At 48.6% G+C, this 70,262-nt stretch overlaps 2 protein-coding genes across 2 annotated transcripts; both read left to right on the plus strand.

The window, feature by feature from the left end:
- The first annotated feature begins 3,663 nt into the window (after positions 1-3,663).
- SLC5A3 (solute carrier family 5 member 3) lies at positions 3,664-25,141 on the plus strand. Its single transcript, XM_063180399.1, has 2 exons — positions 3,664-3,803; positions 16,766-25,141. The coding sequence occupies exon 2, from the start codon at positions 17,060-17,062 to the stop codon at positions 19,205-19,207; it is 2,148 nt and encodes a 715-aa protein (XP_063036469.1). The 5' UTR covers positions 3,664-3,803; positions 16,766-17,059; the 3' UTR covers positions 19,208-25,141.
- Positions 3,669-47,689, plus strand: MRPS6 (mitochondrial ribosomal protein S6). The gene is made up of 3 exons (XM_063180409.1): positions 3,669-3,803; positions 35,366-35,505; positions 47,052-47,689. The coding sequence occupies exons 1-3, from the start codon at positions 3,759-3,761 to the stop codon at positions 47,233-47,235; spliced, it is 369 nt and encodes a 122-aa protein (XP_063036479.1). The 5' UTR covers positions 3,669-3,758; the 3' UTR covers positions 47,236-47,689.
- Positions 47,690-70,262: the final 22,573 nt, after the last annotated feature.

A 70,262-nucleotide genomic window follows, 5' to 3' on the forward strand; every position in this document is an offset into this window, starting at 1 on the left:
GCACAGCTGGAACGTGTCCAGGGAAGGGGCTGGAAAACTCCTGAGGGAGCTTGGGGGGCTCAGCCTGGAGCAAAGGAGGCTCAGGGGGACCTCGTGCTCTGCACAGCTCCTGCCAGGAAGGGCAGGGAAAGGAGGAGAGGAAATGGCCTCAGATGGCACCAGGGCAGGCTCAGGTTGGAGACTGGCACAGAAAATTTCCCTGGCAGAGCGGTCAGGCCTTGGGCTGAGCTGCCCAGGGAGGTTTGGAGTCCCTGAATTGTCCCAGAGCAGTCTGGATGTGGCCTTGGGGACAGGGATTGGGGTGGTGCTGGTGGCACTGGATGGTCCTGAAGGGCTCTTCCCTGCTGACTCTGGGCTTCTGGGATGCCCCATGAGATGCCCACAGGTGTGACAGACAGGTGTAGTCACTACCTGTGTTGCTGATGTGCATGAGAGACCCTCAGGCACCCAGATCTCATCCCAGGGATATCAAACATCCACCTGGGAATGGATTTATGAGGCCTGAGGATCAAATGTTTCTGCTGGGAGCAAATCCCATCACAGACAAAAATGGACTCAGGCTTGGGCTGATGTCTGGGGAGTCCTGGGACAGCTTTAAATACAGCTGGGGGGATTCCCAAAAAGGGGGGGGGGAGGTGGCCACAGGTAGATGTGTGCTTAGGGAGATTCCATGTGGAATGGAGTCAGAAGTGAGACTGAACAGAGACTGTAAATTTATATCCTGCTGGGAATCTGATACTGGCATTTGAAAGCAGCACTGGGAGGGCAACAGAGACAGGGATTGAAAGTTTCCTTTTCTTCTGCCAGAGGAACGTTTGAGGAGGTAGAGCACTGGAAGAACTGGGAATTAGAGCTCTCCCCACTCCTTCCTGCCTCTGGCCAAAATGTGACAGCTCCAAATGTGACAAAGAGAACATCATGGGTCACCTGTGGCTGCACAAGGAGCACCTGGAGGGTGGGAATGGCTGATGTGGGAATGGCAGGGATACCTGGGCATTCCCACCTCACCTGGATTTCCTCCTGAGCTTGCCAGGCACATGTCCAGAATAAAGAAGGTCAGGCCAGACAACTCTGTATCAGCAAACAAACAGGGAAGCAAAGCAAAGGGAAGCAAACCCAGGGAGAGTTTGCATTGTGAACACCAACAGGCAGTAAATTCTCCCTGTCAGCTGCCGGGCAATTACTGCCTGAGCACGGAGCCGTGGGAGCTTGGGAATACCTGTAAACACTTCTGCACAGGCAATTTGTCTTGTAGCAGTACCCAAAACAGCTCCCAGGACTCGCACAGCCCTCGTGCCTGGAGGGCACAGGATGCCTTGGGAAGCACGGGGAGCTCACACCTGCCTGAGATGGGGAAGGCCCACAGCAGCACCCGGGGCTGGCTGAGCTGCAAGTCCTGCTGAAAAGCGCTGGGAGGAGTTTTCCACTTCCATGCCTGCCCTCAGGATCCGTGGCAGTGACCGTGGCAGCCTCCCTGTGCAGGCAGAGCAGAAGAAAATGTCCCTGGTTTTGGAAAGGGCACGGCTGGGGCGCCCAGGGGAGGTGTTGAGGCCTCTCTGGCTGGGCTGGGATTCCAGTGATATTTCATTAAAGTCGTTTAATCTCGAGATCTGTCACTTTCTCTGCTTCTCCTTGGGCACGGTGGGGCTGCTCGATCTGCAATGGGGCTGCAGGATTGAGCAGTGAGGGCTTGAACAGCTTGGACAGAAACTCGATTGTTTCTGACTGTTAATGGCTCTGCAAAGCCAGCATTTTGGGCATGAGGGTATGAGGGAAAATCTCTGCTGTGGGCAAGACAAAGAGCACTCAAACAAACCCCCAGGCCCCTCCAACACCTTCTCTAGTGGGAGCAAGTGTTGAGCTTCCAGCTCAGCCCAGCTGGCCGCTGGTGTCAGATGCAGCTGCAGGGATCTGTGTCACTGACCTTGGTGGCTGCACGTGAGCGGCGGCCAGGGGCGCGTGCCAGGCTGGGAAATGCGTGGCCAGAGCCTCCCTCACGGGGAGGACCCGGCCACCAAGGCCACCACACACGCAGCTTCACCTCCATCCTGCTGCTGCTCGGGCCTCCACATCCCGCACAGCCATGAGAGCTGCTCACACCACGGCTGGGACTGAGCGTGGGGAAGGACCTGAGGGTGCCCTGAGGATGGGGAAGGTGCCGGGCCTGCATGGGGGTGCTCTGAGGATGGAGAAGGAGATGGGGGTGCTCTGAGAATGGATGGGGAAGGACCTGGGGGTGCCCTGAGGATGGGGAAGGTGCCGGGCCTGCATGGGGGTGCTCTGAGGATGGAGAAGTTCTGGACGTGCCCTGGAGGACTCTGCAGATGGACAAGGTCTTGGCTGTGCACTGAGGAGTTCTGACAATGGCCATGTCCTGGGGGTGCAGAGGTGCCCTGAGGATGAGGAAGGTTCTGGAAAGTACCAGGTTGACCGTGGCTCAAAGCAACCTGGCCCGGTGAAAGGTGTCTGTGGCCATGGCAGCGGGTGGAGCGGGACAATTCTGCATGTCCCATCCCACTCGAGCCTTTTGGAGTGCTGGTGACATGGGTGGGGTGTCCCACACGCATGGGGGTGTCCCACACGAGCAGGGTGTCCCAGTGTCCCATAGGAGCAAGGTGTCCTGGTGTCCCGCCCGGGGTGTCCCACATGACCAGGGTGTCTCGGTAACACACCGGGATGTCCCACGCGAGCAGGGTGTCCCACGCGAGCAGGGTGTCCCACACGAGCAGGGTGTCCCGGTGTCCCACACGCCCGGAGTGTCTCGGTAACACACCAGAGTGTCCCACATGAGTGGGGTGTCCCGGTGTCCCACCCAGAGTGTCCCACATGCGCAGGGTGTCCGGGTGTCCCGGTGTCCCACCGGGCTGTCCCACACGAGCAGGGTGTCCCGGTGTCCCACATGTGCAGAGTGTCCCGATGTCCCACCGGGCTGTCCCACATGTGCAGGGTGTCCCGGTGTCCCGATGTCCCACCCAGAGTGTCCCACATGTGCAGAGTGTCCCGGTGTCCCACATGTGCAGGGTGTCCCGATGACCCACCGGGCTGTCCCACACGAGCAGGGTGTCCCGGTGTCCCACATGTGCAGAGTGTCCCGATGTCCCACCGGGCTGTCCCACATGTGCAGGGTGTCCCGGTGTCCCGATGTCCCACCCAGAGTGTCCCACATGTGCAGGGTGTCCCGGTGTCCCACACGCGCGGCCCGGCCCGAGCCGCCCCCGCCACACGCGGTCCCCACGCGGCGCGGCCGCGAGCCCCGGCCCCCCCGCGGCGCTCCGTGCGCGGCCCCGGCCGGGAGTGAGCGCGGCCCGGCGGGGGGAGCGGAGGGGGCGGCGCAGTGGAAATTTCCACTCCCTGCAGCAGCGGCGGCGGCGGCGGCTCGGGCGGCTCGGCGGGGCCGGGGGCGGCGCCGGCCGCGGGGGCAGCGCGGGGAGGGCCCGGCCGTGCCCGCGCGGGGGTCCCGGCCATCAGGCCGCGGTGCGGGGCAGCCCCGGCCCGGCGGGGGCGGCGCTTGGCGCGGGCAGGGCCGGCCCGGTCGAGCGTGCGCAGCTGCTGCGCCCTTTAAGCCGCGCCGCCCCTGCCCGTACGGGTGTCTGAGCCGCGGGAGCCGCGCGGGAAGGAGCCGCCACAGCGCCGGGACGCGCCTTCCTCCTCCACCACCTCCTCCTCCTGTCCCCCCTGCTCCTCCTCTCCGGCCTCGCCGCAGCCCCCTCCTCCCCACCCCGTGCCCCGCTCCTCCCGCCACTGCCAGCAGCTCTAAGATGCCCCGCTATGAACTGGCTTTGATCCTGAAAGCCATGCAGAGGGTGAGTGAGGGAGAGGAGACGGGAGGAAGGGAGGGAGGGAGGCAGGTGGGACTGGCAGACCCCCTCCATCCTTGCCCCGTGGTGTCGCCGCGGTGTCCCCTCGGTGCCCGCTGTCCCCGCCGCACCGCGTGGCCCGGCCGGCCCTGTCGCCCGCAGTGTCGCAGCGTGTCCCGGGCTCCGCGGCGCTTCCCCCGCGCTCCGTCCGCTTTCCCATCGCCCCTTCCCTGCCCGCTGCCCCCGAGCCGCAGTCCCCTCTCCCCCTCCCCTCCGGCACGCAGGTAAGCAGATCCCACGCTCTGCGAGCGATATGCGGTTTTCCCTGCCCATCCCCTCCCTCCGTGCCTGGAGCAGGTGAAGCCGGCCCTTCCCCTGCCCCTGCCGGCGCATCCCCCTCTCCCTCTGCAGCACCAGCGCTTTCCATCCCCCTCCCGCACCTGTGCCGGGCCCCTCCTCGGCTGCCCTGCGCTCCGGCGAGCCTCGGGGCGAGGGAAAAGGGGCGGCAGCGGAGGATTCGCTCCGGCCAGCTCCCAGCGCGGGGTGCCACCTTCCCCCCCGTGTGCCAGGGCATGCCAGGGATGGGGGTTTGCCCGCAGCGGTTGAGCGGGGCCGATAGGCCGGGCCCTATCGCCCCCGGGAAGGGGCGCTGGGGGTGGCAGCAGCCGTTGCCGCTGTTTTTTGGCAGCGCGGTGATAACAGAGCTCGGTTAAATGATGCTCTTCCCATTCGGCAGGAGCTGAGTCAATACGTGGAGGAAGGGAGGGGGGTGGCAATGGGGGATGTGTTTGCGTAAAAATAATAATAATAAAATAAGGCCATCTCCGTGTGGATGGGAGGTTTATTTGGTAAATAACAGCTGATACCGGCCCTTCTCTAGCACCTTCTATAGCCTTTGTTTATCTGCTACTTTCCAGCTTAATATGCGGTGCTGGTGGTGGAATGTAGCGGCACTTGCGCTGGGCTGGAGCCCTCCGATCCAGCCCGGCGTGGATACGCTGGGATTTACCCTTCATTCCCACCAGCACCTTTTCCCAGCGAGCAGCAGCAGCTCAGCACCGTGGCCGTGGCTTTTTGGGAATTACGGGAGCACGTCTGGTGTGCCGCATGCACTAGTACATTTCCATTCATTTTACATGGACCATCCACATGTCGGGGCTGGCTTCTTTTTTTTTTTTTTTTTCTCTCTAATATATTTTTCCCCGTGGTTTAGCTGCAGAAGCTGTAGTAGAGACATCTCACCTGGGTCCTCTAGTGGAGAAATGCAGCAGCAGGGGGAAAGCCGGGTGACATTGCTGCACCAGCTCACCCGGGCTAAAATATGCTGCTTTTCCACTTGCTTGTCAACATAGAATTTTTGTCCGATTTTTTTTTGTTCCTTTCCACACCTCTCCCCTTGCGTGGATGAGGCAGAGATGGTTTTTGTAGCCGTGCTGTTGATGTGGGAGATGGGTACTCGGCATGCAGGGCAGGACAGCAAGTGTAGCAAATCTGCCATAATACTGAGGCAGGAATAAACTGACTTCTCTGAAAGGATGCCATGGAGTGCTCTCTGCTGGAAAGGCTCTCTGGTTTCTAGGATCTGACCACGGAGATGCAGGGATAAGCTTTTAGCTGCAAGATGCTTCTAATGAACATCAGTGCTCTCAGGATTTAACATCTGCAACCTTTGCCTCTTTGAAATTGGACTCTCCAGTGTGTTCTTTCCACATGGATGTACCTTAAAGGGTTTTTTTTAGCTCTGTGATTATGTCCAAACATTTCAGGTTGTGCTGGTGTTTCTAACCCACCCTTGCTGTAAGTCTAAAATTAAGAGTCTGTCTGTAGGTGCTGCTATTTTCGTGCTCTTTTCAGCACACCACATCTGGGTGCTTTTTCGTTTCCCAATATTTTGCTGCTCCTGCCTCTCTTGTGCCATGAGAACACTTGGAAATATTTTCTCGAGTGGTTTTGTGCTCCGTGGTGCTGCTGGATCTTGGCTGGGGGGGTTGCTCTAATGACCCCTGTAAGCTGTGCTTAGCCCTGGCTGTAATACTGAATTAAATGATGCAAAATATGGGCATAATAAACCGGTCTGAAATGGGGGAATGATTCCAGAGCTCCTTCCTGGAGAAGAATAAAGGACATTGCTTTTCCACATTGGTGACAGCACCTGGGCAGCTGTTCCCTGTCGGTGCCTCTGTGGTGTCTGTGTGTGCTGGTGCTGTCTGAGCAAGTGCTGGTTGTTCTTTTGGTGTCTCTGATGTCCTTCCTCCGCTGTGGCAGCTCCCCTGTCCCCCTGTCACTTGGCCGTGCTGTGCTCCAGGGCTTGTCCTGAACTTCTCGGAGCTCTCTGGCAGCTTGGTGCCGACCTCAGCCTGGAGGCTTTGCTGCCTCTCTTCAGAGGCAAACTTGGTGCTTCTGTGGGGTTTTCCCCACCCACAACTTTCTTTTAATTGTTCCCTTGGCATTCTCAGGGATCCAGGCAGAATTGAGTCCCTCCAGTTCATTTTTGTTGCTTTAAGCCCTGTTGCTGCCCAGCCCTGCTCGTGTCCAAGTCAGGGATCCTTTCCTGTTCTTTCCCTGCATGTGGTTTCTGTTGGGAGGGTCCAGCACACCCCATCCATCCTGCCTGATGCTCTCTTCAGGCTTGGCAGGCTCCAGAGCCTCCTCAGCTCTCCTTTTGTGCCTTAAAAATGCAACACCCAAGAGCTTTGGGAATGGGAAAACTTTCACTTTGCACTGGTGCCACTTATCAGCCTTTGTCTCTGGCTGTCTGCATGTACTTCCCATAAAAAGTCAGGATTTTATTCTGGAGTAAAAGCTGAGCAGCTCTTCTCTGTCCTGATTTGTGAGAGGTAATGGACTTGGACTAAAAACACTGTATTTTTATATACTAAAACACAGAATATTTTTTATACTCTGTATATAGAGAGAGTTTTTCATCAGCAGAGCCTCCAGTTAGTGACTCTTGGGAAAACAATAATAAAAATAGCCCCAAAATTAATAACCCCTCAGTACTCTGTGGTGTGTTTGGAGGATGAGAGGTTTGTGTAGCTGAGTGTGAGTTTATGGAGGAGGTGCTTTGGGCAGAGCAAGGTGTGAGCATGGAGGTGAAATGATTCATTTTGCCCATTGTGTTGCTTTCCACACTGCAGCATGGAAAGAACAAATGCTGGGGGGATCTCGGGGGCACATTTGTTATCAGCAGTGTCCAGGTGTTTGCAAACCAAACCTTACCTGCCCACAGCTGCCCATGGCCTGAATTCCCTGCTCGTGACAAAAGCTGAGCTTCCAAGAATTCCAGCTTTTGTCCCATGTTTGACTGTGGTGGAGCAGCACCTTCAGCAGGGAAGGGCAGTGAATCCCCAGGAGGGAATCTGCAGGAATTGTCACTGCCTGGGAGAGCAGGGAGCTCTGGAACTCCCTGGAAGGAAGGAAGGAAGGGCTGGCAATGGTTTCCTGTCACAGGGACTCTGGGGTGGCAATGCCACATCTCCGAGGGGATTGGGACACAGATGGGAATCCCACAGTCCCTGAGCTTGGAGAAGAGCTCCAGGATGGAGTCTAGCCTCTGACTGATCCCCATCTTGTCACCAGAGCAGAGCACAGGGACACCTGTCCCACCAGCAACTGATGGGCACTTGGTGAATAACTCGGAGTATTTCACTACAAAGGAGGAAATTCATCAATATTTTATTAGCAGCGTGCCCATCTTCACCTGTGACAAAGTTCAAACCCACAGTGTCAGAATCTAAAACCTAACCACCTTTTTTTTTCAGCAAAAATACCTGGACTAGGAGAGCCATCCACCCACTTCTGGAATCCCAAAGTGGTTTGGGTTGGAAGGGGTCTCAAAAATCACCTTGTTCCACATGGCAGGGGCACCTCCCACTACCCCAGCTTGCTGCAAGCCCTGTCCAAGCTGGCCTTGGACACTTCCAAATTATTATAATAATAATAATAATCCTGCAGTGAATGTGTGCTCTCATTTCCCCAGCCATGTTCTCACAACACAACTTGTCTTCAGCAGCTGTTTGTTGCTTTTGGAGTGGCTTGCTGTGTTTCCAAAATTCCCTACCTGCCGTGTGGGGATTGTTGGCTATTTTGGGAAAGCCAAAGTAAATGGGCAGTAGTGTTGCTTGACATCTTGACTATTTCACTTAATTGCTGTGTAGGCAGCTGCAGCAACTGGGCTTTTGATGTCTCAGTTGCCAGGAAGGAGGGGGAGAGAACGAAGCAGGAAGATATTGGGTTTATTTTATTTTATTTCCTTTCCTTTCCGGTGAACCACCTGCTCTTCCAATGGAATTGTGCATCTTCCCCACCCCTCTTCCCAGCTGAGCAGGTTAAAATTACACAAAAGTTTTCTCCTCTGTTCCCACTGGCATTTTCAGTAGGCTGGAACAGGCTCTGAGCCTGGCAGGGAGGGCTCCTGGAGCTGGAGGTGGTGCTGGGATGGAGACCAAAGGCAGGATCAGAAAACAGCAAGATCCAGCCCTGGCTCTGCTGGAGGAGTCACCTTTTTGTTTTCTGCCCTGAGCATTCCATAAGGAGAGCTGCATTTTGGGGAGTGTGGTGCAGACAGCATTTGGGAACGATACCCTCTTGCCTGATATTTGACATTTCCAGTCTTGGAAGAGCTGGAATTTCTGCCAAGTGTGGCATACGTGCCTGGCTCTGAGAGGGCACAGAGGATTATTCTCTGCTGCAGAACAGTTTAAGCCTAATTTCAGTTCCTTGCAGGCCCTGGTGGGATTTCAGTGGGGTTTGGGCACCCCCTCTTCAGGGGACAGCAGTGGGGTTAAACCTTTGAGTTCAGGCTTCTCTGGGCTGCCCTGGTTCCTCCCCAGCAATAAGCTCTCTGCTCCTGCCTGGGTTTTGTTCCTGCTGTCTTCTGGCTGTGGACAGGGAGGTGTTGGTAACTTCAGCACGGAGCAGATTCTGTCCCTGAGCTCTTGGGAGAGCCTTTGTGCTGAGCAATAATCTCTGCTGGTTGGAGAGCCCTGAAATGTGACTGATTCCTGTAAAGTTTCTCCACTGTAACAATGAGGAGAAGTTGCTCCTTCAGCTCATATGTGTGTGTGGTTTCTGTCTCCTAATCTTTATCAGTTCCATACTTTGGAATGATGGAAGCTCTGCTTTCCTCCATGTGTTCTTTCAGGAGCTGATTTTTCCACTTCCCTTGTCCCAGAACCATCATTGCCACACAAAAATTGCTTTGGCAGTTAAGTTGTTGTTAAGTAATTTATCTTCTCTTTTGTTTTGCCCAGAGCAGCTGTGGCTGCCCCTGGATCCCTGGAGGTGTCCAAGGCCAGCTTGGAGCAGCCTGGGACCGTGCAAGGTGTCCCTGCCATGGCACAGGTGGCACTGGACGGGCTCTAAATTCTTTCCAACCCAAACCATTCCAGGATTTTATGATTTGTCAGGCTCCATCCATGGCAGGCTGATAATTCCTGGAGCCACAGGCACCCTCACCTCCCTGGCTGCTGATGTGGGGTGAGGGAAGAGCTGTTTATGTGGAAGCAATTGCTGGGTAGAACTTTGTGTCCCACCCTCTGTGTCCCTTACCTGAGGGCACCAGGTGATTCCCTGGAAAAATTCCTGCCCTGTGGAGCAGCAGGGATATCCCCAGTGTGCATTGAGGAGCTGATAAAAAGCTGAAAGCAGGGAAAAAATAAAACCACAGAAAGAGATGCAAAACATAACTAATTATGGAGAAGTGGAACGGGAAAAATTGGAATCAAATATATGGAAAGTAAAGCAAGATGTGAAGACCTGTCCTGGGGAGCACTGGTGTAAACATTAGTGCTAAAAATGAGATTCTAGAGCAAATTCATCACCCCTGGGGAGGAGAAGGGCAGGAAGGAAGTGGATGGTGTAAAGTGAGGTTTATGAACCCAAGAAACAGCATGGAGGAACTGCAGAACTGTTGTTCTGCTATTTTTTAATCCTGGTTTGTCTACTTGCAAGCCAGTCCCTGTGTTCAATCCTGCAAATATCTAAGGAAGAATAAAAAGCCAGGTCCATGCAGAGGAGGGAATGTGTTCAGTGGAGTTGGTGTTTTAGAAAAAGAAATCAGTGTTCAGTAGCTTTTAATAGAGATGTTCTGTATCAAGCTTTGTAATTAGCATTAATTGTTTTAGAACCAACAGAATTTTATTGAACTCTGCTTTTGGTGTCTTGAAATCTCCAAGAAGAATCACAAGTCTTGAAACAGCACACAGCTGGCTGGGAAGCTTGGAGAGCCTCAAATTCTTGGATTCTGTATGATCCTGAACTTTTGTCTCACCCATCAATAATCCTGGGGGTGCTTTATATTCTTCCAAAGATTGTGGGCAGCCAGAAATGTGATGGGAATTTGGGGAAGTCCTAAAGAAACTTAATGAGTCTGGTTGGGTTTTTTTTTCTTTTTTTTTTTTTTTTTTTTTTGTTCTTCCTAGAAATTTGAAGAAGAATTTCCTCCTGGTATCTTGCCCAGTTTCATGGGGACTGACACTTCTCTTTTCTCATTTCCCAAGTAATTTCTGCACTCTCACAGCCAAAAGCCTCCTCAAATGGGATGAAGCAGCACATTTTTTAGGCTGGGATTATCCAGTTCCTGCTGGGTGCTGATCACCACCAGCTGCATCACAGCACTGAGCCTCCAGCTGAAGGAAAGGGCATCCTCAGCAGTGGCAGAGATTTTGCAGCATTTCTGATATTTGCTTCTAAAAAGGTGATAACCTTGTCCAGAGGACTGAGAAATCCACCAGAAATCCAATTCTTGGCTGCTGAGGTTTGTTTGACTCCTTCTGCTGCTGCTGCTGCTCTGGTGACCAAGTGTTCATCTCCTCCATCCCTGCCGTGGCAGTGCAGTGTTGGTGCTGCTGCATTTTGGGTTCCACAGGAGGGGATTTGAGCCCTGGGGCTGCCTCAGTGTCTTGCTGCACCTTCCAGGGCAGTGTGAGGTCTTGCCTGGTGCTGTGAGGTGGCAGAACCTTCCAGTCTGGCTTTGTGCCCTCTGGTGCCCTTGGTGTGGCTGTTGAGCACGTGGCTTCTGGGTTGTCTCTGCCCCTTTTTCTTTCAGTTCCTGTGGAAAAGAACTGTGTCCTGTGGAGGGGGGAATGTCACCTCTCTGTGGTTTCCTTGCTGGGCTGGGCTTTGTGGTGACAAACTGAGCTCAGGAGGGCCCTGCTGGGGCTGCAGCCGAGGCAGGAAAGGTGCTGAGAGCTTCTGCAAGGCCCAATTCCTTGGCAGCTTCTGCTCCCTTCACAGAATTACAGAGCTTGGCAAAGCCCTGCCAGCCCATGCAGTGCCAGCTGTGCCCCGTGGGCACCTTGTCCTCAGCCCAGAGCACTCAGTGCCACCTCCAGGCCTTCCTTGGGGACTCCAGACCTCCCTGGGCAGCCCCTTCCAGGTCCTTCCTGTGGAGAAATTCCTCCAGATAACATTTGTCACCCATGGAAACATAAGCCAATTCTTTGAGCTGACAAGGGGAAAAGGAAGGTATTAACTCCTTATTTTTTTTTAATTTGATAATTTATGGTTTCATCTCCTGGGTATGATGGGTGTCCTGTCTAGGTAGGCCTGGAGAAGACAGAATTTCTTTCTGGTATCTCTCTGTATTTAACAGATGAAAAGAGAATTTCTGTCTCCTTCCCTCTGTCCCCAGCTTACCCCCTTGCCCTGGAGGTGTTTGGAGTTTTGGGAAGAACAGTGGAAGCAAATCAGTTCCTTATTCCTGCTGGAGTGCTGGGGACTGGCTCTTGGCAAAGGGAACCAGCCAAGTGTGAATGTCACAGGCAGTGGCATGAAGTGCTCGGGCAGGGTGATGCAGATCCTGAAAAAATCCATCTTTTCTTGCTTTGCAAGGCTGGAGCTTCTCTTGTGTCCACTGACTGCTGGAGCATCCTTCCTGTGCCTTCTGCCCTTCCTTTGTGACTTGCTGGGACACTGGAATAGGTGTATTTGCTTGGCATGAGGGGCAAAATGGTTAAAAAACCCAAAAAATGACAACTAAATGAGGTCCTGCTCTGACAGTGCCAGTGCCCTTGAGCTCCAGTTGGCCTCACATCACTCCAGCTCCTGCTCTGTAATTGTCCACTGCCCATCCCATTTGTGACTGGCAGGGAGTTCTGTGTCTCTTGCTTTGGGGTTACTTATTTCTCTCATGTCTCCCTCAGCAGTTGTGTAGAAAAGAATCCAGAAGAATTTATGCTGGACCAAGCTGCTTTTTTGTGCTGCTGCAGTAAAATGAAGACCAGAGCTGGAGTGATTCCTGACCAAAACAAAAGTTCCTTACGTGTTCATAACAACTCCTTTGAGTGAGCGGCTCGTTCCTTGCACCTCAAGTTGGATTTTTTTGGTAGTGCTGGTTTACAGAGCTGGCTCCTGAGTCCCCCAGAGCAGCAGGAGCTCGGTGTGGTGATGGTGCAGAGTGTGACCAGCAGGTTCAGCCAGGTGGGCTCAGGTCACCTGGAGATGTTGTGGCCCTTTCCTGTGCATCCTCTGGGGTCCGGGGCTGGCCTGGCATCCCCAGCAGCTCCAGTTATTTATTGGCTGCTCCAGGTCATTTTCTACCTTCCCTGTGTGCCCCAGGGGGGTTCCTGGCACGCTCCTCTGCCCCAGCTCCTGGTTTTCAGGGAAAAGCCTGGAACTGCTGCCCTGGATGCTCAGGGCTCTGTTGAGCAGCTGCCAAGGATAGCCCCTGCTTCCTCAAGGGCATGTGCTACATAATTTATGTATCGCTTACTCCATGAAGAGCTTCAGTGCTCCTTTTTTATGTTCTGGAGTGCTGCAGTAAATGGAACAAAGTTTTTCCTCTTTTTTTTTTCCCTCTAAGAGGTTTTTTTCCTTGTGTTTACTGTGGAGCAGTGGACAGGTAGGAGCTCCCTGGTGTGTCCATGGCCAGGAGTGTGAGGGGTCTGGAAAACACACTCAGGGGGTGGCACATGGCACACACCCCACTCAAGGCACAGGACTTGTGGTATTTATTCACTGTTCTGTGACAGAGTTAATATTTTCCATGATGCTGGCGATCTGGACAGTTTTCTTCCACACAACAGAGCTGTTCAGTAGGTGAAGTGCTGCAGATCTGATTTCCAATACTCCTGCTTGGCTGTGGAGAGGGAAAATGTTGTTCCCGAGAAATAATCTGAAAACTGTGAGCAGAGCACTGAATTTGCTAACAGTGGACACTGCTGTGGGATAGGTGGGCATCTACATCCCCAAATTAACCCTGAAAACATCAGGATTGGTGAGGAGAAAAGGAAAGTCAGCTCAGACATTCCCATCTGCCAAAAAGCCGACGGAGCTGAGAACAAATGGTGGCTTCAGAGCTGGAGCAGTTGGACTCTGGCACGGTTTAAACACCCATTTTATTAGAAAAGCACTGTGGAGAAAGTTTTCCTTTAGAACAATCCTACAAATTTCTCCTCAAAATCCCACCCTGGGTCTGCTTCACATTATGAAATCTCTCTTCAGGGACTTGCTTGGGATTTTTTCTCCCCTTAAGGAACAGGCTGGGTGTTGGAGAGACATATGCATTGTTTCACCAGAGCTGCAGCCTCTATTTGCAGACAAGAGGGAAGCACATTGTTTTGTGTCTTTGATATGATCCAGCCAGAAAACAGCCTCAGGGAAGAAAATTCCCAGTCCTTGGCAGCAGCACTGTCTTTCTGCCTTTTTTTTTTCCCCTCTCTCTGTCAGTGCCACAATGTTCACTGTTCTAATAACTCAGGACTAAACTCACATGGGGCATCTCAAAAGTCCTTTGTAAGACTTGAGGTCAGAACTTGCTGAAAGTTCAGAGGGACGAGTCTCATTTTCCTAATGAAGAAAAGTTCCAGGGTTATTTTGGAATTAGGTCTAAGAAACTGGTACAAGAAGCTACTTCAGTGCTGTAATTTAGTGACAGTGCAGCAAATTCCTGGTGGCTGCTGAAAACTTTCCACCTTCCAGCTCAGGCAAACTGAGCCTTGCAAAAAAACCCTCAGGTGTTGGTGACAGAGGGCAGGGTTCAGCTCTCTGAAATGTGATTATTTTAGGTGCATGGACTGGCTGTATCTTCCTATGGAAGACGCTGCAGGAACTTCACTTGTTGTTTATTTTGGTTGGAATGAGCCCCCTGGAGCTGAAGTGACTTAACTGAGGAATGTCACAATTTATTTGAGGGCAGCTGCATCTAATAGTGACATACTTGTCAGAGAGTCTGATCCTGGAATTCCAGGAGGTTTGGATTCCCAGGGACCTCAGAGCCCATCCAGTCCCACCCCCAGGGCAGGGACACCTTCCATTATCCCATCCAGCCTGCCCTTGGACATGCCCAGGCATCCAGGGCAGCCACAGCTTCCCCCTGTTAGTATCTGTTTGTAGAAACTCTCTGGATACTTCTAATATCAAATTGAATTGATGTTAATGGAGATTTTGGTGATTTTTCCACACTGCTCTATAGGATATTTGTGACAGGTCACTGATGAACCTACAGGGAAGATGGTGGGAGGTGAACTCAACTTAAAATCAAATATTTTTTAGTAATGAGAAGGACAACAGAACATTAAAAATACTAACTATTAGCATTTCCTTATCTGGCTGTTCTCCTGGTTTTCTGTATAGCAGATTTTCTTTTTGTCATATCTCACTAAAATCTCTTCTTCTCTTTCTCTTCAAATATTTATAGTTTTGGTATAAACATAATGTAGTTGGAAAATTAGCTGAATATAGCAAAAGACACAACACTATTAAAGTGTTGCTCCAAAGTGCTTAAAACCAAGAATAGTCCATTAAACTTGGCTCTGATTGCGTCATCTGATGTGAAGTGTTTATAATTTTGGGTTGGATTAAGCTATTAGACCATTTAACTACTCCTGTATTTGCGGGTGGGGAGAAATGTGAATTCTTCTGTGGAAGAATTGAAAATACATCTGTGGTTTGAGGCTTCTGAGGAATGATAAATTTAGCCCAGTGCTGTAATCAGTCCGTTTTGTGCCATTCTCCTTAGTCTCTCATTATTGGCTGTAATTCCAGCAGAAGGAATATCTCTATTCTCAAGTGGATTTGTGGTGCTGGGGGGAACCCTTATTATTTTTATTTTTATTTTTTATATTTTTCTCCTGAAAAACAGCTGGACCATGCAAATGACAGAGTGGTGGATTTCTCCTTAAGGTTAAAGTTGTGGCTTGCTGGGAGCTATTTTTAAAATCTATGAGGAGTTGCACGTTTTTACCTCAGTACCACTGCTGCCTTTAACACAATGGGTGTATTTTCAGCCTTAACTCTCTTGGAATTTCAAATGGTTTTATTGACTCTTTAAACAAACCAAATATATGGCAGGGATGCTAAACAAGAAACCAACCAAATATTAGAATATGCTATCAGGCTGTTTGTATTAATGATTAATTAATGGGGAAATGGCAGCTCCAGCCTTGTGCCAGGGAAAGAACTGGAAGGGGATGCCTGGAGCTGATGCTTGTAGGACTTGTGAGATTTTATGGCCAGAAAAAAGACCCACTGTTGGTTTTCTTGTGCTTTTACCAGTGGGTGGGAAAGAGGAGTGGAGTCAGACCCTGTTCCTCACTTGTAATAATCTCATTATTGCTACCAAAGGTTTGTGTTCTGATCTTTAGACTAAACCTGTTCTTTGCTTTGGTCTTCCCTTCCCATGGCCATTGGGTGTAGGAGATGGAAGAATCCCGTGTCCAGCTCTCTCCAAACCCATTAGAAGCCTCTGGGTTGGTAGAGGGTGCCCAGAGCAGCTGGGGCTGCCCCTGCATCCCTGGCACTGCCAAGGCCGGGCTGGAGCAGCCTGGCACAGTGGGAGGTGTCCCTGCCATGGCAGGGGTGGCACTGGGTGGGCTCTGAGGTCCCTCCATCCCAAACCATTCAGTGATTCTGTGGTACCTCCCAAGGCATAAACAGGAGATGGGAGCACATCCCAAATCCGTGAGGGAGCCACCACGCAGCTCCTCAGGGCCCCTTCCTCTGCCACCAAGTCTTCGTTGTCCCTTCCCTCCACTTCCAACAGGTTTTGTTTCCTGCCGAGTTTGGGAGCTGTCAGGTGGGATTGGGAGTTTGGGAAGGGTGTGACAGGGAAGGCTTTGCCTCCCTACCTCCCATCCTCTCCATGCTGGGATGGGAATGGATGCTGGAAGGACATTTCCTGGCATCCTTGCAGCTGTGACTGCTGCCAGAACCCACCCAGTGTTCCCTCCTGTGCCGCTGGTGCTCCCACAAACCCCAGGTGTGCTGTCCAAAGGAACTGGCCCTAAAGTGAGATGTCAGGTGGAGTTTTGCTTCTGCCACTTGCAGGAATGGGATGTTTTCTCCCCTTGGATCATGTGAATGTGTATGGAGAGCTTTCCAAGTGAAAAATAACCCTGTGATTATCGGTACCTCTGACAGGAGCAAACTCACCTCAAAACCTGCACAATAACCTTGATTCTCCAGCTGATTTGAAATGGATGTTGATATTTGACAGTGCTGTGACCTCACTTTGATTTTTCTAGCAGCCAGCTGGTGTCTCAGGTGCTGTCCTGTGGTGCCAGGATCTCCCAGGATTTGGGAGGTGCAGTGCAGGAAATGCTGAGCCAGGTTTGGGCTCCGTAGCCATTGTTATTTGTTGGGCTTTTTCAATTTTATTTTCCTAAGATTGCTTGGAAGAGGAAGATCTGGTTAGTGGCTTGAGAAGGAGACTTGTGAGACACCAGAGTAATGAAAAAGAAAATGTATTTTTGTTGCTTCCTGTGTTCTGGGGAATTTGGGTCACTCAATCCTCCCGAATTGCTGCGTCTCTGAAGATACCTGTAACCATTGAAGTTGACTTGTGAAAGGCTTTTACCACTTAGCCCTTCAAATATTGAATGATGTCTGTTATGGATTGCAGGAAATATAAAGGGGGAAAAATCTGTGGTGTTCAGTGATTTGTTTTACTACACTTCAAATTTTTTCTCATTACTTCATGAAATTCCTCTCTAATTCAATCTTTGTCTTTTGTCTTTGCTGCCTTGCAGGGTTGGTACAGTAGGCCTCACTAAACTTAGCTGCAACTAAGAATTTCTCCTACATCAACTGAGTTAAGGCTGATGCTCTTGTGGAATGTGGATTAAAAGTGCGTGCTAAGTTCCCAAATTTGAGAAGCGGAGAAAAGTAAATGTACCACTGCCACCAGCATCAGGACAGCAAACCAAGGGACAAAGAATTTGACCCGCTGTGTTGATTTTGGTTAAAACTGGTTCACGTGGTGCTTAAGAGACGTTGGCTGGGGGGCGAGAAGTGGACGTCAGCGAAGGCTTTTTGGTTACAAAATGAGGGCTTCTTTGGAGCCAGCAGACATTGCCATTGTGGCCCTGTACTTCGTGCTTGTAATGTGCATAGGTTTCTTTGCCATGTGGAAAAACAATCGGAGCACCGTGAGTGGCTACTTTTTGGCAGGGCGTTCTATGACCTGGGTAGCTATCGGGGCCTCGTTGTTTGTGAGCAATATTGGAAGTGAACATTTCATTGGGCTCGCAGGATCTGGAGCGGCGAGCGGATTCGCCGTAGGCGCGTGGGAGTTCAACGCCTTAATGCTTTTGCAGCTTTTGGGATGGGTCTTCGTGCCAGTCTACATCCGCTCGGGAGTGTACACCATGCCCGAATACTTGTCCAAGCGGTTCGGAGGGCATAGGATTCAAATCTATTTTGCAGCGTTGTCTCTGCTTCTTTATATCTTCACCAAACTCTCGGTTGACTTGTATTCGGGGGCGCTTTTTATCCAAGAGTCCCTAGGGTGGAACCTGTACCTGTCGGTGATCCTGCTGATCGGAATGACGGCGCTGCTGACCGTGACCGGAGGGCTGGTGGCCGTCATCTACACGGACACCCTCCAGGCGCTGCTTATGATCATCGGGGCCCTCACACTCATGATCATAAGCCTCATGGAGGTCGGTGGGTTTGAAGAAGTGAAAAGGAGGTACATGTTGGCGTCACCGAACATCACCTCCATCCTCCTCACCTACAACATCTCCAACACCAACTCCTGCAACGTCAGCCCGAAGCCCGACTCTCTCAAAATGCTGCGCGAGCCGACGGACGAAGACATTCCCTGGCCCGGGTTTCTGCTGGGACAGACCCCGGCCTCGGTGTGGTACTGGTGCGCCGACCAAGTCATAGTGCAGAGAGTTCTGGCCGCCAAAAACATCGCTCACGCCAAAGGCTCCACCCTCATGGCCGGCTTCTTGAAGCTGCTGCCCATGTTCATCATCGTGGTGCCGGGCATGATCTCCCGCATCCTGTTTGTGGATGACATCGCCTGCATCAACCCCGAGCACTGCTTCCAGGTGTGCGGGAGCAGGGCCGGCTGCTCCAACATCGCTTACCCGCGCCTGGTGATGAACCTGGTGCCCGTGGGGCTGCGCGGGCTCATGATGGCCGTGATGATCGCCGCCCTGATGAGCGACCTGGACTCCATCTTCAACAGCGCCAGCACCATCTTCACGCTCGACGTCTACAAGCTCATCCGGAAGAGCGCGACCTCCCGGGAGCTCATGATCGTGGGCAGGGTGTTCGTGGCCTTCATGGTGGTGATCAGCATCGCCTGGGTGCCCATCATCGTGGAGATGCAGGGCGGGCAGATGTACCTGTACATCCAGGAGGTGGCGGATTACCTGACCCCGCCGGTGGCCGCCCTGTTCCTCATGGCCATCTTCTGGAAGCGCTGCAACGAGCAGGGGGCTTTCTACGGCGGCATGGCCGGGTTCGTCCTGGGCGCCATCCGCCTCATCCTGGCCTTCTTCTACCGCGCTCCCGAGTGCGACCAGCCGGACACCAGGCCCGGCTTCATCAAGCACATCCACTACATGTACGTGGCCACGGCGCTGTTCTGGATCACCGGGATCGTGACGGTCGTGGTGAGCCTGCTGACGCCGCCGCCCACCAAGGAGCAGGTGCGGACCACCACGTTCTGGGCCCTGTGGAAGCGCGGCGCGCCAGACAGCGCCGGCAAGGGGGAGCTGTACCAGGGCCAGGAGAAGAGCATCCTCAAGTGCAACGAGAACGCCAACCACATCATTCCCAACGGGAAGTCGGAGGAGAACATTAAGAACGTGAAGCCGGAGGACATCAACCTCCTGGTGACGTGCAGGGATGACAGCAACCCGGTGATCTCGGTGAGCCACTCCGAGGTGGAGACGCCCGTGGATTGTTACTCCAACGGACAGGCCGCCCTGATGGGGGAGAAAAAGCACGAGGAGGAGGAGGGGACTGACAACAGGGCGAGACATTTGAAATTCATAGATTGGTTCTGTGGCTTTAAAAGTAAAAACGTAAACAAGAGAGTGGTTCGGGAGGTCGAGGAGGAGACTGTTTGTTTACAAATGCTGGAAGAGACTCCAAAAGTTAAACTATTACTAAATACTGGACTGGTCTGTGTCTGTTCCCTTGGAATCTTCATGTTTGTCTACTTCTCTTTGTGAGTGAATAGTGAACTTTTAAGGGTATGGCTTAAACATACAGAAGTTGATACAGGTCTCTGGAGATTTTTGGTTTTTCCTTTCTTTTCTTTTCAAACAACATAACCACAACCCAGGCATTGTTTACGCTATAATTGTAAGGTCAACTCAGCTTTAGCCTATTTCGAGACCATTTGAGATGTGTTGTCCTCCCTCTGCTGAAAGCAGAACCTGTCCTGTGGTGGCTTTTTCTTTTTTCCCTTTTGTGTTGGTTTTATTTGTTTTGTTTTCCATTTGCAGCACTAACCTTTTGTTTTTCTGTGTATAAATATACCAAAGGCAGGCAGGTGGCTGTGTTTGAAGTCAGGCAGTTACAGCTCAGTCAGCATTAAGTGAAGATAACAGGTAATCAGTTACCAGCGTGTAAAATCTGAGTGATTAAAGCTGTGTCAAAAGATTTTTAAACGCAGAGCTGTGATGCACATTTATAAAATAACTGTATTACCTTGGCCAACTTAGCACTTTTTAATTGCACTCACTGCTTTCTTTCTTTTTTCAGTTTCTCATTTTTCTTCTGGCAACAACAGGAAGCTGTTTTGTCTCATTTTATAGCACTTAAAACATGATGGCTCTTAGCAGCTTTCTGCCTTTTTTTTTACTCTTTTTAAGGAAATTTTTGTCTTTTGATTTTTATCCACTGTAAATTCCATTACTGAAAAGTTTCTGTATTAAAAAAAAAGAAAAAAAAAGATAAAAAACTAAAACAAAAATAAGCCTGGAGATGACAAACTGTGAATGGAGGAGGACGAAAAAGAAATATTCTTTCTGTGGGGTTTTGTAGTATATTGAAATTGAAGAATCACAGAATTCTTGAGGTGGGTTTGGGATGTCCCTGGGCAGCTGTTCCAGGGCTCTGCCACCTCCACGGAAAAAAATTTTTCCTCAGGTTTGGGTGGAATTTCTTGAGTTTTGGTAAATGGCCAGAAGATTCATTCAGCCTCTCCACTCTCTGAACCTTGGACATTGTAAGGATTGAATCCTGGACATTGTGAGGATTAGCTTCTTTTTAGGGAAAAATCTGTTTGCAGGTTCTGCCATGTGGGAAGAAGAAAACCATGAAGCTTTACATGTCTTGAAAAACTGTTTTGCACCCTGCAGAAGGGTTTTCCTCTGCTGTGTCTGGGAGGAATCCCAGAGGAGGAAGAGGAGGAAGCTCCGATGCTGCAAGGGGAGAACAGCTGGGAAGGCGAGGAAGGGGAAATGGGAGGGAGAGGTGAAAGTGCTCCTTGTTTTCCAGAGCCCTTTTGCCCCATGTCTTCTCCCACTTCCCCTTCCACCCTGTCAAACTTCCTCTCTGTATTTTGAGGAATCCCAGAATCCCTGAGCTTGGAAAAGCCCTCCCTGGTCATTGAGTTCCAGCTGTGCCCAATCCCCACCTCGTCACCCAGCCCAGAGTGCCACATGGCTTGGACACCTCCAGGGCTGGGCACTCCACCAGCTCCCTGGGCAGCCCCTTCCCATGAGTGACCTTTGTGGGAAGAAATTCCCTCCTTCCCTCCCTCCTCAGAAGGATCCTGAGGGATTCGGTGTCAGGAGACGGGGAGCGCGTGCAGCCACAAATCTGTGTCGCCAATTGAGGTCTGTCCTGTCCTCAGGATTTTCCCAAAAACCTGAATTCCTCCCTGGCAGTCACAGCTATTTGTAGGGCTCCAGATCCAGAGGATGTTTCCTCCGGATGGATGGATGGATGGATGGATGGATGGATGGATGGATGGATGGATGGATGGATGGATGGATGGATGGATGCCCAGGCAGGGATGAGCAGTCCCAGGTGTGGAGGATGTGTGTGCAGCAGTTTGGTGCTCTCATCCTTCCCCAAGCCAAGCTGGCTCCTGGTTTTGGGAGCAGAGCCCACCAGTGTTAAAACTCCTCTCTCCAGGACAGAGTGGTCATATCCAGGCTTTCCATGGAAATAATTCCTCCAGTTGTCTTTGCTCCTGAGCTCGTTCAGGAGAGCACGAACTGGCTGGGCCAAAATCAGGCTGAGGGACCATTGTGAACATTCACCAAAACCACTTGAGGGGTCCAGCACCATTTCCTTGGCACACAAAGAAGAACCAATTCCTGTGGGGGAAACCTTTTTGTAGAGATGAGATTTGGGTCAGTCCTGCCTTTGCCTGCTGGAGCAAGTTTGCTTTTCCAGTGGTGCCATCCACACAGCTTCTAGCAGATAAATCCCAATACATCTTTTCAGATAAAATGATTCACTTCTATTTTTGGGGTGGTGTTGTTTGTTTTGATGGTTTTTTAGTATCATTTGAATCTCATTCATTCCAAAACTTTGACCAGAGGCTGAGATGCCCCACTTTTCTCCACTTGGTTTAGTTGTTGCTGCTGGGAAGTAGAACTACTCCAAAGTGGAAAACTTGGAGTGTTTTTGCAATATTTGTAGAGAGGAGCCACCATACATGGTGCTGATGTTGCTTCCAATGGGACAAGACACATTTTTTTATGGTTTGTGTGTCCACAGCTTGGTTTGGGAAAACATTTTAAATCCTATTTAAGGGTGAAATCCTGGTGTGTGGAATTAATGGCATCTCAAGTTGCTTCATTAGTGGGCTGAGCTGTGAAGGACAGTTTGATGTAAAGACGTAGGGAATTGTTTCCATACAGGATAAAATCATTTAGGGCAACATTTGATCATAGTGGGATGAAAAATAAATCGTGGAAGGTAAAGCTAATTCTCAGTCCAACAATATCCTCCTGACAAGGCTGGGACGTGGCTCCCACACCCGGTTTGGCCCAGGCAAGGAGACTCGTGTCCGTTCGGAGCTTTGGTCGCTCTGAACCATTTTGGAGCACGATTTTGGAGCAGCTGCTGGCACTGGGATTTTCCAGGCTGCTGCTGGATGTGCAGCGCTCCGCCACCGCCTGGGAAGCCAGGTTAGCTCAGGGACCCTTTGGCTCGGCTCCATCGCCCTGTGCTGTCCCCAGGGTGCCTTACGCGGGCGGGCGGCCCAAGGCGCGGCTCCTTGCAGCGCTTCTCCCTGCTGCTTCCATCCCTCCCTCCCATGCCGTTTGCTCCTCCAGGAGGGCACCTGGGAGAGCCAACAGGCACAGTTCCAGCGTCCTGCTTGCTCACATCCCTGGGGAGCTCTCCTTGGCCGTGGGAGGGAGCAGAGTCCTTCGGGACCGAACTGAGGTGCTTCATCTCCCACTTCCTTTACTCTCCCTTTTGCTACGCTAACGAGCTGCCACATTAATCACACTGCTAATTGGCGGGCAGGATCATCATGGATTATTAATCTGCCTCCCCACCCCATCCTCAGACTTGGTATTGTGAAGCTTTTAAGCAAATTCTTTCTCCAGTGCTTTTTTTCTCTTCGGGTGTTTTGTGTGCTCCTCTTCAGCCTCATTGTGTTGTAGAGATCCTGCAAGTTGCTGATGCTCTTTGCTGCATAAAACCACTTAATAAAAGGCCTTTATTAATAAATAAAGATATTCCTGAGGTTCCAAGCAGGCTGCCTGATGGCAAGAAGAACCTTGTGTAGAAGAAGGGATTTTTCATAGCGTAAACAAGCCTTTGCTGAAGGGAGAAGTTGGTAAATTTGGGGTCAAACACCCATTTTTTGGTTCAGCAGAACCATAGTGTTTCCCAAGATGGAATTTTGTTGCCTGGCCCCTCCCCCTGGGTGGGGCTGGTGTGCTTCTGTCTTGCAGCAATGGGTTTATTTATTATTGCCTTGAGTTTAGGATGACAAGTCTTGGAAAACTGAGTTTGGAATGACAGCTTTTTTTTCTTCTTGTTATTTCCCTTAACTTATTTTTTCTGGTAAGGTATTTGAATTTTGCTCCTGGAAATGGTAGAAGCCTTTTATTTAGAAAAATAATTTAAAAAAATAAAAAAGAAGAGGCTTCTTGAGAGTTTAATAGTACACTTTGGGAGACTGTTTTTATTTAAGTTTTTTTTAAATGGCTGATTTGATGCTATTCTCTGCCAAAGTTTAGAGGCTTTTTTGTTGTTGTTTAATTTTTTTTTAATAATTTTTCCTGTTTAGCTTTTAGGGAAAGGAAACCGTGCGAGATTGTAAGAAATAAAAATGGCCTTCAGTATATTCCTTATATTGTGTATTTTTTACTTCTCCACTTGTGTGTTCCCTGATCCCAGAAGGGCCAGGATGAGACTTCTGATGAGAGTCATGAGCCCTGTAACCCAGGAGAGAAAAGGATTTATTTCCATCAGGTTACAGTGGAGGGGGCAGAGCCACCAGGGAGCTCTGCCAGCACTTAAAAGATGCTTACAACTTTAAAACAGCTTTATTTTTTTTATATATCTATTTTTTTAAATCCTGAGATAGAGGAGGTGTTGGGAATTGCTCCCTTTCAGAGGACAGAGACATGGAAGGAGCTGGAGTTGCCAAGCTCCAGCTTTCTCAAGGAAATCTTTGGATTTAGCATGTACAGAGAAGCAAAATTACTCATCTGTTAATTTGGTATTCTGTATGTTCTGTGCCCTTAAATGTAATTGTTTTGAAAATAAAACTAACCTTGTTATGTGATGTTAAAAGCAGACTTCTGTGCAATGTTTTATTTTTTTTTTGTTTTTTTAAAGAAAATGTTTGTATATAATTAAATGGTTTAATGTGCTTTAATTGGCCTAAGGTAAAGAGTAGTCCTAGAATGTAAAACATATATAATTAGAATTTCTGATTTCACTGTGAGATCTCTGAACTCTTGGATTTTTGGTTTTGTTTTGTTTTTTTGGTTTTTTTTTCTTTCTTTCTTGCAAAGTGGTTTTGTTTTGTTTACAAAACACTTTCTCTTTGATTTCTTTCCTGGTGTTGGTTTCAAGGCATTTGCTTCACTTCTGTTCCAATCTTGAACTCATGGTATAGTGACATCTGGTGACACTTGGCATTCTCAGTTCCACTGTGTAAAGTCAGACACTTTGAGCAAAACTGGCGGTGAAATGACAATTCTGTGTCTAGGGATTCACGCTTTTCAAATGAGGTGGTTATAAAAATAGTTGCTGTGCAAAATGTTAGTAGTCTTCTTCAAGAAGAAAGCAAAATTTTCTAATCTCACTCAAGCAGTCTCTTCATTCATCATCTTCTTTTTTAAAGCACAGTGTCAAAGTGATGCTGCTTTACCTTGTATCTCTGAGAAAAAATGTTTTTTTAGATATCTGTGAAGTATTTTTGGGTTTTGTTGCTGTTGTATTTTTCTGCAGATTTTATATAAAATACCAGTTAATGAACTGCCTTTTTTCTGTTGGTTTTTTTTAACTCTCTAAAATACATTTCAGACCAAAACCAAATGATATCATATAGCATTTGAAACCTGCCTTTTTCCTTGTCCCTTGGTTGTTTTTTTGGAAATAAGCCAAATGGGCATGTAGATAAGATCACTATAATGGATCCAGGTCTCTTTTGGTAAAGTGTTATTTAAAGGTCTGTTAAGATCTTATAAGACAATATAATGAAAAAAAAAAACCCTTTACTGTAGTAGGAATATAGATTTAGAAGTGTTAATGAGATTAATACAGCTTAATTATATTGTAAGTTGCTACTGTCCTTAATGACAAGCTTTTTGTCACAGAAACGATGTATGATAAATTAATTTTGGTCTAGTGTATAGAATTATCATATTGCTATCAATCTTTGAAGTAAATCTGATGCAAAATTTTCATAGTTAGCATTGCTGGCCCTGTGTATACTGTTCTTTGTATACTGTATGCATTTTATTTTGCCTCCTGCATTAGTCTTCAAACTAAAACTCTTATTAGAGAGTATTTGGATACTTTCAGACTGTGTTTCTTGCAGTTTACATTCCTTTACCATGGCATTTTGTCCTGTCTCAAAGTATTGTATGGAAATGTTTCAAACTTCTGTACAAAGTTTCAATAAAAATAGAGAAAAAAAAAACCAAAAAAACCCCAAACGGACCAACCCACCAGAACAGAGAGTTTTGGAGTATTTTACTCTCAGTAAACCCTGTAGCTACAGAGGATTCCTGCTTCTGTTCCTGCTCATTCCAAAGGCAAAGCCAAACTGGGTTCTTTGAGAGTTCAAGGAGAACTCCAGGATCCCAAATCCTGAATTTGGGCTCTGGTTTTGGGAGGTGGGGCTGGGCTGGGCTCAGGGCACAAAGCAGGACTGAACCCCCCTTTGGCAGAGGAATCTGCTTGGGTACCGTGCAAAATTCCTTTATTTTTGTTGTTTTATCTTTAAATATCCTGTTCAGTTGCTGCTTCAGCAGTTCTTGGGTGGGACCAGCACCTTCTTACTGATTGTGGGGTTAAAACATCAGCACATGCTGTGAGCAGAGCCCTGAATGTTCCACTTCCTTCTCCTCATCCCTGTCCCCCCATAAGGCCGTGGTGAACTTGGGAATCACGAATTCCTTGGCCAGTGTTGATGGTTCAGCAAGGGGAAGGGCGGGCCTGGTGTTAAATTAGGGATTCACCTTCCTTTGCAGATGGGAGCTTGGCAAAAACTGTGGCAAGGCTGCTAAACCCAGAATTTCATCTGCAGACAAAACAAATTAACCCACAATTTTCATTTATTCTCTTCTTTTGCTGCTGTGATGTAAAAGAAAAATGGACGTTTTGCTGTTGTTTGTTTCAAGGGGTGGATAAGAAACATTTTTTGAGAGGCAACTTTGGATTTGGGATGAAAAATAAGCATCTTCCTGCTTTACAAACTTGGTTTGGATTTGTGTTTTCCAGGAGGGAGCGTTTTAATGAGTTAACTATTAATTAACCAGTTCCATAATTAGTTGATTAGGTGTTTACCCAGTGAGCAGCTTTCCAGGTCAGCGATTCTCAAAGAGGTTCAAGCAGCCTCTTTGGCAGCAGCTGCTTCTGTTTGTGTTGGCCAAGCCTCACTCCCCGGTTTGCTGCTCCTTCTTTGGGGGTTTGGGTTCCCCTTTGGGGTTCTGGGCAGGATTTGTGTGGAAAATCCCACACAGGTGGTGGCAATGAGGACTTTTCCTGCAGGGAATTCCCTTGCTGGGATGGGGCTGCCTCAGTTTCCCTGTGCATGTTCTGGTGCTGGGAAAGGGAAGGAGCCAGGAGGTTTCACCTCTGGCCCTTCTCACTTCAATCAGGTTGGACTCAGGGATTTGCTCTTTGGGTGTTTTGGGCTTTATTTTTGAGGTGTTGGTGGAGTGATAGAAGATAATTGAGTTTATGATGTCTCCAACCCTTTGTCAGCAGTGATTTTTAATATTTACCTGACTCCTGTTGTGAGATGGTTTTGTGTATCCTAGGATTTATCCGGGATAAATTCTGAATTTGAGCAGGGGATTGGCAAGATTCACTCTTCACTTGGTGAAAACATTGTGACTTCCACCTTAAACCTTCTTCTGCTCCAGAGCCAAGGATCCTTGTGTTCTGCAAAAGCAGGAGAATTTCAAAATTACAGCTGTGGTCCTCAAAAAGTGCTGGTGGAGGGTTTTTACTCACCATGTTCAGCTTTGTCTTCGTCCTGGGACAGCAGTGAGGATGTGCAGGGTGGGCGGAAGAGCTGCGTGTCCAGAGCCAGCTCTGATCCCTGAAAATGCCTCTCCTGGAAGGGACAGATGGCTTAGACCAGTCTGGGTGGGACAACAGGCCCCTGGCAGCTGGGCTGGGTGAGGAATTGTGTGTGCAGCAGGAGCAGGGCAGGGATTGTCCCTCTGTGCTGGGAGACCTCCAGGGCTGGGCCCAGTTCTGCTCCTGCAGGAGAGCCCTGGAGGGGCTGGAGCGTGTCCAGGGCAGGGAACGGAGCTGGAAGGGGCTGCAGAATCCCTGAGGAGCTGGAAGGGGCTGCAGAATCCCTGAGGAGCTGGAAGGGGCTGCAGAATCCCTGAGGAGCTGGAAGGGGCTGCAGAATCCCTGAGGAGCTGGAAGGGGCTGCAGAATCCCTGAGGAGCTGGAAGGGGCTGCAGAATCCCTGAGGGGCTGGAAGGGGCTGCAGAATCCCTGAGGAGCTGGAAGGGGCTGCAGAATCCCTGAGGGAGCTGGAAGGGGCTGCAGAATCCCTGAGGAGCTGGAAGGGGCTGCAGAATCCCTGAGGGAGCTGGAAGGGGCTGCAGAATCCCTGAGGAGCTGGAAGGGGCTGCAGAATCCCTGAGGAGCTGGAAGGGGCTGCAGAATCCCTGAGGAGCTGGAAGGGGCTGCAGAATCCCTGAGGAGCTGGAAGGGGCTGCAGAATCCCTGAGGAGCTGGAAGGGGCTGAGGCTGGAGCAAAGGAGGCTCAGGGGCCCTCGTGGCTCTGCACAAGTCCCTGCCAGGAGGGCACAGCCGGGGGGTCGGGCTCTGCTGCCAGGGAACAGGGACAGGAGCAGAGGGAGCGGCCTCAGGCTGGGCCAGGGCAGGCTCAGCTGGGACAGCAGCAGCAATTTGCCCATGGAAAGGGAGCTCAGGCCTTGGCAGGGGCTGCCCAGGGAGCTTTGCAGTGCCCATCCCTGCAGGTGTCCCCTGGAGGTGGCACTGAGTGCTCTGGGCTGGGCACAAGGTGGTCACAGCTGGCACTGCATGGGCTTGGAAATCTTTTTCAAACCCAGGGATTTGGGGATTCTCTAATTCTGGGAAATTGGCTAATTTCCACTTCAGCTCCTTCCAGAGCTGGGACAGGGACCCCAGCTGACCATGGGGACATCCCAGCCCCTGTGCTGCTGTGCCCAGTCTGTAAAACTGGGGAGCAATGAGGAAGAAGGGGACATATTCCCTCCATGTCTTTTTTCCTTTGCATTTCATTATTTTTCACATACAAAGTAAATTGATGAAATATATTCACATCAGAAAGTCATGGCAGAAACACAGCTTGGAGCTCCCGGGGAGCTTTTTCTCAGCAACTTCCTGATAAGGACAATTTTGCAGTGTTACCTTGAAGCCCTTATTAGAATGTGTTGAGGTTGGAAGAAGAGTTGAATTTTCTGGAGTTTCATGGAAGGTGTTTAATTAATTCTGAGGTTTAACTGATTCTGAATTGATTCTGCCTGGAAAGTTGAGGACTCTCCATCCCTGGCAGTGCCCAAGGCCAGGTTGGACAGGGCTTGGAGCAGCCTGGGACAGTGGAAGGTGTCCCTGCCATGGCACTGGATGATCCCTAAATCCCTTCCAACCCTTCTGTGACATTGTGGCTAATTGTTACTTTACCTGTTTCCAGTAATAAATCATTGAAATCACCCTAAATCATGGAGGATTTGCTTGCTGTTTATTTCAGATTTTAAAGGCACATTTTAGGCTTCATCTTAGAAATTCTCAAGGCTTTCAGCTCTCTAAAATGAATTAAATTCAGTGTTGGGATTGATGTTTTAATTTAACTATGGGTTGGTATTTATAGAATACTTGTATTCCTTAGATTTTAGTTTAATTTCTTCTATAATCTCCTTTGATCTTAAAAGATTTGTTAAAAATTAAAAAAAATCCCTCATATAATTTCAATTCTTTGAAGAAGAAAGGTGGATTTGGGAACAGAAGAGTTTAGGCATCACTTTGAGTTTAAAAGTTGCTGCTTCCTCTGCATCCAGGCCCGTGGGCTTCGTGTTCATATCTGGTTCTTTGCCTTACCCACCACCCAATGCTAATTAAAATCTGGTTTCAGGATGGGGTGCTCATTTTAATTCAGAAGTAATTTTGATCGCTTCCCCCAAGTTATTTTTGGTGATGTGCCTGCTGTAACCTTCTGTGTGCCATTTCTGGAATGGTCTCTCCTTCTCCTGTGGTCACTCAGTGTGGGCTGGGAACATGGCAAGGTTGGCATGGTCAGGAGCACCTGGGCTTTCCCATTTGTCCTTTTTCTGTCTTGGGGAAATGGTTCTGTTGTAGATACAGGAACCTCTGTCTCTGCATCCTGCTGGCCCTAAAATCATCCAGGGGCTCCACAAAAGGTGTGGGAATGTTGGGATGAGTCCAGAGGGGCTGGAGCCAGGCTGGGAGAGCTGGGGGTGCTCAGCTGGAGAGGAGAAGCTGCAGGGAGAGCTCAGAGCCCCTGGCAGGGCCTGCAGGGGCTCCAGCAGAGCTGCAGAGGGACTGGGGACAAGGCCTGCAGGGACAGCACACAGGGAATGGCTGCCAGTGCCAGAGGGCAGGGCTGGGTGGGATCTTGGCCATGAGGAATTGTTCCCTGGCAGGGTGGGCAGGCCCTGGCACAGGGTGCCCAGAGCAGCTGGGGCTGCCCCTGCATCCCTGGCAGTGCCCAAGGCCAGGCTGGACACTGGGGACAGTGGGAGGTGTCCCTGCCATGGCAGGGGTGGCACTGGGTGGGGTTTGGGGTCCCTCCATCCCAATCCAATCTGGGATCCCTCCTCACCCCTGAAGTTCCAGGCAGGTTTGGAGGTTTTCCCCATTCCCACTGCTCCATTTCCAGCTCCAGCCCAGCCCATTTTCCCCAGGGGTTCAGCCCGGCTCCCACATCTGCTGTTTCTTTGGAATGCTGCATTTATCTGGATTTTCACCTTTCCTGGCTGCCCTGAGTGGTTGTTCCCAACCTGGGGTTGCTGCTCTGGGTTGTTGATGCTTTGACAGTATTTGGAGAGTATTTAATCATTTTCACTAATATTTTCTAATGTTTTATTAAGTAGTAAATGACACCAAATAAATGATTTTCCCCCTTAGTTTTGCTGCTTGGAATTGCAGCTTCCTTCTAAACATGAATTTTGCCTTCTTTGATTTCCACCTCAGTAAATAATCCCTGACCAACCTTTTGTAACTGCTGAGCAACCAAAAAAAGACATAATTTTATCCTGCTGTTACTACATTGAAGGGATAATCAAGTAATTAGGATGGAGTTATTCCTGTTTATAACTTGGGATGTGCCCACTGACTTTAAATGCTTCCTGTTGGCCAGAAGAACTTGAGAACTGTCCTAGCCCTAAAGCTGCTGAGGATTTGGTATTTGCTTCCATTTCTCCCTCCAAAGACTCTCCTTGGAGGAGGTTTTGGTGGTTGACAAAACTTTTTTTGTAGCCAGTGCTGGAGTTTCTATCCCTTGGACTGTTCTGGGGGAAATGAGATGGAAAAAGGAGCAGTGGAGCTAAGTCCTTTTACACAGCTCTGCTTCCAGGCAGGTGCCTCCTCGTATTTTAGGAGTCATCAGCATTCCAAAGGCTTCATTTCCATGTTTGGTTTGTCTCCAGGCTGCTCTCTGGGCTTCATGGCTGATGGCCATGCCTGAAGCCACTTTGCCACCAGAGAATTCCCTTTTTTTTCCCCAGTTCCCTTTCATTTATATCTTTCCTGCTTGCCAGGTGAGTCCTGTGGGACTGACAGAACCCACGGGAGCATTTTTGTTCCCTCTTATGCACAATGTCCCCTCAGGACGAGAAGTTTGGTGCTGCTTTGGTTCTTTTGGGGCATCTGTGGCTTTAATCCTGGGGGGAAGGGATGGGGCACCCCCAGGTGTGCATGGAACAGCTCCTGCTCTTGGGTGGGATTGTGCTGAGCTGACAGGCCTTGAGGAGAGAGGCCAGAATCACTGAATTGCTGAGGTTGGAGAAGACCTTTAAGAAGATGCAGTCCAACCATGGAGCAGCACCAGTGGTGTGCTCACCTTTAAACCAAATCCTCAGGGGCCACAACCCCACATTCCTGGGACACCTGCAGGGATGGACACTCCAAACCCCCTTGGGCAGCCCCTGCCAAGGCCTGAGCTCCCTTTCCATGGGCAAATTGCTGCTGCTGTCCCAGCTGAGCCTGCCCTGGCCCAGCCTGAGGCCGCTCCCTCTGCTCCTGTCCCTGTTCCCTGGCAGCAGAGCCCGACCCCCCCGGCTGTGCCCTCCTGGCAGGGACTTGTGCAGAGCCACGAGGGCCCCTGAGCCTCCTTTGCTCCAGCCTCAGCCCCTTCCAGCTCCTCAGGGATTCTGCAGCCCCTTCCAGCTCCTCAGGGATTCTGCAGCCCCTTCCAGCTCCTCAGGGATTCTGCAGCCCCTTCCCAGCTCCCTCAGGGATTCTGCAGCCCCTTCCCAGCTCCGTTCCCTGCCCTGGACACGCTCCAGCCCCTCCAGGGCTCTCCTGCAGGAGCAGAATTGGACACAGGTTTTGAGGTGGGGCCAACTAAGGTCAAAGTGCTCAGGCTGTCCCCTCACCTGTGGCTGGTGTGACACCTGGGGCTACGTTTGCCTTGATGGGACCTGTGCAGTTAACAGGTTTCTTCTGGGCAGCTCTGAAGCATGTGGGGGAAGAGGAGTGAGGAATTTGGATCTGTAGACAAAAATCCTTTGGTTCCTTCTTCCAGGAGCTCTCAGCCCTGCCTGTCCCTGTGTCTGTCCCTGTGTCTGTCCCTGTGTCTGTCCCCGTGTGCAGAGCTCAGAGCAGGCCCAGGCTCTGCTCCAGGCCCAGCAATGGCCCCAGAGCCACGGGCAGGGCCTGAGCCCAGCAATTCCCCTCACAGGAGGCACAACTTCTGCCCTGGGCAGGGCCCGAGCTGGAGCAGAGCCCAGAGAGGGGCTGGAGTCTCCTCCTGGCACATTCCAGAGCCACCTGGGCCCTCCCTGTGCCCTCTGCTCTGGGTGACCCAGAGGTGGCTCCAGGTGAGCACTGTGGGCCCTTCCAGCCTGACCCTCCCAGGATTCTTCACAGAATCACAGAATTCACAGAATTGGAAGAGATTTTCCAGACCATCGAGTCCAGCCCAGCCCCAACAGCCCAACCAAACCCTGGCCCCCAGTGCCACATCCAGGCTTTGTTAAACACACCCAGGCACGGGGACTCCACCACCTCCCTGGGCAGCCATTCCAGAACTTTCTCACCCTTGCTGCAAAAACCTTTTCCCTGCTCTCCACCCTGTATTTCCCCTGGTGCAGCTTGGGACTGCACCTTTCCAGAGCAAGGTGACAATTTGTGAGCCACTGGTGTGGCCCCAGGTCCCTGCCAAGGCTGCCCAGGGGTGAGAGCAGCTGGGAATGGCTCTGCTTTGCCCTGGGGGCAGGAGGGGTGTCCAGAGCTGCAATTCCAAACCAGGCTGTCCTGCTCTTGAGAGCTCTTCCTCATCCCCTCTGCAGCAGCAGCTCCATTGGCTCCTCTGCCCTCCCCAGGGCTCTGGGACTGGAATTAGTGCTGGGCTGTGGGGCTGGAATTAGAGCTGGGCTGTGGGACTGGAATTAGAGCTGGGCTGTGGGACTGGAATTAGTGCTGGGCACTGGGACTGGAATTAGAGCTGGGCTGTGGGACTGGAATTAGAGCTGGGCTGTGGGACTGGAATTAGAGCTGGGCTGTGGGACTGGAATTGGTGCTGGGCTCTGGGTCTGGAATTAGTGCTGGGCACTGGGACTGGAATTGGTGCTGGGCACTGGGACTGGAATTAGAGCTGGGCTGTGGGACTGGAATTAGAGCTGGGCTGTGGGACTGGAATTAGTGCTGGGCTGTAGGACTGGAATTAGAGCTGGGCTGTGGGACTGGAATTGGTGCTGGGCACTGGGACTGGAATTGGTGCTGGGCACTGGGACTGGAATTAGAGCTGGGCTGTGGGACTGGAATTAGAGCTGGGCTGTAGGACTGGAATTAGAGCTGGGCTGTGGGACTGGAATTGGTGCTGGGCACTGGGACTGGAATTAGTGCTGGGCCGTGGGACTGGAATTAGAGCTGGGCTCTGGGTCTGGAATTAGTGCTGGGCTGTGGGACTGGAATTAGTGCTGGGCTCTGGGACTGGAATTAGTGCTGGGCACTGGGACTGGAATTAGAGCTGGGCTGGGGGACTGGAATTAGAGCTGGGCTGGGGGACTAGAATTAGTGCTGGGCTGTGGGACTGGAATTAGTGCTGGGCTGGGGGACTGGAATTAGAGCTGGGCTGGGGGACTGGAATTAGAGCTGGGCTGGGGGACTAGAATTAGTGCTGGGCTGTGGGACTGGAATTAGAGCTGGGCTGGGGGACTGGAATTAGAGCTGGGCTGTGGGACTGGAATTAGTGCTGGGCTGTGGGACTGGAATTAGTGCTGGGCTGTTCAGGAAAAAATGTTGTGGGTCCTGAGCTGGGAGCCAGGCAGGCCCCATTTCCCCTGTCCCCAAGAGGGCTGGCTCTGAGGCAAACCAAGGAACCTGTGTCTGTGGATCTCTTGGTTAGCAGAGTTCAGCTTATTTTTAGTTTGGGTGATGGCTTTAGGCAAGCCAGGGTAAACCATGGCAATTTTGGGAGAGGGAGAATGAGAGGGATTATAGTGACAAGCTTTCCAACCCAACAATTAGTTGATGTTTTCAGAGTATGGCCGCAAGTGGGGAAGGTTGCAAATTTTACAATCCTGAATGTAGAAATCTGTGGCTTTCTTTTCTTGTTCTTTCTCTCTGGTTTTGTTTTTAAATACATGGGGCTCAAATGTTTGGCTTGGTTGTGTTCAGAAACTGCACCTCACGTTGGCCTTGCAGCACTCAGGGAATGTGCTGATCCCTGGGCATGTGGAAAAGAGACAAAAAGCCTCTGTGCCACTGGGGGGTGAGGGATGGAGGGCAGGGAGCTTACCCAACAATATTTTAGTGGATTTCATTGAAATCTGCATGGAGGTTAGAAGGGTTTGTCATTGCTCTCCACAGCTCCCTGAAATGAGGTTGTGGAAGGGCTGCCAGAGCTGCAGGAGCCCTTGGACACCCCTGCAGGGACAGAATGGGATTGTTGGGGTGTGTGCAGGGCCAGGAGCTGGATCAGGGATCCCTGTGGGTCCCTTCCAGCCCAGGATATCCCATATAAGGATGTATATTATATATGTAATTTTTATATAATGGTGCTAATTGCTGTCTCCATACCAAGCCATGGACTTGTGTTTTCCCCACACTGATCACTTGAAATATTAATGAACAACAACAGTGCAAGGACCCCAAATCTGTTCCCAATCCATCATTTTCCTTTGCTAGGAATATTGATTTGTGCAAGGCTCAGAGCAAGTGATTCCAGGTGAGTCAAATCCATGAACTCATCTTCTTTTTGCTGGGGCCTGACTTGGAAATGGCAGGAAACGTTCCTGGGGAATTGCCTGCTGTCACTAATATATTTTTTGAAAAATACTTTTGCTAAGATTTATTTTTCTTGAGAAGCTGGGAAGCTTCGGCTTCTCTATATTTTGTTACTTTAGAATGTGATTTAAAAAATTGTTTACTTAGTATGTGAATTGTTTTTACTTAATGAAAAATCACAGGTCTAGCTGTGTCAAGAGTTTAGTTAATCAAAAGATTTTTATTATTCATTCTTTTCTTTCCTAGCTTTTTTAATGTTTCTTTGCTTTTTCTTTAGTATAGCTTTTGTATGTCAATATAATATAATAATATAATATAATATAATATAATATAATATAATATAATATAATATAATATAATATAATATAATATAATATAATATAATATAATATAATATAATATAATATAATATAATATAATATAATATAATATAATATAATATAATATAATATAATATAGTATAATATAATATAATAGCATATAATAGCATATAATAGCATATAATATTATTATATAATATGTAATAGTGTATATATTGTATAAATACACTATATTAATATATAGTATATAAATATTAATATATACCATATATAGAATATAGAATATAGAATATATATTGTATAGAATACATTATATTATATTATATTATATTATATTATATTATATTATATTATATTATATTATATTATATTATATTATATTACATTACATTACATTATATTATTAATATATTTATAGTAATATTAATATATTGATGGTAATATTAATGTATTATTGTTAATATTTGTATATATTAATATATATTAAGTATTATATATAGTACATAATATATTATATATAATGTATAATATATATAATATTTATTGCAATAATATACATAATATTTATTGTATATTATATATAATATTAATATATACTATATATAATATAGTTTATATTTTATATATAATTATATTATTATATAATAATATAATTATATATAATATAATATCATAAAATAATAAATCAGCCTTCTGAAACACAGAGTCAAGATTCTCATCTCTTCCCTGGAGACCCCCAAACATATAATAGAAAATGCTTCTTCCCTGCTCCTGGAGACCCTCAAACACCACCGCGGCCTGCTCCTGAAAATTCTGAAAATTGGGTTGCAGCCCCTCCTCTCCAAGTGCTGAGCTGTGCAAGTGCAGCTGTCCTTGCCAGCACACAAACCACGCAGATTTCCAGGAATTCCTGACTTTTCTCTCTCTCTTTTGCAGCCTGAGACAGCAGCCGTGCTCAAGCGCACCGTGGAGGCTCTGATGGAGAGAGGAGCCATCGTGAGGAGCCTGGAGAACCTGGGGGAGAGGTCCCTGCCCTACAAAATCACCAAGCACAAGGAGCGCCACAAGCGAGGGGGGTACGTGGTGACACCTGCTCCTTCGTGCTGTCACTGCTGCTCCGGGAGCAGGGACACCAGCACCAGCCCTTGGGGGATGTTTGGGCTGCAGGTGGGACCTGGGGGGGCTCTCAGCAAGGAGCTGGGTGTGTTGTCTGTGTGTTCTGTGTGTTTTATTCTGAGTGCTGTCCGTTTTGTGCTGGTTTTCAGTGGTGTTTGCACTGCAGAACTTTCCCCAACATAAACAATATTATTATTTTTTAAATGACTATTTTTAGGCTGTTTTCTGATAAAGCTCAGCCTAATCTCCTAGTTGGCAGGATGGGATCCTTTCCTCCAATGTTAATAATTAACATTAAAGTGCCCTGTAAGGCTTGGTTGTGTTCCTAAAACAGTTTTGGGGTTTGATGAAGTCCAGAATCATGGAATGGTTTGGGTTGGGAGGGATTTTAAGGATCATCCAGTGCCACCCCTGCCATGGCAGGGACACCTCCCACTGTCCCCAGTGTCCAGCCTGGCCTTGGGCACTGCCAGGGATGCAGGGGCAGCCCCAGCTGCTCTGGGCACCCTGTGCCAGGGCCTGCCCACCCTCAAAAGGGAGAATTTCTTCCCCATATCTCACCTAAATTCCTCCCATTTTAGTGGGAAGCCATTCCCTGGGTGCTGTCCCTGCAGGCCTTGTCCCCAGTCCCTCTGCAGCTCTGCTGGAGCCCCTGCAGGCCCTGCCAGGGGCTCTGAGCTCTCCCTGCAGCTTCTCCTCCCCAGGTGAGCCCCCCAGCCCCTCAGTTAAGGGTGCTTAGGGTAGTCCTGTGTTTTATGGAAACACAATAAATGGGAATTACCCCACAGTGCAGAGGGAGGTGCTGCAGCTCCCATGCCATGCCCAGGGTGGTTTTGCTCCTTGAGGCCACCTCTGAAATGGCTGCTGCCTCTCCAAGGCCTGGGAGATGTTGCTAAGCAACTGCTGGGGCTGCTTAATCCTAATAACAATTAACAATTAACAATTAACGAGCTGCTCCCGATCCTGCAGCATCCAACAGGAGCTTGGCCAGCCCTGCTCTTCCTTGGGGAAGCTCAGGGCACTCCAGAGCTGCAAAGTCCTCCTTGGATCAGCTCTCATGGGGTCACTCCTGGTTTCATTCCCTCTTCTGAGCACCTTGTGGTGCTCCTGCTAAGTGGGAATGGTGAGAGGAGAAGGGGGGATCTCCAGCACACTCCTGTTCCATCAGCCTGGGCAAGAGGAACTTCAGGGAGGCCTCAGAGCCCTTCCAGAACCTTCAGGAACACTTTAGAAAGGAGGAAAGAGGACTTTCTGCAAGGACATGTAGTGACAGAGAGGGGGAATGGGTTCCCAGTGCCAGAGGGCAGGGTTGGATGGGGTTCTGGGGAGGATCCCTCCCTGTGGAGGTGATGAGGCCCTGGCACCGCTCCCCTGCAGAAATGGCTTCTCTTCATCTCTTCTCCAAAGTTCTGGAGATGTTCCTGTCTTCTGTTGAAGAACCCAAAACCTGGCCTGCAGAAGTGCTGCCACCCAAGCTAAAAACTGTCATCCAACCTCTCCCAAAATCACTGGAATTTCATCCCTGTGCCTCAGCTCCCCCCTGGCACAAGGAGAGGGACAGCAGCTCCTTGTTCTGCCCTTGGAAAAGGCTTTCATGTTTATAAAATGCTTCTGCTCTGACAGCAGGATGAGGTCATCACTAATTCTGTCCTGAGACAGGAATTTCTCATCTCCCATGGGCTTGCAACAGGATTTCATCCTGCATTGCAAAACTGCCAGGGTCAAGGCATGGTTTGGAAAAACCCCACATGGAACAGGAGAGCAAAACAGGCACGGGCACAATGGCAGTGCCTGAGGTGGAGCCAGGGATGGGTTGGGATGGGAGGGACCTCAAAGCCACCCAGTGCCACCCCTGCCATGGCAGGGACACCTCCCACTGTCCCCAGTGTCCAACCTGACCTTGGGCAGTGCCAGGGATCCAGGGGTGGAATTCCATCCCAGCCCTGCCCACCCTGCCAGGCAGGAAATTGTTCCTAATATCTGATCTAAACCTGTAATTTTTCAGTTTGAGGCCATTCCCTGTGTGCTGTCCCTGCATCCCCTGGCAATTGTCTCTCTCCAGCTTTCCTGGGGCTCCTCCAGGCCCTGCAAGGCCACCCTGAGCTCAGCCCAAAGCTTCTCCTGTGCAGGTGAGCAATGCCAGCTGTGCCAGCCTTTCCTGCCAGCAGAGCTGCTCCATCCCTCTGCCCATCCTGGAGCCTCCTCTGGGCTCTGCAGCAGCTCCAGCTCCTCCCAGGCTGGGGCAGCTCTGCAGCTGGGAAATCACCTGAGGGGCACAATCCCAGCCCCAATCCCCATCCCAGTCCCATTCCAGTTCCTATCCCAACCCCAGATTTAACCCCAATCCCTCTCCTGATCCCCACTGGCCTCAGGGGGCTCTGGGATGGAGCAGATCCATCTCTCCCCTCCCCAGCCCTCCCATATCCTCCCAGAGAGCTTTGAGCAAACCCCTCCTGCCTGCAGAGCCCCCAGAGCAGGTGGATTTTATGTGCTGAGTAAAACAAGGCTTTAGTAACCAATCATTGCAACCTTCAGGCAGGAAACCTAAGATCAAAGCCTCCTCCTCCTCCTCCTCCTCCTCCTCCTCCTCCTCCCAGGTCAGATGTCCCCAGATATTTCTCAGTCCCTGTTCCTGCCCTCCCTGGCTGTGGCAGGATCCAGATCTCTGCTTTGCTGCAGGACAAGGTTTGGGTGCCTCTCTTTGGGATCTCCCACCCAGAGCTGGCACTGGCAGCACTGGGAATTCCTCGGGATTGCATTCCTGGAGATTTTCCTGTGGAATTTTGCAGCTCCGTGGACAGGCAGGGCGGGTTCCTGCTGGACCATGCAGTATTTTATACTGGAAAAGAAAACATTCAGGAAATCAAACATTATCCATCAATAGGAAGTGATAAATCAGTTTTGGAGCCACCTTATAAAATCAGCCAGTTCTACTTTACAGCAGCTGTAAAAATATATATATATTGTTTTCAATAGGACAAAATTAAAAAGAAAACAAACAACTTTTCCAGACACCTCCCTCCCTAAGCTCCTGGACTTTCCATAAAATCCTGGAATTTTTTCTCCTCCCCAGCCAATTTCTAATTCTCCTGTGTCCCTTCTGGAGCAGGTTGGTGTGGAGTGGGACATTGGATAATCCAGAATATTTCAATTTTCCTTAGTCTTGGTTTATTCTGAATTATCTTAAGAGGCTTCTGTGAGAATTCTCATGAGTGTCTGGGGGAGCACCTTGAATCTTCCAAAGCTTTTAATTTTTTGCTTGTTTTAGGTTTTTAATATTTTTAAGTTATTTTTTTTTTTTTAATTTTCCTGACTCTTATTTAGCTGATTTATTTTAACTGATTTATTTAACTGATTTATTTTTCTCTAGCATGTAGTTAGTTGGAGATTTATTTTCCTATAGCATGTTGGATATTTGGGATGGACACTCAATCCATTATTTCCTTGGACCTCCTGGCTGGTTAATTATATGCAAATGAATTTAATATAATGATATAAAAATGAATGGAATGGGGCTTGGGCTCAGCTGGGCTGCTGGAAGCTTCCCTGCCCATGCAATGATCTTTAATTCCCTCCAACCCAAACCATTCCCTGATTTCTTCCCTGCAAATCTTGTGCAGGTTTTGGTGGGGATTTTAGAGATAGGGAAAGAGTTGAAGTAGAAAATACAAATTGATAAATCAGCAGGAGGGATGGTTGGTCCTTAAAAAAAGGGGTTTTTTCCCTGAACTCTGGAGTGCTCCAGCACCATCTGGGATTTTGGGGATATAAAGTGAATACAGGCTTGTTACAAACTGAACAATATCCAGGAGACTTCCCAGAGAAAAGGAATTTTCTGGCAATTGCTGTGTAAAGCAGATTTCTCCAAGCCTGCCAGGGGGACTGTGGCCCTGAGCTGTCACTGGCAGGAGCAGTGACTCTCCTGAAGCCCCCAGATCCCACAAACAGTGGGATCATCCCACAAACAATGGGGTTATTCCCTCTCAGGAGATCCTGCTCATTGAGGATGAGGTGTTAAAATTTAGGTTTGTCTCTGAAATGCATCTCTTTGGGCATCCTCCTCCTTTCATTTTATTTATTTTTTTGGAAGATCTAATATTGGCAGTTTTTGCCTGTAGCTCATTATGAAAATTTGGTCATTTTGAAATTATGAAATGAGTTTTGGGAATTGTGTGGATTCATTAAAGAGTCAAACTTTTCAATCCCTGATTTACTGATCTTTAAACTGAATTAGCCACTCATTCACATTCATTTTATTCATGGTGGAACATGAATATTTTGGTTTTTAAGTATTTCAGAGGATGGTTTGATATTGTAACAATTCAGCTTGTGGCTGGATAAAATGTGCCAAGGACCAGGTTCTAGGTATGGAAACTTAGGTGAGACTTTGAGCCTGCCTTGCCCAGAATGTGAAAAACCAGGGCAAGAATGTATTTCAACAAAGATTCCCAACCTTTCTCTCCTGCTGGCCCACAGATTTGTGCCAAACATTTCTTTTACTCATCACTCCGTGTTATTAACGAGCTGCATTTTAATTGCTTTTAAGGTGCTTGGTGGTTTTATTTGTCCCAGAGGTGTTTCTGGCTGGCACAAACAAAACCCACCTGATTTAAATGAGGTGAGTGGCAGGTTTTGAATGGAAGGAATGTTGAAGGCAGGCTCTGTTTGCTGTTTGAGATGCTCCGGGAGCTCTGAATCCCTCTGAGCGCAGCAGAGCAGATTCCAACAGGTTGTAAAGTGGTAGTAGCGCACCGGGGGTGGCACTTTGTGGTTCTGTGTTTGCTCTGGCCCTGCCCCAACCCCACCCTGGTGCCTCTCCATGGCTCAGGGGGTGTTTGGGGTCACCCTTGGGCTGGGGGGGTTTGACTTTGCACAGGATCCAAAGGCAGCTCCAGAACAACCAGGAGAAACCAAAACAGATCCACACGTTCCTCTGGGCAGGTGGTGGCTCCAAGGATCTGCAGGAGCTGGGATGGGGGATTGAGGTGGAATTTGGAATACTGGGGTTGGAATCTCAGAGTTTTTGGTGGTTTTTAGCCCCACTTCAGTGATTCCATTCTTAGCTCTGGAGCAAAGTGATGCAGCTCAGCCTGCTCAGGGTTTGGGGACCGATGGAGCACCAGGGCCTTCCCTTCTCCTTGGTTTTGGGATGTGTGGGATTCCCTCTGTTCCATCTGCCTGGGACGCAGCAATGTTTCACACCTTTCTCACCACATGTTCCATCATTTCATTCACTTCATTTTATTGAGTTGCACATTTATTTCTGTGGCAGTGCCCAAGGCCAGGTTGGAGCAGCCTGGCACAGTGCAAGGTGTCCCTGCCATGGCAGGGGTGGCACTGCATGGGTTTCAATTCCCTTCCAACCCAACCATTCCATGACTTATGACTTCTCCAGCAAAACTCTGATTATTCATAACAGTTCCCATGTTCTATTTGCCAGTTTTTCATTGCCTTGTTGTTTCTTTTTTTCCTTGCTTTCAAATTTGAGTTTGAAAAGATGGCAATTTTCTTTTGTTATTTGCTTGCTTTGCCTCTTCATCTTTTTGTTTTGCTCTTCACTCACAGTTGTCTCCTCAGCCCCCGTGCTCTCTGAAATAGCAAACCCAGGGCTTGCTTTTGTTCTTGCTGAGCTGCATTTTGGGAACTGAGCAGGAATTGTCACCCAGGAATTGCATTTTGGGAATTGAGCAGGAATTGTCACCCAGGAATTGCATTTTGGGGAGCTGATCAGGAATTATCATCCAGGAATTACATTTTGGGGAGTTTATTAGGAATTATCATCCAGGAATTTCTGAGTTGATCAGGAATTCTCAGCCAGGAATTGCATTCTGGAGAGTTTATCAGAAATTGCATTTGGGGAGTTGATCAGGAATTATCATCCAAAAATTGTATTTTATGGAGCTGATCGGGAATTCTCATCCTGGAATTGCATTTGGGGAGTTTATCAGGAATTATCACCTAATTTGGGGTGTTCATCAGGAATTACCACCAGGAATTGCATCTGGAGAATATCATCCAAAAATTGGATTTTGGGCAGTTGATCAGGAATTCTCATCCAGTTTGGGGTGTTCATCAGGAATTATCATCCAAAAATTGCATTTGGGGAGTTTATCAGGAATTATATTTTGGGAGAGTTTATCAAGAATTACTACCCAGGAATTGCATTTGTGGAGTTCATCAGGAATTACCATGCAGGAATTACATTTTGGGGAGTTGATCAGGAATTGTGATCCAATCTGGGAAGTTTAACAGGAATTATCACCCAGGAATTACATTTTGGGAGTTGATCAGGAATCCTCACCCAGGAGTTGCATTTTGGGGAGTTGATCAGGAATTTTTTTTGACTGCTGTGGAAACATTTCCATATAAATTTTCTTACATGTTCAGGCTTTGCCTCTCCCCACAGAGCAGCTGAGCTTTGGAAGTTGCACAATTCCTTTCTAAACCTCCTGCTTGTGGCAGGATGAAATTTTCCACGTGGATGGAGAGGTTGAAGTGCCCTCTGATCATCCCCACCACCTGGGCGCAATGTGATTGCCTTGATTTGTGAGAGTGAAATAATGGTAAATAATGGTTACCTGTCAGAAATGTTCTCTGGAGCGTTCACAGGTTTGAACAGCCCTCTCCCCACCCTATGTTGAACCCAAATTATGCAGAGTTCATGTTTTTTCTTTATTCTCCAAACGTGTTTGGCCTCGCTCAAGTCGAGCCTCTTGATGCCTTTCATGGCTCTTGAAGACCAAAGAGGGCAAAACAAAAACACATGAAAGGAGCTTAATTAATCTTAAAAAGGAACTTTTTTCCTTACTTAACCCCCCTCAAAATAAATTTAAACTAAATGCCCAACCCAGCTTCTTGTTGCTGTTTGGATTTTAGAACATCTTGAGCTGTTTGGGAAAAAAAAAGTGTCCTGGCTGTGCAGTGCACTTGGATGAGAACAAAGGCAGCTGGAATGTTTGTGGGTTTAGGCACATTTGGAGTATTTTCTGCTCAGCTGATTGTCTTCTTCCGCTAGATGGGGCTTTCTTCATTGATGAGTTGAACCATTACTTTTGCCCATGTAAATATGGGATCAAAGCCCTGCAATGTTTGGGATGTTTTCTCCTTTCCACCTGAGCTGTGGAAGTGCCCTTTGGAATTTTGGTGCTTTTTAGAGGCCCTGAGCAGAGCTGGTGATGTGAGGGCACCAGAATCCCCCAAATCCTGTGGCACCCTTGTGAAAGCTCTTTATTGAGTGTGGTGGCCACTGGGCTTGGTGGGGTGGCAACCAGCCACCAACTGAGGGGGTTGACTTTCATTTTAATTTATTTTGTTCTTAATGATCTTTGAATTAATGAAACATCTTTCCATGAGTCAATCAGCTGAGCACCAGGTGCCTGTGGATGGAATTTGGGAAGTGCCTTTCCTGGGGCTGTGGGTGTATCTCCCCCAGGCTCCCTCTGGATCATTCCCATCATTGCTGTGGCTCAGTTTTGGTCATTAAAGTCCAGCTTTTGGGTTGGATCTGGTCCTTGCCAGATTTTCAAGGAATTTCCACTGCCATGTTTGTAAAAGCTAAAGGCAGCACTTGTCCTGGTCCTTCTGACAATCCATGAGCTTGCCCTGCTGAGGAGGGACAAAGCAAATTCCCCCATTTCCATGGTCCTAAAAATGAACATTCAGGTAGCAAAAATTTTTAAAAAATTATTTTTGTGGAATTACCTTAATGAGGACAACGTGGAGCTCCTCCTGCTCCTGCTGTGGTTTCCTCCAGGTGTTTTTTGCTCCTTTCACCTCTGCTCTTCCTCAGAACGTTTTTTTTCCTTTGGATCTTCCACCATCTCACAAGGGAGACATTTTGGGGCCAAAACCTTGGGACCCCACAGCCTCTTCCAAGGCCACCACATCTGCACTGCTCCCCTTGGCCCAGAGTTGCATTCCAGGAGGATTTCAAAGGGAGTTTTCATCCAGGATCCTTGAACTCCTACCCTGGCCACCTGAAAGCAACAGATTTGAGCATCCTTAGGACTCAAGGTTCAAACAATTTCTGGCTTGAATTTGGTAAATTTGAGAAATGAAACCCGGCTCTTTTTTTGGTCCTCTTTTTTTTTATTTCCCTCATATGCAAAGGCACATCCTCCTTTATTCGAGACCATCTTACATTTTAATTTTTTTTGGAGTTAATGCATTGTTTTAATGTGTTCCAGTCTGCTCCCCTGCATTTAAATCATCCTTGTGTTTGCAGTCAAGCAGGAGGACAAAAATAACTGTGGGCTCATGGTGAATCAGTGGAATTTTCCTGCATTTCTCCCCTGGTGACTCCTGGAGAGCACAAATGCTTTTTGCATTTCTCCTTGCAAGAACGAGGTGCTTTCCCTGCTGCATTCCTGTATTTTTCCCTGGCTTTGTCTCGCTGGGATTTGGGGTTGTTTACTGCACAAACAGCAGAGTGTGGGGTCACAGATCACTGCCTGCAACCAAGGTTTGAGGCTTTCAAACCCCCCTGGCCTCCTGGCAGCTGATTTCAGTGTGCAGGTCTGAGGGGAAGGGGCTCACATCTCCTCAGGGATGTCATTGTCCATTGTGCTGCTCATTGTTTTTTCCAGCCCTTCTTTCTTTCCTGAAGAAATCCAATTTTTTTTTTTAATTTTTTTTTTTTTTTTTTTTACGCTGCTTCTCTCTCCCTTGTCTCTCCCTCCCTTTGTTTTGTCGTGGCACAGGGAGGCAATCTTGCTCACGTTGGAGAGAGGTGGTTGTTTTTGAAACCCCACGTTTTTCCCAGCGCCTGCAATTCTGATAAAATACCTTTTCCTGAGAGGAGTCAGAAAGATCTGCTGGAACAGCTCATCCTCCCTTCCCCCCCTGCTCTCCTTGGCTTATCAACAGTGCGTCAGTGGAAATTTCCACCCTTTGCTAATGGCAGAGAAAGCATAAAGTTGCAAAGCAGCCTTTGGAAGGGGAAAAAAAAAAAAAAAACAAACCAAAAAACAAAGCAAAAAACAAACCAAAAAACAACCCTCTCGCCGTTTTAGGAGCACAATGAAAAGCAGCAGATGAGAGCTGGGCAGAAATGGAATGAATTCAGGAGGCAGGGCGGGGATGGCAGTGGGATCGGGGAGAGGGGCAGGAATCTCCAGCTGGAATTCTGGAGGTGAGAGGATCTGGGAGGCTGCAGAGCTCAGGTGGCATCTGCTGGGTTCACCGGTGGTTTTACCAGAGGATCAACCCCACATTCCCAGATTTCAGGGGGCGCATCCTCGGATCCTGCTGGGCTGCACGTCCGCACCACTGGCCAGGCTGGGAAATGGTTCCTGTCCCTGAACTCCATCTCTGCCCTCCTGAGCCCACAGAGCTCCCCAAAGCCAAATGTTGTTGCTGTGGGGCTTTGTGAGGAGGAGGAGGAGGAGGGAGCCCAGCAGAATTCCCCCAAATCCCTGGGACCATCCTGGGGCAATTCCTGCAGCTCAGGCACCTGGAATGCTGGGCTGGCTGGGCTGGCACTGCTGCCCTGGCTCCAGGGACACCCAGCCAGTGCTGGGCTCCTCTCCCACCTCAGCATTTGGGGTTTCAGTGGGCTTTCACCATCCTACCCCTCCCACGGAGAGTTCTGGACTTTCTGGGCAGGGTTTGGGGATGAGCTGGGGCTGTGACGTGGCTGCTCTGTGAGATCAGGGTGGTGGCTGAGGGAAAGTGTTCCTCCCATGTTTTCCAGGGGTGGATTCTGCAATCCTGAGCCACTCCTGGCCCCATGGGGCTCTTGGGGTGCAATATTTGGGATGTGATGCAAAAAACTGACCCCAGTGCAGCCTGAAGGGCACGAGCAGGGCTTGTTCACAGCCCCACCTCCTTCAGATTCCCAATTTCCTTCTGGTCCTGGGGATTTCCCCTCCAGGATCACCTTTGGGAACATGGGATGCTCCTGCTGGAGCTGACTTAGGAAAAACCCAAAATTCCTGCAGAGCAAAGTCCTCTGTGTCAGGGGCAGTTTTGGGATGAAACTGGGGTGTCTGATCCTGCTTGGACAACGTGTCTTCATTTAGAGGTGTCACTTTTGGCTTGTGAGGTGCTCCATGGGGGGTGGGCTGGGAGAATTGGGGGATTCTGGAATGGTTTGGGTTGGAATGGACCTCAAAACCCATCCATGGAATGGTTTGGGCAGGGAAGGAACCTCAAAACCCACCCATGGAATGGTTTGGGTTGGAATGGGCCTCAAAACCCACCCATGGAATGGTTTGGGCAGGGAAGGAACCTCAAAACCCATCCATGGAATGGTTTGGGTTGGAATGGGCCTCAAAACCCATCCATGGAATGGTTTGGGTTGGAATGGACCTCAAAACCCACCCATGGAATGGTTTGGGTTGGAATGGGCCTCAAAACCCATCCATGTTCCATCTCTAACTTATTCAAAAGTCCTTCAAAAATCCCCATAAATCTCCTTGGGTCAGCAGGGCTGGACAGAGCTCCAGGAGTGTTGGGACAACATTCCCAGGGAAAAACTGGGAATTTGGGGGGTTTGGATGATCCTGTGGGACATCTTCCAGCTCAGGATATTACATGATTCCACCAGAGTTCAATTGAACTTCTCATCATTGAAATCAAGCTAGCCCTGAGCTTTTATTTCAAACACCCCAGGTACCAAAATGTGAGAAAAAACTTGGGAAATTCCATTTAAAAAAACTCCACAGGAACAGAAAAAACTTGGGAATTCCCATTTTAAAAAAACCCACAGGAACAGAAAAAACTATTTTGCTGGATTTTGTCCCAGCCCAGGTATTTTGGTTAATTTTGTCCCAGCCCAGGTATTTTGGCTGATTTTGTCCCAGCCCAGGTATTTTGGTGGATTTGACACAGGTATTTTGGTGGATTTTGTCCCAGCCCAGGTATTTTGGTTGATTTGGTTCTAGCTCAGGTGTTTTGGTGGATTTGCCCCAGGTATTTTGGTTAATTCTATTCCAGCACAGTATTTTGGTGGATTTGGCCCTGGTATTTTGGTTAATTTTTCCCAGCACAGTATTTTGGTTAATTTTGTCCCAGCCCAGGTATTTTGGCTGATTTTATTCCAGCTCAGGAATTTTGGTTAATTTTGTCCCAGCCCAGGTATTTTAGTGGATTTGGCACAGGGATTTTGGTGGGGTTTATCCCAGCCCAGGTAATTTTGGCTGATTTTATCCCAGCCCAGGTATTTTGGCTGATTTTGTTCCAGCCCAGGTATTTTGGTGGATTTGGCCCAGCCCAGGTATGTTGGTGGGGTTTATCCCAGCCCAGTATTTTGCTGGGTTTATCCCAGCCCAGTATTTTGGTTAATTTTGTCCCATCCCAGTATTTTGGTGGGGTTTATCCCAGCCCAGTATTTTGGTTAATCTTGTCCCATGCCAGTATTTTGGTGGGGTTTATCCCAGCCCAGGAATTTTGGTTAATTTTGTCCCATGCCAGTATTTTGGTGGGGTTTACCCCAGCCCAGTATTTTGGTCAATTTTGTCCCATGCCAGTGTTTTGGCTGATTGATTTGCTGTGCTTCTCCTTGTAGGTATTTCCTGATAGACCTGGAGGCTCCTCCTTCCCTGGTGTCCCCCATGATGGATCACCTGGGCCGGGACATCGATGTCATCAGAAGAGCTTTCATCAAACGCCCCCTGGCCAAGGCCGAGGAGTGCAGTGGCATCCTCCCAGCCAGCCCTGAGCACAAACTCCTCTCTGCCAAGAAAAACTGAAAATCCCAGCTGTTTGAAACCTTTTTTAAACCCATCTTTTATTGCTGCTGTGGAAAAGATTTGTGATAACTCCATCAAAAAAAAAAAACACAAAAAACAATCACTTTTGGCCATGGGATGTGTGTGGTCTGTCACAGGATCTTCATTGCTGTAACAATTGAGGTTTCTTTTTGTTTAGAATAATTGGAATAGTTTTAATCTGGGCGCTTATCTTGCTGTTTGACAACTCTGCAAATTGATTTGCTTTTCTCTCGGAGCATTACATTGATAATGGAGATTTCTGCAGCAGCAGGATGCTATAAATAGCATTTTTTCCAGAGATTACTCCAGAATATGGAGATTTACATGAGAGATTAAGAAGTCTGCAGTGGAAATATAGAAATCTAGGATGTGATTTGGTGGGGGTTTATTTCGGAGGAAATAAAAGGCAATAAAAGTGTGGTTAAAAGTAAAACCTGACTTTTTTTTTTTTTTTTTAATAAGTATAAAAAAATCCCAAAACTTTCACTGCCAAAAGCCACCTCATGGTCCTCAAGGTAAACAATGTTCAAAGCACAGGTAAAAATTCCTTTTTAGGTAAGGCCAGAAAATTCCAGGTGGGAATTAGAGACTCCCCAAGCTTTTGTAGGAGCAGGAGAATCAAAGATGCTTCATTTTGCCATCAAGTGCACATTTCAAACTGGGAAAAAACATCAGAATAAAGTGTTCATGTGTCTTTTCTGCCTTTCTTTTGTTGAAAACAGGAGGAAAATCTGTGTTATTATTTTTATATATATAAAGACCTTGTGCTCTCTGATGTAAATCCAGTGGTTGGATCATTTCTAGGGGGCTTTTGTGCTCTTTTTTTTTCCTTAGATATGGAATTTTGGAAAGGAAAAGAAACCAGTTCTTCTGAATATCTTAATTTTTTTTTAAATGCATCAGAAAAAGAATAACATTTTCTTTTTCCCTACATCTTCCTTTAAGAGTTATGAATGTCTGGATTTGTGGGTTTTGTTTGGGGGTATTTTCTTTTTTTTTTTTTTTTTTTTTAATTTAAATTTTATTTTCTTTTTTCTTTTTCTTTTAATTCTCTTTTTTTTTTTTTTTTTTTTTTTTTTCTATTTGATTTTTTTTTCTTTCTTTTATTTTTTTTTTTTCTGGAAAAATCATTGGAAGAACGGAGGGAATACACTGCACACTGCCTGAAGCTGAATCTGTGTGAGAGGTGCTTTAATTGCTGCCTGCTCCAGGCAGAGCTTTCCTTTTCCAGGATTTTTCCTTGTGGGACAGGCCTGGCTCCCAGCCAGGGATGAGCTCAGCCAGGAGGAGCCCCGGATTTGGGAATCTGAGCCCCAGGTTTGGCTCCCTGGGCTGCCCTCCCTGCTAAAAATTCACATTTTGGGGGTAGAAAGTGCCAGCTGCAAGAACGTGGCTTGCCCAGGGGTTTCTCAAAGGTTTTCTTAATCACAAAGTGGACAGAAAGTTTGGGGTTTAAAGGGATTTTGCCTCAGACCTGGAATTTGGGCCCTGGATTTGGATTGAGCAGGAAGGGGAATAATTTAAGATTTCAACTCCACTCCATGAAACTCAGCAGAGGCTGCAAATGTCAAAATGTTGCTCATTTGTCCTTTCTTTGCTGTAGTTTTAAATTTTCCAAGTAATTTGTCCCAATTTCAAGGTTGATCCCAAATCCCTGGGGCTGGCACAGCCCTGCCAGCCCATGCAGTGCCAGCTGTGCCCACCTTGTGCCCAGCCCAGAGCACTCAGTGCCACCTCCAGGGCACACCTGCAGGGATGGGCACTGCAAAGCTCCCTGGGCAGCCCCTGCCAAGGCCTGGTGTGGCAGTGCCAGTTGTGGGTTTCTCTGGGTCTGGATTGAAGGCACTTGGGACAGTAATTCACGTTCACACTCAGGTGTTTATTATCTGTTATCAGTAAAACAGTCTCACTGCTGTGAGTTCTGCAGCTTTTCATTAGAAGGCACAAAATGGCCAACAATCTCTTGTTACAAGGTCTTTTAGGACTGAACTATCCAATTAAGAACTGACACCTGGATTATTTTCCCTTTTAACCCAATAACTGATCCCAAAGAGCTGCAATGGGGACTTTTCTGCCCAATTACAAAATGCCACCCAAACCCATGGAGAAGGAGGAAGAAGAAGCATGAAGAACAAACCCAGGACAACACCCTGTGCCCCGCATCTTGCTGCCATCCACAACAGATTAAAAACCCCAAAATCTCAATTTCTCACCAAGTGATGCACCTACACTGCTCTCTATAATCTATTTCACACTTTTGTGGATTCCAGTCTATGTTGAAGTCTGGCAAACTTTCTCCATGGATGAGGGTGAGAGTCAGTGCTGCCCTGGGGAGCAGGGCACCCCACAGCAGACACAGAAATATTCCCGGTGCCCTGGGTTTCCACAGCAGGAACTCTCCTGCCACATTGTCTGGGTTTTTCTTTTTAAATTTACCCCAATAACTTCTTGTTTGAGCTCTTGGACACCAAGGCAGAATTAATAAGAAGTACTCAATTTCCTCCCAAGAAAAGATTCTGTCACATTCTACATTAACATGGGGCTAGTTTTCAGTGGAGGACTGCACATTTTTAATATTTTTTTTTAAATTCAACTCTGAAATGCAACAAGATTCTCAATGATTATGCAAGTAAAAGTCTCACCAAGTCCACAGTACCCTTCAATGTGATAAGGCTTAAAAGTTGCTACATTCCAATAATATTTTATGGTGATCTGCCTGTCTGAAATGATTTCTCTGTATGGGAGCACTGGTGGTTCAGACTCCTCAATTCAATGGTGTGTATCTGCATGCTCTTAAAATTGAAATGTGCACAGCAGCCAGCCAGACTTCACACAGTTAATGCTCAATTTGTAGACAAGAGTCCTGACATTACTGATCATATTACATACATTTTCTATAAATTACTCTCTCCAGGACTTTTGTCCCATTTTTGGGACAAAAATTGTTGTCTCATTTTGTGGGGTGGCAGGAGTGGGACTGCAGTGGGGTTGTCCCAGCAGCACCCAGATTTATTCATAAACCTCTCAACTGCAGGTACAATTTTCTTAATAACTGATAGTTTCTAATAGAGACTTCTAAATTTTTTGTTGTTGTTTTCATAGGAGGTGGGGTGGGGGTTGCATTTTGTTGAGCCCAGTCAGCTCCCAGACCAGGAGTTGGATATTTTGGGAAGTGAATGACAGCAAACACCAGAATGGAGGTGAGGGGATCAAACTGGAGCAGTGCTGGGACTGAGCAAACAGTTGTGCCAGAGGAAAAAAAAGGGATATTTGTGCCCTGAGGGACCATAAATCCCTGTGGAGGAAGAGAAACCTTGGGATGTGTTCCAGCCTTTTTGGTTGTCCCTAGCCCAATGTGTCCCATGGGCTCTGAGAGGTTCTGGATGTCCAAGAGTAAAATTTTGGGACAGTGGAGAGCCAGAGGAGCTGTGCAGCCACAGCATGGCCTGAAATGTCCCATTCCATGGCCTGCAATGTCCCATGCCATGGCCATGGCCAGGCCCAGAGCCGTTGGAATGCCAGGACTTGGATTTTGTTTCCCAAAGAATCCCATAGTGAAGCTCCTCAGCCCTTCCTCGGGTTTGCTGAGGGGAGGAAATGAGGAAATTCTGCTCCCAAATCCTCCCCAAATTTCTGCTCCGGGTGTCTTGTTTGTGGATTTTGGGGATGGACAGCCTTGGGAAAGGGATTCAAATAACAGCTGGCAGCTCTGGCTTGGAAAGGTTTGCTGACAAGCCAGCAAATGGGGGAGACCTTGGGGATGTCTCCATCCCTGCCTTTTCCTGATCTTTTCTCTCCCATGGAGGAATGTTGAACCCTGGAGGTTTCTCCAACACACTGAGGGCCCTGCACCATCAAAGAATTCACTGCCCTGATCCCAGGAAGTTTGAGCACATTGGGATTTTCTCCCTGAATCCAGAGTGCACCAAAATCCCCTTTGCTGGGAGTGTGAGCAGAAAGAATTCCAGGATCTTGTGTTTCAGGGTCCCTCTGGGAAAACTCTCCAGCCTGGGAGCTGCAGGAGGAGCTGGGAATTGGCAGCCAGGGGTGGGAAATCATCCAGGGAGGGAGTGGGATGGCAAAAATCAGCCTGGATCATGGAGATGGGGTCTGATCCCTGAAAAATGCTGGAAAAAAGGGAAGGGAAGGGAAGGGAAGGGAAGGGAAGGGAAGGGAAGGGAAGGGAAGGGAAGGGAAGGGAAGGGAAGGGAAGGGAAGGGAAGGGAAGGGAAGGGAAGGGAAGGGAAGGGAAGGGAAGGGAAGGGAAGGGAAGGGAAGGGAAGGGAAATGGAAAGGCAGGGACTTTGGGATATAAACCAGGGCTGTTGGAGTCAGGAATTTCTCCTAGGAGGTGCCCAGGTTATTTCTGCCCAAAGAGGCACCCAGGATGGGTCCAGGATCTCCATTCTCTCATGGAATCACAAACTGGTTTGCTTTGGGAGGGATTTTAGGGATCATCCCATCCCTGACACCTCCCACTGTCCCAGGTGCTCCAGCCCCAGTGTCCAGCCTGGCCTTGGGCACTGTCAGGGATTCAGGGGCACCCTCAGGATAAAGAATTCCTCATTCCCAATATCCCATCGAAATCTCCTCCCTGTCACTTTGAATCCATCCCACTTTCCAGGCCCCTTCCAGGCTCTGGGAAGCTGCAATTTTAAGCAAACCCCCCCCAGCTATTTTCAAATTCCAGCCTGGAAGCACAAGCCTAAAACTCATCAGCATTGTTTAAAAGATGAGAGGTTTTAATGCGAGATTTTGTGATTCACTTCTCTCCAGCTTGGGTGCTGGCTGGAACATCCCACTGAGGAGCCCTTGGAAAAACACAAACTGCAGCAAAGGAGCTGCTTGGTAAGGAGGCAGCAGTGCTGGAAGAGGGGGAGCTTGGCTCTGCCAGACCCCACTCCTGCAGCATCCCAGGCTGGAGGGTGTTGTCATGGGAGGGCTTTAGTCCTGCTGGGGCTGCCAAGCTGGCTCTGTGTGGAGGGGGCTGCTGGCTCAGGGAAACCCTGGGGGGAGTTTTGTGGGATGGTGAGATTCCACTGGATCTGTAAGGGGGCCCTGGCTGAGCTTTGTAGGAAGAGAGGAGCTGGGGATGCTCAGGGAAGCTGGGGATGCTCCCTGGAAGTGTCCAAGGCTGGGTTGGACGGGGCCTGGAGCAGCCTGGGATGGTGCGAGGTGTCAGGGATGGGGTGGGATGATTTAAATTCCCTCCTACCCAAACCATTCCATAACTCCATGGATCCTGATGCTTTATCCCAGGAGGAATCCCTCAGCCACCTCAGCAGGGTTTCAGAGTTGGGAATTCTGCTGGCGAATGCCACTGTGATATTTTCTGATAAAATCCCTTCGCCAGGATTCCTTCTCCTGGGAAGTCGAGAAGCCTCAGAGAAAAATGTAAATAATGATTATTTGGTTGCTTCTCCTTGTGTTTTGCTGCTTTGGAATGTGATAGGCGATTCTTTCATTGGTTCCATGTGAATTGTGTTGAATTAATGACCAGTCTCAGCCAGCTGTGTCAGACTCAGAGGAGTCACAGGTTTTTATTATTCATTCTTGTTAAGCCTTCTGATGTATCCTTTTCTTTTAGTATAGTTTTAGTATACAATGTAATGTAATTAATATAATATAATATAATATAATATAATATAATATAATATAATATAATATAATATAATATAATATAATATAATATAATATAATATAATATAATATAATATAATATAATATAATATAATATAATATAATATAATATAATATAATATAATATAATATAATATAATATATTAATATCTCTCCCTGGGATCAGTTCTGCTCCATTTGCACCTTGCAGTTCATTGTCCCATCCCAGCTTTAGCCCTGCAGTCCCACCCTGCTTGTTTTTCTCTCTCCAGCCCACGGGGTTTGTGCTCCTGGGCTGAGATTTGGGGCATTTGTCCTTGGTGCCCAGCTGGAGCAGGAATTGTTTTGTCTCCCTGCTCTGTGCACAGAGCTCAGCATCCCTGAATGTGAACCCAGACCCACACACTGAAGCAGCACAGAATGTGAAACATAGAAAAGCCAAAACCTGAGGCATCGTGGCTGTTCCCCGGTTTTGGGGGACAAGCAGGGTGACAATGTCACAGGGTCTGTTCCAGCTGTGGGCACAGAGACAGGAGGGAGCCAGGAGCAGGATGCTCTTTATTTAGGATAAATAAAGGTGCACAGGCAGCATTCCCACTCTTCTGCTCAGGAAATGCCAGGAATGCAATATGCCCATTCCCTAAATATGAAGGATGAGGGGATTTCAGGAGTGCATGGGTGTGAAGGATCCTCCAAGCTGCTCACTCTGAGGGGAGGATATTCCCAGCTGTCCCAGCCACTGGAAAGAGCAGACAGTCTGCTTTGATCATCCCTGGAATCCCCTATAAATAATTCCCTGCCCTCTACTGAGAGAAAACAATTCCAGAAGAGCTGCACGAGAAACAAACCCAAAAGTGACCTGGGGCACCTGGTGCTGCTCAGATCGGTTTGGGATCGCTGCCAGGGGAAGCAGGACGACCATCAGGAAGGCAAACTGCAGGATCTTGGGCTGGAAAAGGAGTTTTCCAAGAGGTTTTCCAAGAAGTTTTCCAAGAAACTCCAGAGCCAAAGGCTTTGTTTGTGTGCAGGCCAAGGGCAGGGCTGGGGGCGCTGGGTCATGCTCAGCTCCTCATCCCTGGCAGTGCCAGGGCCAGGTTGGACACTGGGGACAGTGGGAGGTGTCCCTGCCATGGCAGGGGTGGCACTGGGTGGGCTGTGAGGTTCCTCCCACCCAAACCCATTCCATGATTCCATGACTTTTCCTTCTTTTAGTGTGCTATCATCTGTCTTCATCCCAACCCACAAGTTTTCCCTTTTCCCCAATTCTCTCCCCATCCCAGGCAGTGTCCCTGTGCCTGGCAGGGCTTTGGCTGCCAGGTTAAACCACCAGGTCCTTTTTGGTGCTCCAGGGGTTGAGATCCCAGAATCCCAGAATGATCAGGTTTGGGAAGGGCCCTCTGGAGATCACCCACCCTGAGCAGGGACACAGGGACACGTCCAGGTGGGTTTGGGATGGCTCCAGAGAGGGAGAATCCATCACCTCCCTGGGCAGCTCTTCCAGGGCTCCATGGAAAAACATCTCTCCCTCTGGCACTGGCAGCCATTCCCTGGGTGCTGTCCCTGCAGGCCTTGTCCCCAGTCCCTCTGCAGCTCTGCTGGAGCCCTTCAGGTGCTGATTTCCCTGATCTCCCTGTGCTGGAGGGTGAATCAGTGCTGAGAATTCCAGTGTTTCTCCCTGTGTAGGATTTTCTGCTCCTCAGCCTCTGCTGACTCTGAGTAAATCCCAGCATCCCAATCCCACTGCCCAGGACATTCCTGCCAACCTCAGGGAGCTCTAAAAACAGCTGTGGTCCAAAAGCCCTCCCTAATTGCACTGTGAGGAGCACGAGCCCCCTCCCAGGGTTATTCTGGTGGGAATTGCACAGTCAATAATGCTGGCATGTGGGGAAGGACAATAGTGCTGTTCCTCATGTGAGAATCCACAGAAATGTGCTGGGTTCCTTCAGGGAGAGCTGTGGCCAAACCACAGCTGGAGTCCCGTGCCAGGGGGGGTGACCAGAAATATTTGCTGAGGGATTTTTGGGAGGATGAAACCCAGCCCAGGGGTTCACCAAGGTGCCTCTCTTTCCCTGATTTTCCCTGAGCTGATTTCACTCCAACTGCACACCTCACTTGATTCCATCCAGCTCCAGCAATCAGAGCTTTCTGTAGAGTTCTCCTGAGAGATTCCAAGCAAACATTCCTTGAAAAATAATGAAAAAACCCCGACTCTTGGCAGAGAGAAGACTTTCCAGGTGGCCAATTAACTTTAATGAGTTTTCTGCTCTTTTTTTGTTTCTTATTTGAAAATACCTGGTGGGGTGGTTTGGGAGCCCTCTGGAGTTTTGGGAAGGCTGCTGGCTTCTCCAGGCTGCCGTGGGTTAGGGAAGCTCAGGGAGAGATGAAGGCTTTCCCTGGGTTCAGATCAACAGATTCCATCTGTTTGTGACATCTCCCAACGTGCTGGCCCTGCCTGGGAGCTCAGGCAGGGCTGAGAAGGAAATGCCTGGATCCTCTTTTGTCCTTTGGCCAGTTCAGGTTTTTCTCTGGTGCTTTCCCTTCCCTTCCCTTCCCTTCCCTTCCCTTCCCTTCCCTTCCCTTCCCTTCCCTTCCCTTCCCTTCCCTTCCCTTCCCTTCCCTTCCCTTCCCTTCCCTTCCCTTCCCTTCCCTTCCCTTCCCTTCCCTTCCCTTCCCTTCCCTTCCCTTCCCTTCCCTTCCCTTCCCTTCCCTTTTTCTTCCTCTTTTCTATTATTTTTTTCCTTTTCTTTTTTTTTTTATTGGTACAAAGAAGTCCAATTTTAGTTTTTAATTTGAGCCTCATTGTCAGGAACCAAACCAATCCTCTTCCTCTGACAACAAGCTGCACTTTGGAGGCTTTTTCGCTTTGTTTGATTTCCAGCTGCATCAGGTGTCTCCTATAATTAAATTAATTTCCCCCTATTCTTCTTCACTTCTCTCATCTCTCCTTCAGTGCATTCCTGAGGCAATTGCAGCTTCTTTCGAATTCTCCACATGGAGTGTTCCTGTCGTTGGCTGCTGGAGGAATGTTCTGGATTGCAGGGGATGAGCCCAGGGGTGCCCAGGTGGGCAAGAAGGCCAAGAAAATCCTGGGCTGAATGAGGAATTGTGTGTGCAGCAGGAGCAGGGCAGGGATTGTCCCTCTGTGCTGGGGTCCCTCCAGGGCTGGGCCCAGTTCTGCTCCTGCAGGAGAGCCCTGGAGGGGCTGGAGCGTGTCCAGGGCAGGGAACGGAGCTGGGAAGGGGCTGCAGAATCCCTGAGGAGCTGGAAGGGGCTGCAGAATCCCTGAGGAGCTGGAAGGGGCTGCAGAATCCCTGAGGAGCTGGGAAGGGGCTGCAGAATCCCTGAGGAGCTGGAAGGGGCTGCAGAATCCCTGAGGAGCTGGAAGGGGCTGCAGAATCCCTGAGGAGCTGGAAGGGGCTGCAGAATCCCTGAGGAGCTGGAAGGGGCTGCAGAATCCCTGAGGAGCTGGAAGGGGCTGCAGAATCCCTGAGGAGCTGGAAGGGGCTGCAGAATCCCTGAGGAGCTGGAAGGGGCTGCAGAATCCCTGAGGAGCTGGAAGGGGCTCAGCCTGGAGCAAAGGAGGCTCAGGGGGGACCTCAGTGCTCTGCACAGCTCCTGCCAGGAGGGGCAGGGAAAGGAGGAGAGGAAATGGCCTCAGATGGCACCAGGGCAGGCTCAGGTTGGAGACTGGCACAGAAAATTTCCCTGGCAGAGTGGTCAGGCCTTGGGCTGAGCTGCCCAGGGAGGTTTGGAGTCCCTGGAATTGTCCCAGAGCAGTCTGGATGTGGCCTTGGGGACAGGGATTGGGGTGATGCTGGTGGGTTTTGGGTGATCCTGCAGGACTCTCCCACCCCAGCCTTTCAGGGATTCTGGGATATTCCCTGCAGAGGTTATGGAGATGAGCAGGTGCCCCTCAGTTCCCAGTAACCACCATTTTTATTGGGAAGTTTTCCTGTGAAATCAGGGCAATATTAAGACACAAATCAGGTATCCTGCAGCCTCCAATGTTTGTTTCCCTCCTGAGACTCTGTGGGGTTCTGCTGCCGCTGTCCCTGATCCCATCCCACCCTGGAATCTGCCTGGAGCTGGTTCTCCAAATCCAGCTGCTCCTGGAGATTGGAGCTTCTCTCTTCTCTTCTCTTCTCTTCTCTTCTCTTCTCTTCTCTTCTCTTCTCTTCTCTTCTCTTCTCTTCTCTTCTCTTCTCTTCTCTTCTCTTCTCTTCTCTTCTCTTCTCTTCTCTTCTCTTCTCTTCTCTTCTCTTCTCTTCTCTTCTCTTCTCTTCTCTTCTCTTCTCTTCTCTTCTCTTCTCTTCTCTTCTCTTCTCTTCTCTTCTCTTCTCTCTCTTCTCTTCTCTTCTCTTTTCTCTCTCTCCTTCTCCTTCTCCTTCTCCTTCTCCTTCTCCTTCTCCTTCTCCTTCTCCTTCTCCTTCTCCTTCTCCTTCTCCTTCTCCTTCTCCTTCTCCTTCTCTTTCTCTTTCTCTTTCTCCTTCTCCTTCTCCTTCTCCTTCTCCCCCTTTTTTCCCTTTATCCCTACAAACCCTTCCCCTTCCAGGTGGGACAAGTGGGAACCATGGAACAGTTTGGGTTGGAAGGGACCCTAAAGATCATCCCACTCCAACCCCTGGCCATGGGCAGGGCCGCCTTCCACCACCCCAGATTTATTTATTTTTAATTTTACCTCCTTTATTCTCTTTTAATTGCTGAGGACAATCAGCGATTGATCAAAAAATCAGCAAAAATCAGTTTGGAAAATCCTGGTGGATGCTGGGGATGTGATGGTGGCCCCACATCCCAAAGGATGTTTCAGTGCCTGGAAACTTGCACCTTTACTTCATTTTACCATTTTTACAGCCTCATTAAAAGAGCTCCAGGAGCATTTGGACAGGGTGGGATTTTGGGAATGCCTGGAGTGGCCCTGGGTGATCCCTGTGGGTCCATTCCACTCAGGATATTCTGGGATTCCATGAAAACCTTTTCCTACAAACAAAGAGTCCTGCTGATGCTCCATATTGATTCCAGTTCCCCTGGAATTTTAAATAATTTTAAATTATTTTCAAAACTATTCCAGGAATTCTCCTGGAATTTTAAATGATCCCAGAGTATCCCAGGTCACCTGAGGGGAAACCTTGGAGCTAAGGGGTGCTTTTCATGAGGAGTGACACAGAAGTGTTGCAGAAATGGGGAGAATTTGGAATCATGGATTTTTTATCACTTCCTTCCCTTTGAGGGACACAATTCCTGAGCCAATTCCTATTTTATTGCTGCTCTCCTGGAAGTGGCTGCTCCATCTTCAGAAGGAGAGGTTTTTACCACCCAGGTGGAGCCAGATTTGGGATCAAAAATTGCTGCAGAATCCAACAGATCACAGCTCTTTTCCTCCTGCTGCACCTTTTGTGTGAGAAACAACCTCATTTTCCACACTTGTACTGGGGGTTTTGATTTTAAAATTATTTTATTCTGTTTTAGTTTGTATTTTTTATGGTTTTCAGTTATTTCTGAGAATTGTTGGGGAAATAACCTTATTTTATACAATTGTAGCGAGGGTTTTGATTTAAAATTTATTTTTATCATGTTTTATTTCCTATTTTTCAGGGTTTTCAGCTATTTCTGAAAATTGTTGGGGAAATAACCTTATTTTATATAATTGTAGTAGGGGGTTTTGATTTAAAACTTATTTTTATTCTGTTTTAGTTTGTATTTTTTTATGGTTTTCAGTTATTTCTGAGAATTGTTGGGGAAATAACCTTATTTTCTACAATTGTAGTGGGGGTTTTGATTTAAAAAAATTTTAATCATGTTTTATTTTGTATTTTCAGGGTTTTCAGCTATCTCTGGGTATTGTCTGTGGTGTTGTACACACAGAGTGACACCCAGTTCAAACATCCCATCACTTCCATTGGATTTTCTTATTTGATTCTCAAATAATTTAGAGTAACTTCTGCTGAGAGCTGACTGAAATATTTCATCTTCCTTTCTTTCCTGTGTCAAAGCACCAAACTACCCTATGAGGGAAAAAAAAAAGATGTTTTGATCAGTGCCAGGCAGCAACTGCCCTTAATGCTGTTAAAAATGGCATTTTTGGGTAAAAGAGGAGGAGATTGAAATGATGCTGTGTCATGTTATGACATGCTGGTATTAGTCAGTGCATAATTCCATTGATTAGTCATGGAATGGCAGGAAAATAGGAGGTAGGAGAATTTCTATAAGATAGGATATAGTTCAAAATGAAGATTGAAAGGTTTATAAAGGACTCTGGGAACAACTGAAGCAATTAAAACCAGGTTTGATTCTTGTTTTCCTCCAGATTGGGAATTTCTTGGGAAATTGCTGGAAAACTTTGATGGAATAATGGAATATCCTGAGTGGGAAGGGACCCCCAGGGACCCCCCAGTGCCACCCCAGACCCCACCAAGCCCAGCCTGGGCATCCCTGGCATCTCCTGGAGCTGTGGCAGCCTCGGGGCCGTGCCCATTCCCTGGGCAGTGCCAGCACCCTCTGGGCAAGAACCTTGCCCTAAAACCCAACCTAAACCCCTCCAGCCTCTCCCTCTGCTTTCATACTTGGACTGATCCCAAAGTTAGAAGTGTCAACACCTGGATGAGAAAAGAAGTTTGGAGTTTTGGTTGGCTCTGAAATGAAGGTTCATGGTTGGAACTTCAGGGATCAAAAGATGATCTCAGGTAATTTTCTATTTCAAGTCCATGTTTTATGATTTCATCATGCCCCAAAGAGCTGGAGCTGCCCCTGGATCCCTGGCAGTGCCCAAGGCCAGGTTGGAGCAGCCTGGCACACTGGGAGGTGTCCCTGCCATGGCAGGGGTGGCACTGGGTGGGATTTCAGGTCCCTCCCAACCCAAATCCTTCTGGGATTCTGGGATTGTCTGAAGTCTGAGCCTGCAGATGAGCAGAGGGTGCTGCTGGCAGGGTCCCACCTTGCCCTGGCCTCTCCTTCCCCCTGCAATGCTCATGGCCTCCATGGCACATCCACGGCACTGCAGCTGGGCCTGAGGGATCCTCTGGGAACAGCCAGAGTGGGAATGAATCTGTCTGCAGCTGAGTGAGAGAAATGGGGAATCGTGGAATGGTTTGGGATGGGAGGGACCTCAAATCCCACCCAGTGCCACCCCTGCCATGGCAGGGACACCTCCCACTGTCCCCAGTGTCCAGCCTGGCCTTGGGCACTGCCAGGGGTCCAGGGGCAGCCACAGCTGCTCTGGGAATTCCATGCCAGTCCCTTTTTACCCTCACAGGAAAGGATTTTTGCAGGACTCAATTTGAGTGAAGTTCTGGGAAGATCCTGTTCTCTTTTTCAAACTGGTTTAACTCTGAGCTCTGGTGGTATTTGACTTGGTTCAGCTTCCTGAAAAAGATCCAGAACTCTGCAGCCTCCCAGGCATTGAAACAGGGCCTGGGTTTAATGGATTTATTTATTTCTGTAAGGACCTGGTGTGATCTCACCCAGGCTCAGCAAGGTGAACCTGCAAAGTGTTTTAAACTCAGGGCTGGGCTGGAGCCTAAGCACAGAATCCTGGGATGGGTGAGGCTGGAAGGGCCCACAGTGCTCCCCCAGAGCCCAGGGATTGTGGGATTGTGTTCTGGAATGTTCCAGGAGGAGACTCCAGCCCCTCTCTGGGCTCTGCTCCAGCTCGGGCACTGCCCAGGGCAGAAGTTGTGCCTCCTGTGAGGGGAATTGCTGGGCTCAGGCCCTGCCCGTGGCTCTGGGGCCATTGCTGGGCCTGGAGCAGAGCCTGGGCCTGCTCTGAGCTCTGCACACAGGGACAGACACAGGGACAGACACGGGGACAGACACAGGGACAGACACAGGGACAGACAGGGACAGACACAGGGACAGACACGGGGACAGACACAGGGACAGACACAGGGACAGACACAGGGACAGCCACAGGGACAGCCAGGGACAGCCACAGGGACAGCCAGGGACAGACACAGGGACAGCCAGGGACAGACACAGACACAGGGACAGCCAGGGTTGCCCAGGAAGAGACAGGGGCAGACAGGGACAGACACAGGGACACCAGGGACAGACTGGGACAGATTGTTACAGACAGGGACACACAGGGATAGCCAGGGACAGACAGGCACAGCGTGGGACAGACACAGGGACAGTCAGGGGCAGCCAGGGACACAGAGGGACAGCCAGGGACAGAGACAGCCAGGAACAGACATAGGGACACCAAGGGACAGCCAGGGACAGACACAGGGACAGCCAGGAACAGACACAGGGACACCGAGGGACAGCCAGGGGTTGGAGCTGGGCGGGGTTTCCATCGTGTCTCCAAGGCAGGAGCAGAGCACACCAAGTGCCGATGCAGAAGTGAAGCTGCTCCAAACCCTTCTGCTGAGCTGAGCAGAGACACAAACGGAGACAAGCCCTGCCCACACCCCGAGCTGGTTTGGTTGAGCGCTTTGGGCTATTTCATTCTCAAGCTCCAGTTCGGCTCCTCGGCACTCCCTCCTCTCTCTTGCTCCCAGTCATTCATCATTCCCTTCATCAGGAGCGGTTTCCCAAACATGCTGGGGCAGCCCGAGTCCCTCCTGGAGGTCCCCATGGAGCCATCTACTCTCTCCTCAGGCCTTTCATTGATGAACTCCCCTCACTGATGGCTCTGGGTGCCCCAGGTGCTGTTTGTGTTCCCCAATTCCCCTGATTTGTCTGAACACAGAGTCCCCGAGCAGCTCCCCTCCCTCCCCCTGGGACAGCTGGACATTTGGGGATGTCTTTGGCACAGCTGGTTATTCCAGCCTTGTTCCACAAGTGTCATTCCCGCTCTGTTGTTCCCTGCTCCTCATTTTCCTTGGCTGGAAGCACAGCAGGACAAGCAATTCCTGTCAGCTGCTCCCTGGCTGCAGGGAGGGCATGGAGGGGCTCCCGAGGGGTTCCAGGAGTGGAGCAGGGCTGGGACACCTCACCTGCAGGGACAACCTTGCTCAGGTTGGTTTGTTAAAAATATGGATATTGATCTAGTACTGATATCCCACTGTGACGGACTGTGACAGTGTTCACAGGGGTTCTTGGGTGAGGGAAGAGACGAGGATCTGACTCCATGTTTCAGAAGGCTGATTTATGATTTTATGATATATATTACATTAAAACTATACTAAAAGAATAGACAAAAGGGTTTCATCAGAAGGCCAGCCAAGGACAGAAAAGGAATGATAACAAAGGTTTGTGGCTCGGGCTCTCTGTCTGAGCCAGCTGGGCTGTGGTTGGCCATTAATTAGAAACAACCACATGAGACCAATCACAGATGCACCTGTTGCATTCCACAGCAGCAGATAATCAATGTTTACATTTTGTTCCTGAGGTCTCCCAGCTTCTCAGGAGGAAAAATTCTAAGGAAAGGATTTTTCATAAAAGATGTCTGCGACAACGGACAAAGACTTTCTGACAGTTTAAAGTTAGAAAGTGTGTGTTTATTGTGGGATAACTCCCAAATATATACCCAATTTACAGGTGATCACAGAGCCCTTTTATCTGTACAAGTATTGAATACCCAAAATGCAAATACATATTCATAACTTTGGTACATCCCATTCCCAATATGGATATTGATCTAGTACCGATAGCCAAAAACTCTCTAACAGTTTAAAGTTACAAAGTGTACGTTTATTGTGGGATAGCTCCCAAATACACACCACAAATTACAGGTGATTACAGATCCTTTTATCTATACAAGTATTGAACACCCAAAATGCAAATATTCATAACTTTGGTACATCCCATTCCCCACTTCCCATGGTAATTAGTTCAAAAGCCATTAAGCATGTGTAGTTTGCTCCTCAAAACGAGTCAGTGGTCCCTTTCATGGGGAGGGGTCCCAAAATGAGGAAGTAAATGAAGTCTTCCTCATTCTGACCTTTCTACCTTTTCAAATGCAAATGTGACAAATGAACCCTTGGTAGAACTCCCATTCCCCATCTTCAACTGGTTTCAGAACAGAGGAGGCCACAATTGCCTCATGTTCCTGAAAACAATTGTCTTATGTTCCTAAAAACAATTGCCTTATGTTCCTAAAAACAATTGTCTTATGTTCCTAAAAGCTATTTATCAGTTTCTATATTCTTCATTATAAACCCAGCTAACCAAGCATTGTGCTGACAAGCAATCAATTATTAGTTAGCTACTAACTCTTAACTTCATCAAGGCCTACCCATTTATTTTGATTAACTCCCATAAAGCTTATCTCTAACTAAAACCTCAGCTCCTGTAAAATCCCTAAACTCTTTAAAGTTTGTGTCTCCTTTGGCTGGGGTTTATGGCTGGAAGGCACTAAAAAGACACTCCATGGAATTCTGGGGTTTACCTGGCTTTAATTCAATAAAAAAAAAATCTCCTCTGGCTGGGAACAAAAATGTCCTGGCAACTCCTGGTCCTGGTGAGTGTGCCTGGGGTGGGACTTCAGAAGGAGGTAATTCCTCAGGTGTTTTCCCCGCCTGCAGGGTGAAGGGTTTGGGAATTTGGGAGTTCTGCAGGGAAAGGGTTTGGGATTTTTGGGACTGCAGGGTGAAGGGTTTGGGAATTTGGGAGCTCTGCAGGGAAAGGGTTTGGGATTCTTGGGACTGCAGGCTGAGGGGTTTGGGATTTTGGGGGGTCTGAGGCAGAGGGGAACGCTGCTCCTGGGGGATTCTTTAGGGCTCCCAGCAGGCCAAGGTGGGGATTTTGGCTCCTGCTCTCCCTGCCTGGCCCTCTGAAGGTGCCAGTGTGTTTTGGGTCCAATTCCTGGGAGTGCTGACACAATCCACCCCAATTTTCTCCAGCTGGGCTCTAACTAGGGCTGGGCAGGCAGAGGTGGAGCAGACAAGGGGTGATTGTTTGCTCCTTACCCAGCTGGGTGTTCCTGAGGGAATTGCTGCTGCTCCAGGTGCTGCCAGCTCCTCCTCTGATCCCAGGCATTCCACATCTTCCACCTTGGCTGGATTTTCCCTGTTGTTCAGCTGGAAAACTCTAACAAGCTCAGGTTTCCCTCCCAGCTGAGCCTTTACTGAGGAAAAATTGAATTATTGTGTTCATTGCTCCTGTATGGGCTGATAAAGAGCTGTCACAGTGCATGGATTAGGCCTTGCAATGCTGCATTTCCCCCTTTTTAAATTTTTTTTTTATTTCCTGAGGAATCTCAAGCCTCAAATCCCCTCTTGGTTTTTTTTTTTTTTTTTTTTTTTTTTTTTCCTTATATGAATGAGGTATCACTTGAGGTTGAAACCTAAACTGCTGCTCCCCTCCCTTGCCCCCGAGGAGAGGTTGGATCCAGCTCATCCTCTTGCCTCCAAACCTCAGTGCCTTGGATATTCAATGGCATTCCAGCCTGGACCACACCAGGAGCTCTGCGCTGGGCATCTCAATTCCAGAGCTGGCCACTTCTCCTCCCCTCAGTTCCTCCTGTCATGTGGGCTCTGCGGTGCTGGAGGGCAATGCTTGACCTAAAAAAATGAAGGAATTATTTTCAGATGTCCCCCAAGAGTGGCACTTCCAGCCCCGGAGAAGTGGTGGCATCTCAGAACAATTGATTGGAAGAAGTGGTGGCAGCTTTCCCAGAAACTGCACTCCCTGGCACGGAGCTGGGGGAGGTTTCCTTGCTGAGGAGGAGAATCCATGTGGGAACTGCCAGGGACAGTGGAAGTGGGGCTTGGATGGGTTTCAACCCCCTGGTCCCAGGAAATGAGAATCCCAGGAACTTTCTGGCTCAGGTAGGGAGGAGGGATCAATGGAGGAGGACTGGGAGCTTCCTGAGCTTCCATCATTTGGGGTTGGAGACCTTTTCTGTGCTCCACCAGCCAGGGCTTCTCCTTACCCAGGTGCCTTTTATTTCCATTTTAAGGCGGCAGAAGATAACTGGAACTTGCCCTCCTTGGCTGCCCAGCAGCTCAGGACTCTCAAAGCTCCTTTTCCAGAGTGATTTGGAGGTGGATTTGAAAATTCCAGCCTGCACAGTTTGACAGCTGATTATCTGGGAACAGTAATAGTAGTTATTATTATTATTATTATTATTATTATTATCATCATCATCATCATCATCATTATCATCATTATCATCATCATCGTTATCATTATTATCATTATCTTTATCTTTATTTTTCTTTATTATTCTCTTTATCTTTATTATTATTGTTATTATTATTATTTTGAGTTATTGAGTTTCTGAGTTGTTAAGAAGGAGAAAAAGGAGGAGAAGAAAAAGGAGAAAGAAAAGAAGGAGGAAAAGGACAAGAAGATGGAGAAGAAGAAGAAGAAGAAGAAGAAGATGAAGGAGAAGGAGAAGATGGAGGAGTAGAAGGAGAAGGAGAAAAAGGAGAAGTTGTTGTTTTTATCTCACTGGTGCTCAACAATTGAGAGCCTGCAGGCATTCCTGATAAGACCTGGAAAGGACTGGGAGGTTTCAGCTCAGTAGTTTGGGCTTTTCCCTGTGGCCTGGGTCAAACTCCACAGGAATATGAGGCAGGAAAAGTGCTCTGGGCAGGGATGGAGATCTGGAACTTCAGGGGTTGAAATTGGGATTGTGCTGCCTCACAATGGGAATTTTCTGAATCCCAAAGTTCTCTCTGGGTTCCTGGTGGCAGGGGAATGATGCAGGTAAGGCTGAGAATGGTGGAAAACTGTGCAGAGACAGAAGGTTCCCTCTGAGCCTCCTTTGCTCCAGGCTCAGCCCCTTCCAGCTCCTCAGGGATTCTGCAGGAGCAGAGGGAGCGGCCTCAGGCTGGGCCAGGGCAGGCTCAGCTGGGACAGCAGCAGCAATTTGCCCATGGAAAGGGAGCTCAGGCCTTGGCAGGGGCTGCCCAGGGAGCTTTGCAGTGCCCATCCCTGCAGGTGTGCCCTGGAGGTGGCACTGAGTGCTCTGGGCTGGGCACAAGGTGCCCATGGGGCACAGCTGGCACTGCATGACTTTGGAAATCTTTTCCAACCCCAGGGATTTGGGGATTCTGTGGAATTTCCCATTTTTAGCCTCTCTTCTCTGTGTGGGCAGAGAAGGGCCCTGGTCTTGCCTGGCAGCACAGCTGGCTCAGTCTGTTCCCCCTGCTCCTGTTTGTTATCAGCTCATTATCAATTCTCTTGCTGATACCAGCTCCTACACCAGCCTTGGCTCTCTGGGATTTGGGGTGCACCACAAATCTTCCATTAAAGAGTTTTTCACATGCCACGAGAGCCTAGGAGGGCACAAAGTCCCTGAGCCAGACTATCCCACAAGATTTAACATTTCCATGAAATCTCCTCTGCTGCTTCTGGGGTTTGCCGTCCTTGAACTCCACAAACATTTTACCTCCAGTTCATGCTTGACCTGAAACTTCTCCAAGGCTGAATCCTGCCCTGGGCTGTCTCTGCCAGGCTCAGTGGAAATTTTAAAGTAGGTTATTGCAGATGTGCATTTAGGCTTCATCAAGTACTGAATTTCTGGAGCTGCCTCATCTCAAGGAAGGCCCCAACAGGACTGGAAAAAATGTGTGTGTGCTTCCCTCTTCCTTATGTCCAGGAATATCCAGAAAATCATCCTGATTTTTGTAAAATATGGTTGTGCTCTTTGCCCCAGTGAGTTTCTGTGGCAGAAAATTCCCCAGGCTGGTTCTGGACCTGTTTGGGAAGGATTTCCTTTCACTAGTCCCAAATGGATGGACCTGGAATCTCCTTCAGGGGATGCCTGTGGCTCTTCAGGGGCATCATATATGGGGTATTATATATATATATATTTATATACAATTTTTAAACTATTTTAAAATAATTTATATGTATATTTAATATATAATATCTATTATATATTATAATATTTTATAATATATATTATATTATATATAATATATGCTTTATAATATATATTATTAATATAATATATATATTATATATATTATAATATTATATATATATTACAAAATATTATATATTTATATGTATAACATTATATATATAATATATAGGATGTGTATTATATATATAATACCACAGGGGTATATATTATATTATATTATATTATATTATATTATATTATATTATATTATATTATATTATATTATATTATATTATATTATATTATATTATATTATATTATATTATATTATATTATATTATATTATATTTTTCCTATTAATGTGGGTATTCTCATCTGAGCAGCAGCAAAGCACGAATCTGGGGAGGAGGGAGTGATTTTCTCCAACAGAATGGGGTTTTTCAATCTTGCTGTAATCCTGCTCTTAAATCTCATCAGCTAGGACGACTTTTTAATATCATTTGTGTCCAGAAAATTGAAATCTAGAAAACAGCAGTTTTTTTTCTGGGGGGGAAGGAATGAGTTAGAGAAAAGCCTTTAGTCTGCAACCTGAATTGTGGCCCTCTCATCCCACACACTTGTGCACAGTCATGCTGCAGCTGGAAAACCAAATATCAGGATGGGAGGCATTTACTAAATCAGTCATCAGGTTTAAACTTGGAATTAAATCCATTTCTGGCCAGTCTGGGACAATGTGACACCAAGGGAACTTCATGGGCTGCACTTCAAGTGCAGATCTAGATTTGTGCTGCATTTGGCCACAGTTTGGTGCAGTCTAGGCCCCGTTCCAGCGTCACTTGGATGGCTCAGGCATCTTGTTCTTTTCCCTTTGTGCCCCAGACCTGTTGGCTCAGATGGGGAAGGGCTGTGTTGGCATCCAGGTGAGCTGTGCACAGATTCCCTGCTGGCTGTGAGCAAATCCCAGGGGAATTTCAGTGGTGGGGAAATGTGAGAATGGAGAATCCCAGAATGGAGTCATGGAGGGCTTGGGATGGAAGGGTCTGGAAAGGGCATCCAATCCCATCTGCCATAGCTGGGGATGCCACCCACTATCCCAGGCTGCCTTGGGCACTGCCAGGGGTCCAGGGATGGAATTCCATCCCAGCCCTGCCCACCCTGCCAGGGAACAATTCCTCATTGCCAGGATCCCACCCAGCCCTGCCCTCTGGCACTGGCAGCCATTCCCTGTGTGCTGTCCCTGCATCCCCTGGCAATTGTCTCTCTCCAGCTTTCCTGGGGCTCCTCCAGGCCCTGCAAGGCCACCCTGAGCTCAGCCAAAGCTTCTCCTGTGCAGGTGAACAATGCCAGCTGTGCCAGCCTTTCCTGCCAGCAGAGCTGCTCCATCCCTCTGCCCATCCTGGAGCCTCCTCTGGGCTCTGCAGCAGCTCCAGCTCCTCCCTGGCTGGGGCAGCTCTGCAGCTGGGAAATCACCTGTGGGGCACAGGGACTCAATCCCAATCCCAACCCCAGTCCCTCTCCTGATCCTAGCTGGGGGCTCTGGGCTGGGGCAGGCCCAGCTCTCCCAGGGCTGCTCCATCTGCTCATCCCAGCCTGGATTGATGCCAGGCTGTCCCAATCCACGTTCAGCACCAGCATTTTGGTTTTCCCAGAGGATTCAGAGGCCAGGAGCTCCTTTGGGCCACAGGAGGAGCTGCTGCCAGGGCAGGGCCACAGGGAGCCATCCCTGCCCCTCTCCAGCTCTGCCCTGACACTTTCATCGCTCCCATTTCCTACATTGTCTGCCCTGCCCCGAGGGAAGTGTTGTGAAAATAAAGGGGTGGGAATTGTGAAAATGAAGGAATTGGAGTTGTGCAAGGCCAGAGAAGCAGCTTTTCAGAGGTGTTTATTCAAATATGTAGGGCAGTAGAAGCAAACACTCCCAGCAATGCTGGGCCTCGTTATCCCAAACTCCATTTAAAGCTCTGGCTGCATTTCTGGGCTCCTGAAGAAACTGAGGAGACTTTAGGCGTTGGAAAAGCCTTGGAATGGCACCCAAAGAGGAACCAGTAAGGAAGTGAACAAGTGTACATTTAAGGGTATAAGGAAGTTTATTGTGAGAGATAAGGGCTTTGTTTGGAGGCAGTTGGAATTGTGTGCTGTAAATAATGTTTGCCAACACGGGCTGGCTGTGGGAAAACAAACTGTGGAAAAGTTGTTGGGAGAGTCTGGCTGGTGCCACATGTGGAGGGAGCATGGGCTGGAGGAAAAACCTCCCAGGGTTGTGTCATTAAAAACTCTTATCTGAGGGTGTTGATAGGAAAGAGGGAAATGAGGCTTCTGCACCCTTCTGTGGGTTTGGAGGGAGCCATTCCCTGTGCAGATTCCTGGGGTTTTTGTGAAATAACAGGAGAGGGATTGCGTGGCAAGATGGAGCCAGGTGGGAGCTGGGATCTGTCCCAGGGAACAGGGACAGGAGCAGAGGGAGCGGCCTCAGGCTGGGCCAGGGCAGGCTCAGCTGGGACAGCAGCAGCAATTTGCCCATGGAAAGGGAGCTCAGGCCTTGGCAGGGGCTGCCCAGGGAGCTTTGCAGTGCCCATCCCTGCAGGTGTGCCCTGGAGGTGGCACTGAGTGCTCTGGGCTGGGCACAAGGTGCCCATGGGGCACAGCTGGCACTCCATGACCTTGGAAATCTTTCCCTGCTTCAGGGATTTTGGAATTCCATGAACACTTCACTGCTGAAATTGAGGAAATCTCTCCTAAGGATGTGTGTTTTCCCTAAGATTTATAACGAAATTCACTTGGACTTTGATGGCAGAAGATAAAACCAAGACACAGATAAAGCAAATTTCAGGCTTCTGCTAAATTTTAGGATCCTGGGAATAGCACAGCTCTCCAGAGGGAAACTCCTTCCAGTGCTACAATAATTCACCAGCTCCAACTCTCCTCCTGGGAAACAGCACAATGCAATCAGCTGAACCTTTCAGAACAAACAAGAAACAGATTTTTACCTGAGTTCAGTGCCTGTCACGCCAAATCTCATCCCAAATCGTTGAATTTGCTGAGGTGACAGGTCCAGAAAATCACGTTGTGCTGTTTCACTCCTTGGCAGCTGCCCCTGGCAGTCCCAGTTGGACTTGGTGGATGTTGGTTTCTTTTCCAGCTTCCCCCTCTGCAGCACCCTTGGGATTTGAGCTGCATTTCAGAATTTGGCCTTCCAAACTCAGGGCACCAAGTGGGCCTGGCTGCCTCCCAGGCCATGTCTGTGAGAATTGCTTTTTTATTCCTCTTTGGAATGTGGTCAATTTATAAGCTGTCCCCACACCCTTTCTCTGCAGGAGTCACTTCATTTCTTTGTGAGCTTTGCTGTTAAACTGTGCATAATTTGGGGTTTTTACTGTTCTCCCCCTGCTTTTGAGGCCGCTTTGTGAGTTTTGAAAAGATGTTAATTTTCCTTTTGTTGTTTTCTGTCGACCACTTAATCCTTTTCCCATTCCAATTGTTTTTCTTATTGCTCCCCTCCAACTTTTCTGTTGTTTGAAATGTCTGTCATCCCAAACTCGCCTTTGTTCTCTGAACAATGATTTTGGGAGCCTCCCTGCTGAGGGACATTCCAAAAGTGTGTGTGGCTGTGGATGGGGGATTTTGGCCTTCCCTGCTCTCCTTCCTTCATCTGGGC

Source organism: Melospiza melodia, chromosome 2, assembly GCF_035770615.1.
Source record: "Melospiza melodia melodia isolate bMelMel2 chromosome 2, bMelMel2.pri, whole genome shotgun sequence".
Classification (NCBI taxonomy): Eukaryota; Metazoa; Chordata; class Aves; order Passeriformes; family Passerellidae; genus Melospiza; species Melospiza melodia.

Excerpts from the sequence above, each read along its gene's own strand:
- MRPS6 (XM_063180409.1), top strand. The coding sequence starts at position 3,759 with ATGCCCCGCTATGAACTGGCTTTGATCCTGAAAGCCATGCAGAGG. Across the intron at positions 3,804-35,365 it reads TCCTGAAAGCCATGCAGAGG|CCTGAGACAGCAGCCGTGCT; the intron begins GTGAGTGAGGGA and ends TCTCTTTTGCAG. Across the intron at positions 35,506-47,051 it reads GAGCGCCACAAGCGAGGGGG|GTATTTCCTGATAGACCTGG; the intron begins GTACGTGGTGAC and ends TTCTCCTTGTAG.
- SLC5A3 (XM_063180399.1), top strand. The coding sequence starts at position 17,060 with ATGAGGGCTTCTTTGGAGCCAGCAGACATTGCCATTGTGGCCCTGTAC.